Source organism: Phyllostomus discolor, chromosome X (assembly GCF_004126475.2).
Source record: "Phyllostomus discolor isolate MPI-MPIP mPhyDis1 chromosome X, mPhyDis1.pri.v3, whole genome shotgun sequence".
In the NCBI taxonomy this organism is placed as follows: Eukaryota; Metazoa; Chordata; class Mammalia; order Chiroptera; family Phyllostomidae; genus Phyllostomus; species Phyllostomus discolor.
In genome coordinates this window covers 19967584-20039672 of record NC_050198.1, presented here as the reverse complement: position 1 = coordinate 20039672, position 72089 = coordinate 19967584, and positions in this window count along the sequence as shown.

Below are 72089 nucleotides of genomic sequence, written 5' to 3'. Positions count from 1 at the left end.
ATTTTTTAAGTTTTACTGTTTTTATTCTCTTTTGATTTCTTTTTCCTCTCTTACCTGATTTCTTGTTTTATTCCTTCCTCCTTCCTGTCCTCCAATTTTATCTCTTCTTCCTTTCTTCGTCTGCCTTTTCTTATTTTTTACTTTTAAAATTTTTTCCTAAATATCTACAAGTGAGTCAAAATCCTGGATCTGTGAAAAGACCAAAGTTGAACCCAAAGAAGGGGCATCACAACAGCTGGCACAGTGAGATAAATGTCACTCTGCTATTAAAGAGAACCTGCAAGTTATTGCATATTTGTATCATGATTATTTTTCCAGTGTTCCTACATCTTTTTTTTAACAGTATTTTTATATCCCTCTTCTTTTTGTATAGCCTGCTTTGCTAGGCTGGATATATTATATGACCTGACAGCTTTCCCCTGATATCTCTTTCCATACTGTATTACTAATCTACTGTCCTTTAACTCACCTGTGTCCCATCAACACACTGCTCGATGTTCTGTACTCCCTATTCTTGTTACCTAGATCTCATAGACTCTGTCATATGAATGCTGCCATAATATTATTGTAAATAACCGCTGTTCCATGCAATTGTAATTACTTCACAACACCCCCCCCCCCGCAGATCTTAGCCCATTTCAAAGTTTCCTGAACTCTATTACTGTAGTGGTTAACTATATTCTCTCACACACTACACCTATTTACTATCCTTTACTCTCACCTTACCCCAGAATCTGACCACCCACAACCTCCCTGCTTTATAGATCCAACTCACAATCCTTCCTCCCCCAACAAGAGTTTTATCTTCTTTCCATCCTTTCTAAAAATCAGCTAGCTGGGTGGGAGACCACGGTTAACACTATACATAGTGAAAGGATCATCTATATCTTCCCTACTTGCTACTACTGTAAACAGCATAGAATTCTCTGTTGCTGTCTTAAACCATTTTGCCTTCCCCCTCCAACTGATGACAAAAAAGAATAGGTGGAGGAGGTGAACACCAGGATACCCACTGGAAGAGGACACCCAACAACAAAGGAACCACTAACAGATAACAGCAGAAGAAGGTGAAGGAGGGAGTAGTAACCACACAAACCTCAATCCAGGACTTATCTGGAAATACAACTAAACAGTAGAGACAGTACCCAATACAAGCAACTGAACAAGATTTCTTTAAACCTTGTACACACAGAAGAACCAGCTTCAACACAACGTGCTCTCACCAGCACAACAAAATACAGAAGGTGGTGGACAGAGTGAACCACATTTAACCAGCTGGCGGGAAGGAACCACCAAAGAAAGACTCAACAACAATCAAAACCCAAAGGCAAACACAAAGCCAACTTAAACGACAGCCCAAGACCAGCGAGCTTGGGGGGTCAAGGAAACAGCACCACTGAAACTCACTGCTACTCTACTAAAGAAGTTCACAACATAAACCCAAGGAGCCAGAACAGATGAATATAAGAAGCTGAGGCGAACAAGAAGAGTCTCACAAACAATGGTAAGACAAAGAAATAATCCCCAAATGAAAGGAAAAGAGGAAGCCTCAAAAAGAATGCTAAATGAAACAGAGGCAATTCAACTATCAGATATGGAATTCAAAGCAGTGATTGTCAGGAAGCTCAATGAGCTCACAATGAGCTACGAGAAACTGCAGGGAAGCTACAATGAACTCAATGAAAACTACATCAGCATAAAAAAGGAAATAGAAACTCTCAACAAGGGCCAAGAGGAAATGAAGAATACAATGTCTGAACTAAGGAACACAGTAGAAGGAATGAAAAGCATGATCAATGAAGCAGAAGATCGGATCAGCGAGCTAGAGGACAAAGTAGAAGAAAACACCCAGAAAGAGCAAGAAAAGGAAAAGAAGCTCAGAAAAAATGAAGAGGGATTGAGAGAAATGCAAGACAATATGAAACGTAATAATATCCGTATAATAGAGATACCAGAAGGAGAAGAAGAAGAAGAAGGGATAGAAAACCTAGTTGAACAAGTAATGATGGAAAACTTCCCTAATTTGATGAGACAAAAGTCACACAAATCCAGGAAACACAGAGAGTCCCAATCAAGAGGAACCCAAAGAGGCCCACCTCAAGACACATCATAATTAAAATGGCAAAATTTCAAGACAAAGAGAGAATCTTAAAGGCAGCAAGGGAGAACAGGAAGTAACATACAAGTGGGCCCCAATAAGGCTAACAGCTAACTTCTCAATGGAAATACTCCAAGCCAGAAGAGAATGGCAAGAAATAATCCAAGTAATGAGAACCAGAGGCCTGCAACCACGACTACTTTACCCACCAAGGCTCTCAATTAAGATAGAAGGCCAAATAAGAAGCTTCTCAGAAAAAAGAAGTCTAAAAGTATATACCTCCACTAAACCAGCTCTGCAAGAGTTGCTAAAGGGACTGCTTTAAGGAAAGAAAGGAAAAGAGAGAGTGAGAGAGGATCACACGTACATAAAAGGCAATGAATAAGTACCTATCAATAATAACCTTAAATGTAAATGGATTAAATGCTCCAATCAAAAGACATAGAATAGCTGAATGGATAAGAAAAAATGACCCACACATATGCTGTCTACAAGGGACCCACCTCAGGATAAAAGATCTGCACAGGTTGAAAGTGAAGTGTTGGAAACAAATTTTCCAAGCAAATGGACAGGAAAAAAAGCCAGGGTAGCAATACTCATATCTGACAAAATAGACTTCCAAAGAAGGACGATAAAGAGAGACCCAGAAGGTCATTTCATAATACTCAAGGGAAGAATTCACCAAGAAGACATAAATATTGTAAATGTATACACACCCAACATAGGAGCACCCAAATACATAAAGAAAATCTTAGAGGACTTCAAGAAAGATATGGACAGCAACACAATTATTGTGGGGGATTTTAACACCCCTCTATCAAAAATGGACAGATCTTCCAAACAAAATATCAACAAAGATATTGTGGCATTGAACAATACCCTAGATGAAATGGGCTTTACTGATATTTACAGAACCCTCCATCTCAAAGAAGCTAAATACACATTTTTTTCAAATGTACATGGAACATTTTCAAAGATTGACCACATGATAGGACACAAAACAAGCCTCAACAAGTTCAAAAAAATTGAAATCATACCAAGCAATTTCTCAGATCACAAGGGACTGAAACTAGAAACCAACCCCAAGGAAAAAAACCCAAAACACTCAAATTCATGGACACTAAACAGCATGCTATTAAACAATGAATGGGTCAAGAATGATATTAGGGAAGAAATCAAACGGTTTTTGGAAACAAATGAAAACGAACTCACAACAACCCCAAACTTATGGGACACAGCCAAGGCAGTCCTGAGAGGGAAGTTCATAGCGATACAGGCCCACCTAAAAAAGTTAGAAACATTTCAAACAAACAACCTAACCCTACGTCTACAAGAACTCGAGGAACAACAACAAAGACAGCCCAGAGCAAGCAGAAGGGAGGAAATAACCAAGATCAGAGCAGAATTAAATGACATAGAGACTAAAAGCACAATTCTAAAGATCAATGAATCCAAGAGATGGTTCTTTGAAAAGAGAAACAAAATCGACAAGCCTTTAAGCAGACTCATCAAGAAAAAAAGAGAGAAAACCCAAATAAACACAATCAGAAATGAAAGAGGAGAGATTACAACAGATACCACAGAAATACAAAGGATTGTAACAAATTACTACAAAGAGCTGTATGCCAAGAAATTTGAAAACCTAGATGAAATGGACAAATTTCTAGAAAATATAACCTTCCAAAACTCAATAAAATGGAAGCAGAAAGCCTGAACAAACCAATAACAGGAAAAGAAATGAAGCAGTAATCAAAAAACTCCCAACACACAAAAGCCCTGGACCAGATGGTTTCACAGGAGAATTCTACAAAGCATTTAAGGAAGAACTAACACCTATCCTTCACAGACTATTTCAAAAAGTCCAAAAAGGTGGAAGACTCCCAAACTCTTTTTATGAGGCCAACATCATCTTAATTCCAAAACCAGATAAAGACACAACAAAGAAAGAAAACTACAGGCCAATATCACTGATGAACATTGACGCTAAAATCCTCAACAAGATGCTGGCAAACCACATCCAACAGTACATTAGGAAGATCATACACTATGACCAAGTGGGATTCATTCCAGGTATGCAAGGATGGTACAATATTCGCAAATCAGTAAATATAATACATCACATAAACAAAAGCAAAGACAAAAACCACATGATCATATCAATAGATGCAGAAAAAGCATTTGATAAGGTACAGCACCCATTTATGATAAAAACAGTAAAGTGGGAATAGAGGGTGCATTCCTCAACATAATAAAGGCCATATATGAGAAACCTACAGCCAACATTATACTCAATGGGCAAAAATAAAAATCTTTTCCACTAAGAACAGGAACAAGACAAGGATGTCCACTTTCACCACTTCTATTCAATATAGTACTGGAAGTTCTAGCCACAGCAATCAGACAAGAAAAAGAAATAAAAGGAATCCAAATCGGAAAGGAGGAAACAAAACTGTCACTGTTTGCAGATGACATGATAGTGTACATAGAAAATCCTATAGACTCCACCAAAAAACTGCTTGACCTAATAAATGAATTTGGTAAAACAGCGGGATACAAAGTCAATATCCAGAAATCAAAGGCATTTCTGTACACCAACAATGAAACAGCAGAAGCAGAAGTCAAGAAAAAAATCCCATTTGAAATAGCAAAAAGAAAAATAAAATACCTAGGAATAAACCTAACCAAAGAGGTAAAAGACCTGTATTCAGAAAACTACATAACACTGAGGAGAGAAATCAAGGAAGACACAAACAAATGGAAACATATACCGTGTTCATGGATTGGAAGAATTAATATCATCAAAATATCCATAATACCAAAAGCAATTTACACATTCAATGCAATACCTATTAAAGTACCAATGGCATATTTCACAGACATAGAACAAACACTTCAACAATTTATATGGAACCATAAACGACCCAGAATAGCTGCTGCAATTTTGAGAAAGAGTAAAGTAGGAGGGATCACAATACCTGACACTAAACTATACTACAAGGCCACTGTAATCAAAACTGCCTGGTACTGGCATAAAAACAGGTACATGGACCAATGGAACAGAACAGAGAGCCCAGAAATAAACCCAAGCCTCTACGGTCAATTAATATTTGACAAAGGAAGCAGCAACATAAAATGGAATAAAAATAGCCTCTTCAACAAATGGTGTTGGGAGAACTGGACAGCTACATGCAAAAAAATGAAACTTGAGCACCAACTTACACCATGTACAAAAATAGATTCAAGGTGGATAAAAGACTTAAATATAAAGTGTGACACCATTAAAGTCCTAGAAGAGAATGTAGGTAGGAAAATCTCAGATATTTCACGCGGAAACTTTTTTACTGACTTGTCTCCTAGAGCAAGGGACATAAAGGGAAGAATAAACAAATGGGACCTCATCAAAATTAAAAGCTTTTGCACAGCTAAAGAAAACAGTATCAAAATAAAAGGAGAACCAACTGTATGGGAAAACATATTTGCCAATGATACCTCAGACAAGGGTTTAATCTCCAAAATATATAAAGAACTTACACGACTCCACTCTAAGAAGACAAGTAACCCAATTAAAAAATGGGCAAAGGACTTGAACAGACACTTCTCCAAGGAGGACATACAGAAAATCCAAAGACACATGAAGCGATGCTCAATATCGCTAGCCATCAGAGAGATGCAGATTAAAACCACAATGAGATACCACTTCACACCAGTCAGAATGGCCATCATAAACAAAGCAACAAACGACAAGTGTTCGAGAGGATGTGGAGAAAGGGGGTCCCTAGTGCACTGTTGGTGGGACTGCAGACTGGTACAACCACTATGGAAAGCAGTTTGGAACTTCCTCAGAAAACTAAAATGGATCTGCCTTTTGACCTGGCAATTCCACTGCTGGGGCTCTATCCTAAGAATACTAAAACACCAATTCAAAAGAACCTATGCATCCCAATGTTCATAGCAGCACAATGTACAATAGCCAGGTGCTGGAAGCAACCTAGATGCCCATCAGTAAATGAATGGATCAAAAAACTATGGTACATTTACACAATGGAATTCTATGCAGCAGAAAGAAAGTAGGAGCTCCTACCCTTTGCAACAGCATGGATGGAGCTGAAAGCATTATGCTAAGCGAAACAAGCCAGGCAGTGAAAGACAAATACCACATGATATCACCTTTAACAGGAATCTAAACAACAAAACAAAACAAAACAAAAAAAAACTAGCAAAATAGAACCAAAGACACTGAAATAGGGGATAGTCTGACAGTGACCAGAGGGGAGAGAAGAGGGAATTTCAGGGGGGAATGGGTAGGGTTTACAGGAACAAATTCGGAGGACACATGGACAAAAACTAGGGGTGGGGGGCAATGGGGGGGAGGGGCGGAGGGTTGGGTGGGTGGGCTGGAATGGGAGTAGGGGGGAGAAAACTGTACTTGAACAATGATTAAAATTAAAAAAATTTTTAAAAATGCAAAAAAAAAAGAAGTCAATAAAATACCATGATAATAAATAACTTCTCCCCTACATACATAATACATGACTATAAAATGTATGAACAACTAGTTTCTATGGGCACATATGGTATTTCATGAGGAAGTAAGTGTTTTCCATTCACAAAATCATCATGTGATAGTAGACATTTTCCAGCAGTTAAAACATTTAAGAAATCTTTCTTTGAACTTGTGTTTGTGTTCCCTCATTACAATTTCCTGAATGGTGAAACACTTTTCGTATTTTGGGAGAGGGAGAGTTTTATATTTAGAAATATAAACACAATATTTTGAGTTACAGCCAGTGAAAAAGTGGCTGAGTTCTTAAAATTATACTGTTTGTTGTTGTTTTTTTTATTATTGTTAGTTTTGTCCAAAAGATCATGGCCACAAACTTGTAGTTGTGATTCTGAAGGCAATTCTTAAAGAAGAGATACAAAAGAGCAAAATTAAATGAAAAGTTAGTAAACCTTTATTGGAGTAGTTCTATAAGGTCTTAATATGAATATACAAATTGAAAACACATAAGTATTCATTAAATTTGCTATATGTAGTTCCATTATATAATCAAATCATATGTTAAGCACTAAACTTTCAAATTTAATGCTTAAAATTTCAAATTATTTTCATTATCAATAAATGAATACACACACACACACATATTTTTTCAAAATGACACCACTCTGTGTGTTATCTGGTTGTCCTGACTTTAAAGAGTCACTAGTCAGTACTTAAAAGGAAAACTAGAAATTGCTTTAGGATAAAGATGTATATGATGAGTGCATTTAAATGAAACATAACACAAGGAAACCCTTTTCCTGTGGCCTTCTCTACATTTTTCATTTATATTTTACTATCTGTAAATATTCACAGTGAACCACTTTGCATCTTTTTTGTAGCTTGTACCCACTCATGCTGGCACTTTCATTTCTCCTTCTCAAACACCTCTATTGGTAGGAAATTCACTGTTTCCAGAAGTAAGCAACTCAACATTTTAATTACTGTAAAGTATTAGAAAGCTTTTCTTGAGATCAAATCAGTCTTCTTATAGCTTCTCATCATTTGATTTTATTTGCCAGTATGGATCAGTTCCTTCTTCCATTTGTAAGTCTCATGAGTTCTTAACTGAGTGTGCATCAAAATCACTAAGAATGTTCTCCTCATGGGGCTCAGTTGGTTGGAGCAACGTCCCATACACCAAAAGGTTGCAGGTTTGATCCCTGATTGGGGTGTGTACAGGAGACAGCTGATTGATGTTTCCCCCCCATATTAATATATCTCTCTCTCCCCTGTCCTATCTCTCTCAAATTAATAAACATATCGTGGAGTGAGGACTTTTTAAAAATCAGGGGATTTCAAGAAAGAGGAAGGGAAGGAGGTAGGGAAGAATAAAAGAAAGGAGAGAGGAAGAGAAGGAGAGAAGGAGGAAGGAGAGAAAGAGAGAGACAGAGAGATATCCAGATCTTTTTTTAGACCAAAATAAATCAGATCTAGGGTCAGAATCCACTGTGTATATTTATACACATCATTAACTCATTTATTTATTCATATATATACATAGTGAATGATTAACATATGCCAGTTACTGTTCAAAATACTGGGGACACGTCAGTGAACAAAGCTGACAGCATAGAATGTACATATTCAGCATTTTGGACAAAGAATAAAATGGTAAGTGAGAGTGTTTTACTTGTTTATTCAAGTAGTGTATATTACTGCAATAAGATAATCAGGCTTTTGGGGGTTGCAGGGGAAGCCACAATACACTACACATTATAGTCAGGTTACAGTCTTATTACTCTCAGATAAAGTGCAATCTTTAAGCAATACATTTAATTTTAAAAAACTATGAACAGACACTAATGCAGAATAGGTCAAAACTGAGCTGGCCACAGAAAAAAAAAGGTGAAACACTTCCGTTCAACTACCCAACTTTCAAGAGCTTACATCCAGGCCCTCCAGCTCACCTGTGTTTTGTGTCTTTGCTGAAATTAAGCACCCCCAACCAAAAAAAAACCCTATAAATCAAAAGCTATCATATATTCCAGTAACAATGACAATGGAACTTGTTTTTTTCTCTATTTGAAATGTGTGCACTTTTAGATATGTGGCCTATGGTATTTTAAACTAGAGCAGTTTAAAACACCCTTGTCTCATACAGTCCATTAGAGTTGAATTACACAGGCCTTCAATCATTTGACAACTGAGTTCTGTGTGAGGAAATGGCCCATGTCAAAGAAGAGTGACAGGGACAGGTTTTATAACATGTTTTAGGAGAAGAAATGTGGTTAATGTGAATTTGCAGGAAGACTCCCTCTGACAGAGAGCAAATGGCAGCAAATTGGGGTAAATACCCTATATATACAATGACAAAGGAATGTAAATAGAAAATTATAGCTTTGGTGCTTAACTGTATCCAAAAGAAACCACTAGTTTTTTTCCAAAAGAGCTATTTAGCTGGCAGTTCCCAAAGCAGCAATTTTCCTCATTTTGTTTGCTTCCATAAAATCCTCTGGAAAATAAACCAAAGAGAATTTTTGAGAGGCCACCCTTCCCTATGTTCTCTGGAAACATAATGGGATAAAGCATGCATCTCTTCATCTTCTCTGAATGATATTTGATATGGATGTTTTGTATCTTTATTACACTCTATGTGACATTTGCTGTCATTTTGTAGGTCTGGGTCTGTGAGTTTGCATTTCAAAAATGGTTTATTTGCTTCCAGAAACTATGTCTGTACTTCAAGCAGCTGAGTAAAAAATCATTTCTCAGGTTATACAGATGAATAGATAAATAAACTAAGATTTTCCCTAGATGTGTATGACAAAGAGCAGCAATAGAAGAGTGATTCAATCCACTATGTTTTTTTCTCTGAAATTAAAATTTTTATTAATATATTGCATGCATATGATTAATCTCCCCTTGGTACTTTTCTTCCACACTGCCCCTCTTCCAGTAATTTATCTAGGGTGAAAATTTTGCATTTCATATTGAGACATGTTATTTCAATACCTAAATCCATTCAGTAGGTTTTGATTTATAGTACAATGTAGGCCCAAATCTTACAGTTGAATTTATAGGCAAGGAATAGTTTGACACCCCCACTTCTTCAGCTTCACCTTACACCATGTTTTCCTTCACTGTTTTTTTTCTAGCACTCTCTCTTTCTTCCAGTTTTTCCTAAGTTCACTAACCTCGCATAGTTATAATTTTAAAACTATCTTTTGAAAGGTTGAAAAGAATTTAAAACAATAGAATAATACAAATAAATTTATATGAAAATAACACTTCAGTAGTTTTTAAAAAATTAAATTATATTATTTGCTGAAGGAAAATGATTGGCTTCAAGTGTATAAATGTAGTTTTAGACAGGAACCATATATAAACATATGTACATGAAGAGATTTATTATAAGGAATTGGCTTACATGATTATGTAGGCTGAAAAGTCTCATGATCTTCAGTGAGTAAGGTGAAAGCCTAGGAGAGCAAATGATATAATTCCAGTTCAGTTTCAAAGGCCTGAGAACCAGAAAAGTTGGCAGTATACTTTCATTCAGAAAGCCAGGAAGCTCAATACCCAGGAAGAGCTAATGTTTCATTTCAAATTTAAAAGGCAGGAAAAAAAAACAATGTCCCAGCTCAGATGCAGCCACACAAGAGGAATTCCTTTTTATTCAGGAGAGGGTGAACATTTGTTCTATTCAAGCCTTCAACTGATTGTATGAGGCCCACCCACATTAAGGAAGATAACCTGTTTTATTCCATCTAATGATTTAAGTGTAAAAATCAAGGGAGTTACATAAGCAAGGCATTCACAAACTTACTGTGATAATTGTTTCACAATACAATGGTACCCCAGTACTCATGGTTAATTTGTTCTGGAACTTGTGACAAGTGCTAAAACTTATGAGTCCCAAATGATGAAGCATTAGCTCTTGTGGGGTGGCATTGTGAACTCACACAAGCTCTAACAAGTGTGACAAGTCCCGGGTGAGCACCGAGTGCTGAAACATTTTTTTTTTCATCAAAATGCAACGACTACAGGGTTTGCCGAGTTCTGAAGCCAATGAGTACTGAGGTATGACTATATATACATTTTATTGTACACTTTAAACCAATACCATGTTATATCTCAAACTCAGTATACCTGTACACCTCAACTAACTGACAGAGTATCAACACATAAAAATAATAATTGCACTTCAATTGAATGTTAAGTCTCACTTTTTTATGAAAGTGAATATTTGGCTATTCACCTATTATTTTGAGACATTGTTCTACCTTCACTCTGAAAACATCTTAGATAAGATAGTTCTGGACAAGTTTCTCTGCCATCACAGACCAATGGAGATTACCTCGCAACAGTAATATTCATATATACCATTTCTTTTTTGTTTTAAATATTTTAATATATTTTATTGATTATGCTATTACAGTTGTCCCATTTTTCCTCCCCTTTATTCCCTTTTACCCCACACCCTCTCCCACCAGCATTCCCCCACCCTTAGTTCATATCCATGGGTCATACATATAACTTCTTTGGCTTCTCCATTTCCCATACTATTCATAAACTCCCTCTGTCTATTTTGTACATACCATTTATACTTCTTATTCTCCGTACCTTCCCCCCATTCTTCCTCCTCCCCCTCCCAGCTGATAACATTCCATGTGATCTCCATTTCTGTGATTCTGTTCCTATTCTAGCTGTTCACTAAGTTTGTTTTTGTTTTTGTTTTTAGGGTTAGTTGTTGATAGTTGTGAGTTGTCTTTTTACTGTTCATATTTTTGGTCATCTTCTTTTTCTTGGGTAAGTCCTTTTAATATTTCATATAATAAGGGCATTTTAAAGTTTTCATTTATTTTTAGAGAGGGGGAAGGGAAGGAGAAAGAAAAGGAGGGAAACATCATGTGGTTACCTCTCTCTCACCCCGCACTGTGGACCCAGCCTGCAACCCAGGCATGTGTCCTAACTGGGAATCAAACCAGCAACTCTTTGCTTCATAGTCTGGTGCTCAATCCACTGAGCCACAACAGTCAGGGCCATATATTCAATTTCTTATTGATAGTAATAATAATCATTACCTATACTCATATATGCAGTGCTTACTGTGTACTTGAACTAATTTTAAGTATTTTTACCTATATTAACTTATTGGATCTTCCCACAACTGTATGAATTAGACCTTAGTGTTTCATAGTTTAGCATACCCAGGCAGAATGGTTAAGTACCTTTCCCAAGATCTCACAGCTAGTAAGTGGCAGAGCTGAGGACATGTACCCAGGTCATATATCATAATTCTATTTTGTTATCCAGTATGCCATTGTGCCTCTATAAGTTATTATTTACATATTATGTTATACAATATTATATAGTATATTGTATCTCAAAGTACAATTTTATATTGTATATGAAATGACAGGACTTTGTCCTTTGAAGAACTCTCTGCCTCAAAGTGCCTCCCCCATCAAGCTAAAAAAAGTTAAGAACAATTCATCTACTTTATTAGCAGTAGGGAGCCCTTGAGAATCATACATGCAAAGGAAATAATTAGAAAGATAGTCAGCAGCCACACCACACTGGATAAGAAGTTTTGGTCTGGGTCTCATATTATTTATACTATCATGTTCAAACTTTGGCATGCCATGCTCTTTTCCTCTTTTCAGTTTCTCAAATGTTGCTGAACATTTGGCACTGCATATATATTCAGTATTGATCTTTCAAACAATTTTTTTACTTGGCTTTGCCTTTTGAATTTAAATAATTTGACTAACATGCAAACCCTGATTCTCTATCACTACCATATTGTGAAAGGTTTTCTTAATGAGGTACATATACTGCCTTTCTGTGCTCTTCCCCTCATCTGCTATTGTAGTGAAGAATGAACCTTGTTGAAATAATGAAATGAGGTAAGTTAGACTTGACTTGTCATTAATTAATCCATAATGGTGCTTGGTAAGTACCACTCCACACCTAAGTTCTCATTAAAGCTCTTGACAAGAATTAGTTTATCTTAAGAAATGCATTATAAACTTCCTCTTTTGCTGAAAAGAATGGCTGCAGGAGAAAATTGCATGGCAAAGGCGTTGAGCAGTAAAGATGTAGGTATTGGTATATTTGTGTTCCTGAGAGGAGAAATCAAAAGGCTCAGGTTATCAGAAACGAACACTAAATTTCTAGTCAGACACCCCTATGTTTGAAATGCAGTAATAGGCCAGAGAAAATGAGGGATTCAATGTCCAATTCACAGTGCATTTGTAAGGATTAGAAGCCACTTCAGAAGGATTCATTTTCTACAGGATTTGGTACTTAGGAATGACTCACCTATTTTATTACTGAGTGAGAGGGAAAATGGAGAGGTGGGGGAGATGAAGGGGAAACATATAGATTAAATGAGCATGAAATTCATGCCAATCATAATAATATACAGGTATTATTTAGATCTTTATGAAACAAAATATTTTAAAATTATAGTGTAGAACTCAGTTGTAATTTTTAACACTAGATAACTAGATATTTGATGACATAAACTGTTTTTATTTTAAGTGAAAAATGGTACTATAGTTATGTTTTTAAGTTTATCTTTTAGTTATACAAACTGAAGACTTGACAGATGGGAAAGGAAAATAAATAGGATGCAGAGAGCACAAGATTGGCCATGAGGTGATGGTATTTAGGAATCAGGAATGGGTACCTAGGTATACCCATGTAAGCTTGTCTGCATTTGTATATGCTCAAAATTCTTCATTAAAAACAATTAGAAATAATGAAGTAGTTCCCCCAAAATAAGGGAGGGGAGGAAGACTGCTTTGAATCATAGCCTAACACATTAAGCTACCCTGAGAAGTCAAGCCCTCCCAGAAGGGTGCAGGGGATTTGAAAAGTGGCATGAACACACGTAGAGTTTCTGAAGGAGAATCAGTGGAAGACAAAGGAGGCCTTTATTTGTGCCTCAGGTCTCCCCGAATCCAGGCTCTTCCACACACAACAATCATCATGAATGTCACACAACATAAAAGTTGAGTTGTATTTAATGTCAGCTTCACAGATCTCATTTGGAATTCTGGCTCTTCATTAGACCCTTCAAAACCTTGTCCTGGAGCATCTCCATAATCGACTCATAGGTTTGCTTGTGGCTTTGCTGCATCTTCATTGCTGACTGTTCAACAGTATATTTCCCCTGCCTTTGAACGACCTCTGCTTCATTTCATGATTTATTTATGTTTCTACAACATGCATGCTGATATAAAATGTCTCATTTATTCCCTTAGGACACACTGTAGAGTATTAGCTTTTCCTTACCTTTTGCCTTGCTATTTCAATCATGTATACTTTAACTCTATTCAGAAGAAAAAAATCATTAAAATTCTGTTGGAGATTATGCAGGATTGACCAAAAACTTGGCTGAGGTAATTATTTTAGTTACCGAAAGTCTCAGTTGTCAACCAATCAAATAGATGACTACATAATTGATTCTAATTGCTTGTTAAGATGAGAGCAACAACTACCAAGATGACACCTTGATTCAGATCAGTCATTTTAATGACTGAATCACAGCTCTGCAATACTTCAGATTTGAAGAATCAACTGCTACTGAGCTAAAAAGAAGTAAATCAACTAGTAAGGGCTATACCCTTTTTATAGGACTATGTCAGAAATCACAGTGAGAGAATTTAAAAATAACATTAATATTACTGTATAACAAGGGTGCTGCTACCTTCTAACCTATCATTTTACAGAGTCTGATCATCTATAATTTAAACCTGCCCTTCCAGGTGATTAGGAAGTTACCACAGGAGCATAAAACACATTTTACTTAACAGTTTTTAGTGTTATTTATAACATTTAAATGCATAGGTTTATGTTATATGGGCCTTTACTAGTTCTTGTTACAAGCCCTATAAATGTTACAGGTTTCAGCAAGGTTGGCATAAGGAATTTGACTTGCTTTGCTAGCATATGCTATCATTTAATATGTTAAGTATGATTTGATAACATCAGAAAACATGTCATGATGATTATCAGAGACTTCCTGTTGTACATACCCTAAATGTAAGAGACCACTTTGGGAAGTCTCTATTGAGAGTTATGAGCCAAATATTAAGAGTTCAAACTCTCCTGAGAATTCAGGGCAATTCAATCAAAATTACTCATCCATTCAACACATTACACATACAATCATGTACTGTGTAGATGGAAGACATTCTGAAAGGCTCTTAAGGGATAAAAAAAAAAGATGAATCAGGCTTAGTTATTATTTTCTTGTCTAATAATGAAGATTGGACTAGTAGGTTAATGACTATAATATAGGGCAACAAGCAGTATGTCCATAAGAGATGTGATTCGGTGGGAGTTCTAGGTGGGCAAATTGGTGTGGAAATTATGTGCACAGATTTAGTTGTGCTGCCCAAGCTAGAATCCCCAAAGCTCATGGCTGCCTGCTCTGTCTGCTTACAACCTACTTACTTCATTCCTTTTTTTAGCTAACTCCTAGCTAATTTTGGAATCTCGACCCATATATCACAGCCTCTGCAAGGGGTATTTCCCGATAGTCTCCCCTCCTTGGGGTAGGTGTGTATCCCCTGAGTACCTAGAGTACCACGTGCACACTTTTCACTGTGGTCTAGAGCTTGCACATCTGTTTATCCACTAGAATTAGGTTCCTCTAGGGCACAATGCCATCTTCTATTATGTGTGACCTCTGCTACCCACAATTCCTGGGTCATGTTAGGAACAACCTATAGGCCTGTCGAATGACTGTGGATTGCAGGGGCACAATAACTACATTGTAGAAGACATCAAGATAGGACTTGGAGAAAAAGAAAAGAGGGAACTATTTCAGGTCAAGGAAATATTATGAGCAATGCACAAGTGAGACCCTGTTATAGGAGAAAAGCAAGTAAAGTTTTGTTGTGGGTTTTCTTAGAGCAGTGATTTGGGAAAAATTTAGGTAGTCATGGAGACTAAGGCAGTTTTCCACATTAGGCTAAGGAGTCCACCCCTAATTTTTTAAGCAGCAGAATAATGTCAAGAATGCTTTTAAGCAGTAAGGTTTTATGACTTGAGCTCTGGTTGAAGAATTTTAATGTAATGGTATGAATGAAGATGTATCAGAGGAGAGACTAGCAGCAGCAGATGAACTAAGAAGCTCTTTATTCAATAAGCCAATTATTGAGAACATATTAGTTCACAGACATTGGTCTAGGATCTGGAGACACTGAGGCACATAAGTAACAATCTGTCTTTGAAACCTCACAGTCCAGCAGGGGAGACTTACTTTTAAATAAGGAGGAATAATTCTGAAAGATATTGTTGAGGTTTTATGAAAGGAACTTTGTAAGCAAGGGAGCAGAAAGATTCAAAGTTGGCAGTGGTTAGAAACTGACATTTACTGGAGGGAAGAAACCTCCACTACCCAAGTGAGACAATGCAAAAGGAGGGGTTGTTTCAGGGGAAGTACAATTAATTAATCTTACTGGGTCACAAGCAGAAATAAGAGCACAGGTTTGTTGAGCACATTATGCCTCATGAAACTCATGTTTTAATTTCTGCAGTTACCACCATAATGCAACATAAGGCATCACCAATGTTAAACTGGAAGGCAGGCAGCCTCTCCTTTATTCGGGGCACCAGTAGTGTCAAGTGCGGTAGAGAAAAGGAGATGGTGCGACTGTTGGGAAGATAGTGTGAAAATCTAACATAAGCCACATGGGACCAGGAATCAATTTAGACCAGACATTGGCAAACAAACATCGGTGTGATTGCTAAGAGTGGATCTCCTTAGGACTGCGGACTAAGATGGTCTACCTACAAATCCATGTACCTCACTGTGCTCAATTTCTAGAAAGCTACTGGAACAAGAGCTCTGGTATTTCCTAAAAGAAAACCACTTTCTACTCCTGATGAGAATATTTTGAGTTTGAGGAAGAATTCCATATGGGAAAAGCAGTAAGGCAGGAATCTGTTCCTATTAAAGTGAGTGAGTGCATCTGTCATGCCTTCCTCCACACACAGGACAATAGCAAGCAGAATCATCCAAGCCCAGTGCTGCTGGCTCTGGCCCCTATTTCCAGCTGCAAACGAGTCTGCCAATCAGTGTCACCTTCACCAGGAAATACTGTGACACAAATGCTGGAATCAGTCTGATGGTTCTGTTCGCACAGACTATTGAGAATCTGTCAGAAGTAACACTGCAGGTGTCACCATGGAGATCTGCAGGCAGTGTGACATCAAAGGCAGTGACCTAGAGAGGGGACATTACAGTACTTCCAAATCCTATTATAGATTTGCCAATTCAATGTGGATGGTAATTAAACCTATTATACTTTGAGACAAGAAGGCTTGACTTGGGGTGGTGAACACACAATACAGTGTACAGATGATATGTGGTAGAACTGTGCACCTGGAACCTGCATGATTTTGTTAACCAGTGTCACCCCAATAAATACAATAAAAAGGGAAAAATAAATGAAAAACAAAAATTTCTCAGAACATCAAAGAAAAAAAATAAAAGCATAAGCATAAGCAACACCAAATGTGTTGCTTATGCTTATCACTTATCTTTTCAAACTTATAGTTGACATACAACACAGAATATTATGTTAGTTTCAGGCGTACACCACGGTGATTCAGCATGTCTCTGCCTGCTCAGTGATCACCACAGTAAGTCTAGTGCCCACCTGGCACCACACACAGTATTCCCATGCCACTGACTCCATTCCCTGTGCTGTGCATTACACCTCTGTTACTAACTTTATACCTGGTAGCTTGTACTTCATAATCCTTCTCTTTTTTGGTCCAACTCCCTACACCCTTCCCCCTTGAACACCATCATTTTTTTCTATGTATCTATGGGTTTATTCCTGTTCTGTTGATTTGTTTGTTTCAGATTCCATGTATAAATGAAATGGATGGTCTTTGTCTTGCTCTCTCCAACTTATTTCACTTAGCATAATACTCTCTATGTTCATCCATGTTGTTGCATCATTTTTATGGCTGAATAATATTCCACTGTATCTATGCACCAAACCTTCCTTATCCACTCATCTATCAATGAACACCAAGGTTGCTTCCATATCTCAGCCATTGTAAATAATGCTTCAATGAACACAGGAGTGAATATATCTTTTTGAATTATTGTTTTCATATTCTTTGTACAAATAGAATGATCCACAAGTAAAATTGCTGGGTCATGTGGTAGTTCTGTTTTTAATGTTTTGGGGAATCTCCGTATCTTCCACAGTGGCTGCTCTAATGTATAATCCCACCTACAGTACACAAGGGTTGCCTTTTGTCCAAATCCTTACTGATATTTATTATTTGTTGCCTTTTTTGATAATAACTGTTCTGACAGGTGTGGGGTGATATCTCAGTGTGGTTTTGATTTGTATTTCTCTGATTATTAGTCTCTGTCCCAAGTAATTAGCTGCTCCCTCATTATCACTCACATCTTTACATCCTGTGATATTTGCTCTGATACTTCCTCTCTCCAGAGTAAAGAGGACATCTAACCTGGACAATGTGCTCCTTTAGGGGAAGGCCTGTGACTGATCACCTGCATACACCCAGGACAGCTCATTGTAAAAAGTGAGGAATAATTAATTAACTGGAAGAGAAACCCACAAACTTCAGAGTATCTGGATGCTTGTCCTGCCTTCACTCCAATTGCCACATTTGTAAGAAAGCCAGGAAAAGAGTTCTGTTTCATACCCATCTCCAGGCTACTTCTGGCTCTAAAAGTCTATTTCCCTAACAACTGAGATTATGTCCACTTTCCTGCCCACCTGCTGACACCTGCTCTGAGGAGAATGTGAGCAAGCCTACCTTTCTCTGGGCACACGTCTTCCTACCAACCTCCTCGTCAGCTGCGTTCTGACATCATGTGCCCTCAGCAGCATTGGCTGTCATGCTATTTGTCAAGTGCTTGTGTCAGTGTTTTATTTTTAATTTGCTGAGAACAGGTAACCATACAACATTGCCTTTCAAAACATCTAAAATTTAAAATGGAAATAAAGGATGGAAAAATGATTTTCCTCTTTTGGAAGAGAGTGCTTCCAAAAGAGGAAAATAAATAGTGCTCAGCAAAGAGGAAAGTGATAACTACCAATGAATGAGGGTTCCAGAGAAATGCAGAATGAGATTCTAGGCAATAAAGCCTCTACTTACAAATGTCACAGCCCAAAACACAGCAGGGCATGAATACTTGCTGTTAGTTGTTTCACTAAAAAATTAAGAGTACTTTAGTTAATAAACGTATTTGGACACCTCTGGCAGTATAGCATTTGTTTGTACATTACACTGCCTTGACATTCTCCATTCTGATCAGGGCAGGCTGTAAAACAACTTAAAAACACGTAGTCTGTTATTAAGAATCAGACTGAGTTTATATGACTCACAAGAACAAATGGCCATCTGTTCTGAAAAAATGAAAAAAGTACCATACATAATTGTTAACTCCATAATAATTTGTCATTCAACAATTTTTGAGGAGCCACCAGAGCTAGATTTCAAGGCCCTGTGCTCCCTGGGGATGGGGGAGTCCACATAAATAAGACATGGTTCTTGTCCCACGGACAATAAAAATTAATGATTAAAGCACCGATTCTTGCAGCCTAAATTTGAAGTATTCCAATCACTCATTGATTCTGCAAACAATTCACTCATGTGCCAACAACATCACAGGTAAATGGGAGACTTATCATCATTTTTCCATCCACCCACAAGAATGTAACCTCCAAGGCTGAAGAGTCTTTCTTGGTCTGGTTTGTTCCTGGAGAGATGCCTGGCACAGAACATCCATGATAATGTCTGTTCAAAGAAAGAATCAATTCACTCCCTAAATACTTCAGTTCAGACTGTGTTGGAACTCTGTGACAGGTTCCATGACAGTTTGTAAGATGAGCACACGTGGTCACTGTGCCCTGAGTCCATACACAGGAGGTTAGGAGCACAGTCTCTGGAGTCATATCCTTGCATCCAAATTCTGGTCCAAACTCTCCAGCTGTGTGACCTTGGGTAAGTTTCATAACATCTGTGACCTTCGGTTTGTACATTTGTCATTTGGGAGTGGTAGTCATGAATCTCCTGACAGTGTCGTGTGAAGGTAAGGTTATCTCACATGCATTCTGTGCACAGCATAATGCCTGGGCAGGTCCACAACTGTCCTGGTTTGTGATGCTCTTCTTATCATTTAATAACAATGAGCTCATCTGAATTAACTCACGTCTCCAAAGTCATGTGAAATTACCTTGGAAGATGAAAATTTCAAATGATGGGACGTCTAGGACAGAGCAAAATGCCAAAGGCACAGTAAATTACAATCTAATTCACTGGAACAACAGAGAAGCCGGGGAAATGTGATTTCCAGTGTGTGTAGCCCTGCAGCAGTCCCTGTTTATCTTCTGCACCCGGCTTTCTGAACACATCGCTTATGATCAGACAGGCAGCATCAAGTTGTTCTTTCCGAAGAAGCAGGGATGAAAACGACAGTTCAGGAATGTGTGAGGGACTGAAAAGAAAGGAGGTTAAGGTGTTCAGGGGCCTCTGCCTATAGAGTAACAGAACATAAGCAAGGGCTCTGCAGGGGGACCACCAGGACAGGGCACAGGTGTTCACATCTCATCAGCACTCCTGGGGACCTTTTATCTCTCCCAGAGGGAAGCTGTCCAGGAGAACATGTGCCCATGAGCCAGAAAAAGACAGTTTCTTCACTGTTGCCTGTAAAAAGACATTAAATTAAATCTTCCTAATGGAGCTGTGTCTCTCACGTTTCTGGAAACAAAAAATGATAAAACAAGTTTTGAAATCAGTGTACATTTTAAATAACTCAGTTTGTATAAACAGATTTTACAATGTCAGTAAGTGGTTATGAAGGGTAAACACAGCAGGGATGAAAGGATGGAAATAACAGCATATCACATGCTGCCATGTTATAGATGCACAGGCCACACTGCCTTCTGAGGCAACGTTGCCATAAGGAACATGAGGAACGGCTGCCCAGGCTCAGGGTTCCTGTTTCCCAGTCACTGATTCTGCTTCGGGAAAACCCAGCAGGCTTCACTGAGTGCCCAGCGTTAGGGGGATAAAGTTCAGTCTCTTGTAGAAAGACAGTAACTGCTCCATTTCCTCATGCTCACCTCATTCAGAAATAAATTTCGTGCCAACATTAGGGATCGATCCCGATGATATGTGAGATTAAAATCCCCAGGATGTGTTTTCAAGAGTAGAAGTGTTACAGCCAGTGTCACATTTAAAGTCATGCTGTGGATCTGGTGTTTAACCTACTTAAGTGCCCTATTTTTCATTTTAAATACTTCTCAAGTTTTGATACTAAGTAAGTGGTATGTAACCTCTTAACACGTGCAGAAATGTATGTTTCTGTGATTCTGGATGAGGAGAGTGTACTGGGAACATGTCTTCCACTGTCTTCCCTCCAAAGCATGCAACTGACTTCTGCCACATCTCTCACCTCATTGTGCTTGTCAAAGCCACGAATGCATAGACATCACCTGGGTGCCCAGGGCTTTATCTACTGCAGTAGACTAAAGATGCCCTTAACACACAAATATGAAAAGGGGATAAGCTTGCTTTGCAGATATTCAAATTTCCTTTCCAAGTCACTCTCTGCATTCAACCCTCACCAGGACAGTGAACCCCGTGTCATGGTGTTCCTCCAAACTGTGTGTCCCCTCCTCCCCCATCCCACATCTACTCCATCCAAGATAGTCTTTTCTAAGTAAATACATCATCTCTCCTCCTCTTCCCCAGTAAGACTTCTCCCATTTTGTCTCTTCATTTGTCTGATATTCTGGGAATTTTGTATACAATGTTTTTGAAAAAGTATCAAACATCCATCACCCTAGAGGTATATTTGCCTTATACCAAGGAGGTTATGGAGCTATAGTGTTTTGCTCCAAAAGTAAGAATTTTGAAATCTCAGGTCTAGATCTCTCTGTTTACATGGTGGGGTTATAGGGTATGATGTGGAAAGACATGAGTTGTAGGCATTTTCAAGTTGCCTGTGTGACATTAGACTTCACTGAGGCCAACTGTATTTGGAGTGGGCAAAGTGGAGCACAATCAGAACATAGTTGTCTGTGATTCAACCTTATACATCAAACAATGGCACAATATTTTTAATAGAATATGTTATCCTATGGCAAAAAAGCACAACTATATGGTTGAAGGGCAGTAGGTTCTATATTTTAAGAGTGTGGTTTCAAGACAAATATTTGTCTCTCAATTCCATCTTTCCCTAAATTCCAGAGGAAAAACAAAGGTATATCGAATTGAAGTATTTAGCAAGATAAGAAAGTAAATAAGACAAGGACACACTATTTTCAAGTGTCAATACTACTTCAAACTAATCTTTAAATTCAATACAATTTTAATTAAAATCCCAATGGGTTATTTTTGTGGAACAATGATATCAATTCACAAATTAATATGGAAAGTAGAGAGGATTCTAAAAGTGACAAAACAACTCTAAAGAAGAAGGAAGCAGACTTTACCTTACTAATTATCAAATGATAGCCAAAACAGGTGTTATTCACAAAGAGAAACAACTAAATCAATGAAACACAATAGGATGCTCAGAAAGATTCTCAAGCTTATCTGAGTACTTGATGAGTATTGGAAAATACATCAAGGAAGAAGAATGGACTATCCAATCAATCACACTAGGACAACTGGTTTTCCTTAAATTTCACAACGATTAATAAACTAAATGTGAAAAAATCAAAGCTATTATAAAAAAAAAACTGAAACACCAATACAAAAGAACATTTGCACCCCGATGTTCATAGCAGCACAATTTACAATAGCTAGGTGCTGGAAGCAACCTACATGCCCATCAGTAAATGAATGGATCAGAAAACTATGGTACATTTACACAATGGAATTCTATGCAGCAGAAAGAAAGAAGGAGCTCCTACCCTTTGCAACAGCATGGATGGAGCTGGAAAGCATTATGCTAAGCGAAACAAGCCAGGCAGTGAAAGACAAATACCACATGATATCACCTTTAACAGGAATCTAAACAACAAAACAAAAAAACTAGCAAAATATAACCAAAGACACTGAAATAGGGGATAGTCTGACAGTGACCAGAGGGGAGAGAAGAGGGAATTTCAGGGGGGAATGGGTAGGGTTTACAGGAACAAATTTGGAGGACACATGAACAAAAACTAGGGGTGGGGGGTAATGGGGGGAAGGGGGGAGGGTTGGGTAGGTGAGCTGGAATGGGAGTAGGGGGGAGAAAACTGTACTTAAACAATGATTAAAATAAAATTTAAAAAAAAAGTAAAATAATTCCATACCTTTAGGTTTGGGAAAATATTTGTTAAATGCCAACTAATTGCAACTCTTAAAGACTGAGAAATGTAACTATATTAACATCAAAACCTTTCTGAAGAATGAAAAAGCAAAAGCCATAAAGGCATTTTCTATAATTTCAAGTGCATCAAAATATACAAAGTTTATATAAGCATAAATCTGCAACATTAAAGACATGACAGATAGGAAGAAATATGTGCAAAACGTATAAAGCAAAGAATATAATCATATATATATATATATATATTTCCATATATATATGGAACAAAAAAGAAAAGCAATTGAAGGGTATAACAGAAGAGGAAAATTAAATCATGCCCCTACCAATGACCTAATTTCCCAAGTAATCATGGAAAAAAAAACAAAGAAATATTACTTTACACTAATTAGTAGGAGTCTCCTCCAAAATGTTTTGATGATTTGAAGTGGAAAAAATAGCATACACTCTTGATGGTCATTATTTAAAAGAATTAATTAGACGTAGAAATTTTGAGTAGAGATGTTATTTATTTTTTTATTAAATAAAGAAAAAACTCAATAGACTACCAAGTAGGCTATAATATAATTTGAATAAAGAAACAACAAAACATTTTAAGATTTATATGTTTAAGAACATAGAAAAATTATACTAGGAAATAGAACAAATTATGAATGCTATCTTTTTAAAAAGATAATTTATTATTTTTTTAGAGAGGAGAAGGAAAGGAGAAAGAGAGGGAATGAAACATCAATGTGTGGTTGCCTCTCACACACTCCCTACTGGGGACCTGGCCCACAACCCAAGCATGTGCCCTGAGTGGGACTCAAACCAGCGACCCTTTGGTTCACAGACCCAAGCTCAGTCCACTGAGCCACACCAGCCAGGGCAATATTGACTATCTTTGATACATGAGTGACACAGAATCAAGGAGACAATTTGTAATATATACAGCATTGTTGTTTGAATTATTGTAAACATATTTATTATAATTATACAATAATACAAAGGAAATAAGCTAAAATTAATATCAGAAAATATTTAAGTAACTATAACAAGTGGAATTATTTTTCTTGCTAAAAAGACTTAATGACCAGAATTATAAAATAGCAATATAATAATAAGCAAAGTATGTTGTTAATAAAAGGACAATTTAAAGCAATACAGTAGATTAAAGTTGTTTTCACAGTGTTATTGATTTCAGTGAAAAAATATAAATAGTTTTGTGGCAGAGAAGGTTAATTGTTGGTCACAGATTTGATGTCCTTCTTCCATTGTAAAAAGATTTTAGCTATAAAAAGAAATGACAAATGTTATTTATAGGTCTGATCAGTAAAAAGCTCCCAAGGGAGATCTGTCATGCTCTGTTCCCATGGAGTAGAGGGAAAGACCCTAAAGGGGAGCAAAGTTGGAGTAGCACCACTTAGGACCCCAAGTGGAAAAAAAAGCCTTCCATTAACCAGAAACATAAAGCACAAATAAAGTCTTATTGAGTTAAGTGACTAAAATTTGGAGTTTTGGTTTTTATAGCAGTTAGAGTTATGGGCAAATTGAGTTATGGTTAAATAAATCATGCTCTATTCACACAAGGGAACACTAGGCAGCCATTTCAAAAAATGAAGATGTAGAAAGAATACCATATATTTATTTCAATAAAATATTGGTATTAAACAGAACAAATAAGATATTGTCATTTTAAATAGAATCTATATCAGTGTACACCATCTCTATGTATATACACCTATATTATGTATTTATATCCATACATACATGCCTATCTATTTGCATATAAATACATAGACAAAAGTCTGGAAGAATAAACTCTAAAATGTTAACTATGGTTATTTCTAGATGGTGACATTATGAGTGATCTCACCACTTTTTTCCAACCTTTTCTTTATTATCTAATTTTTAAGATTATACATATGCATAGCTTTTAAAATAAAAAGTAAAGGTGTTTTTAAAAACTTCCATAGCTATGCTAATTTTCCTGCCCAACATCTGCCCAAATGGCAACCTCAGCTTAGCTAACCAAAATAGTACAAAGTAGTATATACATGGGAGTTCTGTGGAGATGAAGCAAGAAATCCGATTTTGCTCCAGTACCAAGGTAGAAAGTGTTCTGTGCCAGATGACAGAACATTATTAGAACACTTTCCTTGCCCTCCAGGTTCAGCCAAAGCACATGCTCTGCTTTTGTCAAGCATGTACAGAGTCCTGAACACTCGCCTCAATGAGTTAACTTGAGGGAAATTAAAAAAAAAAAAAGAAAAAGAAGAGTATGAATTTCTTTTCAATTGAATTCATTAGGGTGACATTGGTTAATAAAATAATATAAGTTTCAGGTGTACAATTCTATAACACACCATCTGTACAATGTATTGTGTATTCACTACCCCAAGTCAGGTCTCCTTCCATTATTATTCATCCCTCTCTACCATCTTCTACCTCCCTCCATCCCCTTCCCTCTGGCAATCACCATACTGTTGTCTGTGTCTGAGCCTTTCTTTAATTTCCCTTTGCTTACTTAATCCCTTCACCCTTCTCACTCAGCTCCCAACATCCTGCTTTCTGACAGCTAGCGGTCTGTTCCCTGTATCCATGAGTCTGTCTCCATTTTGTTAGTTTATTTTGTTCAATGGATTCTTGTATAAATGATATCATATAGTATTTGTCTTTCTCTGACTGGCTTATTTCACTTAGCACAAAACTGTCTAGGTCCACCCATGCTGTTGCAAAAGGGTAATATTTCCTTCTTATTTGATGAGATAGAGGTTCACCATCTTAGGCACTAATTAATCAACTGAGTGAGAAATACATACATACATGGCCCTAATAAAATGAAGATTAACATTTAAAAATATGCCCAAAAGAAGTGTATTGGGAAGACAAGATTTATTAAGGTCAACAGAAAGAGCACCATGAATCTTAGAGGGAAAGTTATGTTCTGTTTATAATGAGTAGGAAAAAACATTTTAGAACTAAGAGTCATTTAGCAGCAGCTCACACTCAGCAACCTTTTGTTTAGAATCTACTATCCACAAATGTATATTATAATTTCTATTGAAATATAATGTTTTTCTCCAAAATTACTCCTACTTTTACCAAAGATAGCCAAATTAAGGTTATTTATTTGTAAAATAAGTGCAGTTTCAATTAACTTGGCTAGATTATTTATATAAGTCCAGCAAGAATATTAATTAACCATATAGGAATTTTACATCTGCTTTGCTTGAATTTTCCATACAAAACATTCATACTGAACTGAAAAGGCCTTTCAAGTCCAGAAAAGCCAAGCTAAGAACTCACCATCAGATGCTGATGGCAATAGCTTTTGGGTGAGCTCTTCTCTTGTCAAAGTCCCCAAAATATCTTGAGGTTCTTGCACCTGCTAATAAATTTTTTATTCACATGGTAAGGCTTCTGGGAACCATGTAAGCAGGGCACCAGGCCAATATTTCCAAGGGTTTTTATTGGCTTCCACAAGTCAATCTTAATTCCTTAAAGCTGTCTGGTTATATCCAAGTCTATGCATTTTCAGCAGCCTTTATTCTGGAATTTTGACAGACATTCCCACTAACAAGGAACATGTTTGCATAGCTATTTGGAAAACCAGCATTACAACGGACCCAATGCACTGAAAAAAACTGTTTTCTTGATGATTCCCACATTGTCAAAAATAGAATCCATTGTAAAGTACCTTGAAAACTGTAAAGATAGCCCATAAATTGGTAGTCACAAAATAGTCACATAATAAAATCAATAACATTATAATAACTATGTATGGTGCTGGGGGGTACTGGACATATTGGGAAGAACACTTTGTAAAGTATGTAATTGTCTAGGAGCTATGCTATACACCTGGAAGTAATACAAAATAATATTAAAGGTAAACTGTAACTGAAAAATAATATTTTTTTAAAAAGAGGTCCCAGAGAACTCTTTCCCTTCCACTATGGAAAGACACAGCAAAAAGATGGCCATCTATGAACTAGGAAGAAAGCTCTCACCAGACAGAAAAGCTGCCCGCACCTTGATCTTGGACTTCCCAGCATCTAGAACTGAGAAGTAAATATGCATTGTTAAAAAAAAAAGGGGGATAGCCTAAGCCCTGGCTGGTGTAGCTCAGTGGATTGAGCACGGGCTGGGAACCAAAGTGTCCCAGGTTCGATTCCCAGCCAGGGTACATTCCTGGGTTGCAGGCCAGAACCCCCAGCAACCACACATTGATGTTTCTCTCTCTCTCTATCTCCCTCCCTTCCCTCTCTAAAAATAAGTAAATAAAATCTTAAAAAATAAATAAATAAATAAATAAAATCTTTAAAAAAAAGGATAGCCTAAAGAATAGAAAAAAGAATCTCTCTATATGTGTGTATAGTTACTATAGCATATATAAATGAATATATATATTCATTAAACTAAAAGACATTCAGATTTCAAAAACATTGAAGCAGTTTTTGATTATTTTTAAAATTTTAATATTATTATAATTATTACTGTCATTACCATCACAGCATTTTCTCACTTTATCCTTTAGGACAAAGAACTCAATAATTTTCTAAGAATATTTTCAAATTTTGAGGTAGAATACAAATATTGAAAGCCTATTTAGCTCCCACTTACAAATATTCAAAATTCACCCTTGAACATGTATTTACTATCAATATGATAGCTGTAACTCACATGAAATAGTTCCTTGGTAGTGGAAGGAGATATAAATTTTAGTTTCTAAATATTTAATTTAGTACTTGATAACTTTAAATAGGAGAATAATACAAACTCACAGGTTATTATTATAATTAGAATTAATACATGTAAATTTCCTAATTATATACCTAATAATGATGATGCCCAATAGTCAGAGCACTTGATATGTGTTAGACCTGTTCTAAGTTCTTTTCATGTATTAATTCAATTGATTCTCACAAATACTCCATGAGGTTGGAACTATATTTAGACCCCTTTTACTGATAAAGAAATTGAGATACATAAATGCTTAGTAACTTACCCATGTAAGTGGAAGCCTTGGGATTAAAACACTGATAGTTTAGCTCTAGGAACTACATTCTTATAATGTTATTTTAGTACTATATACAATTGAAGCAGTAATCATTGAATATATATATATATATATGTATGTCAGATAATCTTTGAAGCTATATTAATTAAATCAAACATCTGACATAGCTATTCATTCACTAAGGAAAGTCAAAATGAACAAACTGATCACCTACTGAAATAATTGAGCAGTGTGTGGAAAATGCAGTGGTGAATAAAACATAGGCTGTATCCACTATTATCAGTAGCTTGAAGGAGAACTTCAGTAATTTCTATACTCTATTAGTAATGGAATTCTCTCTTTCACTTAGGGTGACTTACTTCACCCATTGGAATACTAGCAGACATGCACATCCCATTTAACATGAGAAGAATGTACCCTGGTAGGCATTGGTCCAACAAAGATATTTGGAAACCATTTTTCATGACTGCCCTGCATTTCTGCCTATCTTCTGAGCAAAAGGCATCAACGGCTTTGTTCTGGAACATCTTTGCCTGGATGTTTGTAGAGCAAACAGCTTTGGAAGTTAGAGTTGTATCTCCATCTGAAGCAGAGGGACGACTCCTGACCAAAACAATAAGTGTAATGTCTCCTTCTGGGCAACGGTTGGAAAGGTTTGCTAGGAGCCTCCTTTTAAAATATTGGTTTCCTAAACTCAGAGTTACCCACATGTGCAGAGCCCCATGAAGTGCATAGCACCCAGATGGACCTGCTTCCACATTTCCCCTGTGGAGTTTAGGGGTTAAGAGAAACCAATGAAAATGTGAATCTCATGCTGTCTGCTGTGGTATGAACAATAAAAATAAATACAATGAAATAATAATAGCTGTAATAATAAATAATAAAGTTCTGTCACTACCCAAGGAGTCTCGACCCTTCTGCCAGCATCTGTGGAACTGTGGCAAGTAACTTGTTAGCTTTCAAGTAACATAAACTCTCAGGCACTTCATATTATTAACATAAGTTAAAACTCAAATGGGGTAAACTACAATCTGACTCATTACTTGCCGTTAAGTTTACCACATCTATAGATTCAAGCAGAGTCTAGCGAGTCCAGATCAGTTGAACCACAGCTGATTCAAAGTCAAGTGAGTGAGATATTTACACTTACTGTTTTAAGCCACTGAATTTGGAATAATTTGTTATGCAGTTATTGCAGCTTTAGCTGACATATCAAAACACCATACCATGTGCTATGGTAAGATCAAGCATAGGGTATCGTAGTGGGAGAAAATGACAGAAGTGCTTAAGATGGAATTGTATATTCTCTGACAAGTACCATGGAAATTAAAACAACTCTAAGATTTTATATCATCTACCTAACATCCAGAAAAACAAATTCTTCTCACTACTTGCTCACCAGAATTTATACATTTTTCCTTTTTTGCATTCTTTATTATTTTAAAATGTAATAAAAGCCTTCCATGCTAAGTTGAGATAAACATACTAAGATATATTGAATTGAAAATTCCCAATCTATAATATTTCTCAAGCTGAATCTATAAAGCGTAAAATTTGGAGTTAATTATGGAAAAATATCTGACACTAAATTTAATATAGTAAGTCTTAGAAGGAAAGTATTGTTAAACTTTATAAAATTACAAATGATGTAGAGAAGTCTCCAGAGCCAAGAGTTTGCTTCATCAAGCAAAATGTTTTCTCCATGACATTCTGTCAAAATAGGAATGGGTACAATTGAAAAGAGTTGTTGGCCCCTTTTTGTTAAAGTACCCACAGTCATGAGACAGAAACCTTTCAATATTTTAAGCATAATGTTCAAAGAATTAGACAGGAAAAATGACCTTCTTAGGGTAACTTATTTGGAATATCTATTGTTTAGTGCAAATACTTTTGGTTAATTGGGCAATTTTGTTACTTCTAGTGAGTTTGTCAGTGGATGACAAGAAAGTTATGGGAGCATTATCCTGGCAAAAAATAAGAAATGGGAACAATTATTCTTCTTAACTAGATTTTTTATGTGAAGTTCCCTTTTAATACTAGTGCATCATATGCAATTCGATGTAAGCTTTTTTTTCTTAGGATTTATGAACTCGATTTTACATCTGTCATGGTTGCACGCTATGAAAGCAAGATTTGCTTACTCTCTTTGTCTCTACTAACTAAAGAATTTAAACAGCAGTTGTCACTTCAAGATGTCAGAGAATACATCCTATTCTGCTCAAGAATAACAGTCTGCTCATGTGTGATGTTGTAAATATGGGTGTCAATCAAGGATAATTTCTAGACAATGGCTTTCCCTACAGAGGAGAAATTTGATGACCAAAGTAACAATGTATTGATAGATAAATTTTCATTGAATACCTGTTAATAAAATTGTATAGGTTTCACGTGTCCAATTCTATAATACATCATTTATATATTGTATTGTGTGTTCACCACCCCAAGCCAAGCCTCCTTCCATCAGCATTTATCCCCACTATACCTCCTTCTATCTTCCTACACTCCTCTTCCCTCTGAAAACAGAGCTTTCTTAGGGTCTGTATTTTAAGTCTCCATGTGATAACAAATGTGGATATACAGCAAGAACTGCATACCTCCAATTTTTAACAGTGTGTGCATTAAAATTCAAAATTTGAGTCTAGACAAGAAGTTGAGAATTTTTGCTGATTTTATTTTATTCTTGACACAAGTTAATCTATTTGAATTACATAACCATATTTTTTTAAGTATGGGTCCCAGAAGAAGACCAAGAGGATGAAAATACTGGGACAATGATGGTATATTAAGACAAGGATAAAAACCAAATACTCCTGACCAGTATTTTGTGAATAACAGTTTAGATGAAGTATATAGATCATGATCAGAAACAGTGTGGACATGTTATGTGAATGTGCATGCTTTATTTTATTATGTAGTAAATTATCTATATAGATATAGGTAGTTTCATAGGATTAAATTATTCCAATTCAAGTAATCGAGATAGACAAATACATAGAAACATAAATATGGATATAGACATTTATAGATATTGTAAAGATAGATCCATATATATAATGTATATGGTTATAGAGAGATATAGCAGTTTACCACAAGTTGATGAGGTTTTCAAGTACTCCAAATAAACTACGAATACCCTTATAAGAAAGAAATGTCAATATTTAGAAGAAATAAATATGAGCTTTTTAAATTATAAGTAGTTTTGAAATAAATTAATTTTAGTATTATTAACTAAATAATAAACATTCATGATGTAAAAATGAAAAATTTTACCCACTGACAGAATTCATTGATATAACAAAATTTCTTTTAGTCTTTAACAGACTTGCAGTGTACATAAACAGTACCCTTGTGCTAATTCTGTAGAAGAAAGAGTATATTTCGGGGACATAACAAACACAGAAAAGAGAACTTTGTACATCTTCCAAAGTTAAACAAGGATAGTATTGCTTACTTTACTGAAACATGGTGAGGATTAAGTGAGACTATGTAAATGCTTTGGCATAGCATGGTTGTTTTAGGTTAGCTCATTTTCTTAGCACAACAGAAAACTTTACTTTTAATGATACAACTATGCCAATGATTAAGTTGACTGTAGGAGGAGTAAGAGCAATTACAAGGTGGTATTGATTTGTTGAAGAAGGAGGAATTAACCAGAGACATAGCTCAATATAAAAATAATTTTGGGGATGGCTGGGGTGGGGAGAGTGGTGGGGTCAAATACAGACAACTGTATTTGAACAATAATAAATAATTTTAAAAATAATAAAATAGTAAAAAATTTAGTCTTTAAAAAGAAGTTTGTGAAAATAACACACCTATACATTCATAATAGTTCATTTCTAAATTGGCTTATATTACTTTAGATTTGAAATATTCCAGTCAATTTTTAAATGCATGTGTATTATTTGTAAAAGTATCCATCTATACATTTTGACCTAAACTATTTATACTTTTGCTGATATTGTAAATAGTACCTGTTGTTTCATTAAATTAAATAATATTATTGTTGCTATATTTGAATACAACTAATTACTAGAGGTTAATTTTCTATCCTATGGCTACAATAATCATATTTTTATTATTGTTCATTCTAGTGATGTTCCAGCCAGTTCCTTAAACATGTTGCATAATCTGGTCTCCTACTTTTCAAAAGTTAAAACTATTATTACACTTTTTTGGCCTTAAGGTGTTGGCTAGAATTTCCAGAACAAGGTTGAAAATAGCAGTAAGAAGATGTAGACATTCTTAAATAGTTTCTTAATATTAAATCTGTAAAAATTCACCACTGAAGTAATTTTTATCACATTAATGATGTACATTTCAATCCAGGTTTATTGAGCATTTTTAAAAAATATTTTTAATTGTTGTTGCAGTACAATTTTCTATCTTTTTATTGAGCATTTTTATTTTGAAAGGTTTTTCAATTTAATCAAATGGATTTTCATTGTTAATTTACATGGTTATAGTTTATATTGTATCTATTGCTATATTGTATCAATAATTTTCATACTGTTAAACTGTTAAATTCTGGAACAAAATCTACATAGATATTTTTATTGAGGTTCTGTAAAATCATGGATTTATTAAATAAATATTTTGCATTTAATTCAAATTAATTCAACTTATTGAATGAAACAAATGTTTTATTAAAGTTATTGTTATTTTTAGAGGATATTTGCATGTATCCTTTTAGTAGGCAGCTTTTGCTAGGTAAAGCTGAGGTAAAAAGCCATTCCAATATGTCCATGGCATACATAACAAAAAATGTTTTTTTCTCTCTCCCCAACAAATTGCATATTGACTACAGTTCTGTGGCTTCACTCCATTATCTTAATCATCCTGGGATCCAAGATGAAAGAACAGCCCTTATATTTTATATTATTAGAGGGAAAAGGGCACAAGAGCTGGTAAAAATTAGCAAAAACTCTAAACCTTTTGCTGTGAACTGTTAAACATGATCATATTCACATTTCATTGATCAAAGCATTTATGTGGCCAAGCTTGATATTAATGAGGAATCATATTTCTACCACAGGGAGATAATGCATATCACATGACAACAGACAGGTATATATGATCTTCTTACAGGAAAGGAAGACATAAATAACTGGGAATAATTATCAATATAATCTACCAAAATAATCATAAATAAGATTGGTAACACTCATTTTAATTTTATCATTGTCAGATTTCATGTTGTCTTTTTCCAGATATGATAACCTTATAAAATAAATCTGAAAATTTTTCAGAATTTTCTCTGGAATTATACACACATACACACAAATATACATACAGTTGATTTTTATTATTCTTGGTAGTTATTTTCTATAAAGTCCCCACAAACACTGAATTAGCAAATACTGAATCATTGCCCTAGGGAAAACAGAGTAAGGTTTCTGTGAAGCTCTGGTCATATTTTCATTAGCTAATCAATACATAAACTTGTTTTATGTGTGTTACTGCTTGAGATACCTTAGTTAATTTATAAATGATTTGGTAACGTTGAATTCATAGCAATGTTACCGAACACTATAACTCATTCCTGAACAAAGCTTATCTAACATGTTTTCTCCATAAGGCACGTCACGACATTTTGACACATAGGAATGCCTGACTGCACTTTAGTGCTACATTTGGGGCCATTTTAAACAACAAAATCATCAAAAAGCAGCAAAATATGAAAAACATAACACTAAATATACTGCATTATGGGAGCTGAACTTCTTATTCCTACCTCCCACCTCAGCTTCTGACAACCACCATATTACTTTCTGTTTCTATGAATTTGGCTGTCTTTACATTCCATATATAAGCAAGAACATATAATATAGCAGTCCCCTCTTATCTATACGTTCACTTACCCACAGTCAAGTGTGGTCCAATAATGATGAAGTCTTATGCCAAACCCACTCTGTCCTGCCCAGAATGTGAATCATCCCCTTGTCCAGCATCACCATGCTGTAGACACTCCCTGCCCATTAGTCACTTAGTAGCTGTCTCAGTTATCAGACTAATTGTCATGTTACCACAGTACTTGTATTTAACTCACCCTTATTTTACTTAATACTGACCCCAAAGCACAAGAGCAGTGATGCTGAAAATTCAGATAGGCTGAAAAGAATCTGCAAAGTGTTACCTTTAATTGGAAAGGTGAGTGTTGTACCATAATTTATTTTGAGAGAGACCATAGTCACATAACTTTTATTACAGTATATTATTATAATTGTTCTATTTTATTATTAGTTTTTGTGGTTAATCTCTTATGGTGCTTAATTTATAAATTAAACTTATCATAGGTACTTTTGTATAAAAAAAAAATACATGGTATACACAGTGTTCCATACTGTTTTTGGTTTCAGGCATCCATAGAGTGCCTTGGAATGTGTAGACAGTAGACAAAGAAGGACTGCTGTATTTCTCCTTCTTTGCCTGACTTTTTTCATTTAGTATAATGCCCTCAAAATTATCCAAGTTTTTGAAAATGGCAGGATTTCCTTCTTTTTTAAGGCTAAACTATATATAATATTTTATATGTTCCATTCATCTCTCAATGGATACTTAGGTTGTAAGATTTCACTTTTAATTTTGCAAATGTTTATGCTTTTAATATTTTTCCACACATTTATATGTTTAAACTACTATAAAGGTTTTAAAGACAGGCATACTAGGGGCAAAAATACTGGTTAATCAAGAGTCTAATCTGATACCTTTATGAATGCAACTCAATTCTTAAGCATATGTGGGAAGTTTTTGCTTATTTTAAAGCAGCAAAATAACAAATATTTTTTATGAGTAGCTGTAAGGTTGAAGGTGCCCAAGGAATGATTATTCCCTTCAACTAATCCAAAAAATGATATATTCCTTAAACTCTCCCTGACTTAGGAAGAACAATTAGATATAATTTACATTAATTTTATCTGTACTAAAGACATCATACAGATGTATTATTAATGTTGCTGTTAGTATTTTCAATAATATACATTCCTTGAACATTTCCAATGTTCAAAGAATTACCCTTATATGCTTAATTATGATTTGTTGGAAAAAATAAAGTCATATGATACAACTAACCAGAGGAGATGTTAATACTATTTTTAGAATTTTCATCTTTTTCCATAAACTGAAAATCACAACACTGAGAGACTTAATGTGATTTGACTTTAGGAAATATGTCATTTAAAATTACATAATATAATCTAATTTCAAACTAATATTATACAAAGATCCACAAATACCTTTACTTTTTCCCTTTCATTTAGTTTTCCTGGTTAAGGGTCAACACCAACCTAGTGAAATGACTTTCCAGCCATTATCATCCAAAGCACTATCAGTCAGCGAGCCAGTTAAATTTATCTTTGTACACTGTATAAAAAGATATAAGAGACTAGTATCTTGTATAGTTATAATAATAGTTATAATGATGCTATAACTATTACCAATAACTATAGTTATAATAATGCTAGCTTTGACAATATGGGCTTTCTATGTTTAAGAGCTAGATCAACACTGTCAATTTCACATGGATTCCTAAGCAACATTATAGTGATAAGTACATGTTCAATCAACAAATACACTGAGTTGCATTAAAATAATCAGCCCAAAAGAGGATAGGTTCCCTATAATAGCATCATTCTGTAGAAAAATTTATTTCCTAAGTGAGATCTCATAAACTCAGTAAGATGACTACAATATTTAAAGGATAATTTTGTAGACTTTCCTCTTTTTTTCAATGCACTAAAATTGGCAACAGACCGGAAATATGGCATTTAGGAAATTAAGCTTGATTCATTTAATAAACCATTAAAAGGAGTCACATCCAAGTGGGAAGTCTAGATTTTTGTTTTCTTGTTACATACACTCTATGGTTTATTTACTTTTAAAGGAAGAAGGAAAATAGTATGAAGAAGTTACCTCCCAAATTTTGTACTCCAAAGTACTTCTTTTATTCTATGGCCCAGATCAAGGCTTTCTGCAAGTTCTGCCAAGGTGTCTTAGAGTCCACCACACAGAGGAATTGAGATTAAGCGTTGGAGGAAAGGAAGACGAGAAAGGAGGGCAACAAAGAAGAGCTATAAGGTGCACCTTTTCAAAGACCAGAAGCTCAATAAGTTTTATATGTTATGGTGCTAGATGATTTTGTGTAGAAAAATGATTAATTTGATTTTTTAAATCTTGAAAACTATAAGTCTAAATATTTTTATTTCCTATTTGAGGAAAAATTGACACAGTATATGAAATAAAAGTATTTTAGTGTAGGTAGAAATAAGGATAAAGAATGCAGCAAACCTTTAAATGAGTAAAGGCTGACTTTGTGTGTTGAACATATTCCTACTTCATAATAGTAGTTTTGAATGAATAGTAATTCATATTTTGTTCTGACCTCCAAAAAGGTGGAATCTTACAATCAATAAAATGAATATTCAGGAATTTAGAATTTTCTGAATGTAAGTAAATTAATTCACTGGTAACCATAGGAGCACTTCATTAAGCATTTATTCATGACTATTGATGATCTTTGATTGCATTGAAGGTCCAGATTCCAATCTAATTCTATGTGTCTCTAAAATAAGGATGCATACATGATTGTCAATTCAATATGTATTTTCCTACTTCCTCTTTGCTGAGAGCATTTTACTTTTCTTTACCCAATTTTAAATGCCCATCATGTTTGGGCAAGACTAAATCCCTCCTCAGACCTGACAGGTGTTTCCTGATTGGTCTCAAAGTCTGTCATGACAGTTTTGTTTTACTTTTTAATTGCTTAGCAATGTGATGCAATTCTGGTCAGTGAGATATGAAGGATATATGCATAGGAATGTACAGGAAATTTCTAATCTAACTTAAAAAGCAATCAAACAGGGAAGTTCCCTCTTATAAACATGTTAACCTGAATGTGATATGTGGAACTTATGTTGTTATAATACAGCAATATGCTGATAAATGGTAGAGAAGACAGATCCTTGATAATGCCATTGACTTTACCTTGAAATCACCTATTATTCGGTTTCATTATATGATACAAAATAGATCCATTTACTATTGCTCATAATGCAAATTATCTCATGTGGTACAAAATACTTGCCACATCATTGATGTGAGTTCCAAATAATGATTTTTTAATCTAAGAAAAGTGGTTATGGAAATATCATAGTGTTTATAATATTGATGTGGCAGAGTAGATGAGTGAGAATGTCCAGGAAAATGTGAAAAATGAATAATGAAGGTGCATTTGCCTAACAACATGTTAAAATTAAGAGTTTACAGAATAGTTATGTCCGATAATAGAGTTATGTGTATATACAAGCTTACTATATCATAAAAGTATATCAAATTAGTGGAGAAAAAAAACGCATTAATAAATAAATGGGTTGGAACAGCAGGCTAAATTCTTTCCCTATACCATCAAACCCCAGAAGAATCAAACATTTATACAAATATAGAGGAAAGAATTCAAGTACTGAAAAGTAAGAATAGTTTTCTAAACTGTTATCTTGGAGTTGGTATGTTCTTTGTAAACATCATTAAAGAAACTCTAAGAGTGGTTTAATAGAAAACCTAGCAATACAATTTCTATATTAACAGGAAAAAATGAGCAAAAGTATATTATCATAATACATACATACAGAAAAGTATATATTTCAATATTCAATTATTTTTTAAAAAGCTTTTATCAGCTAAAAATAGAAAAACTTTATCAGAAAGATAATAACTACCAAAAATCTATACAAACGTCATACTTAATAGTGAAATGTTGAAAGCTTTTCACTGAGATCAGGAATGGACAAAGATATTCACTCTCATTACTTTCACTCAACATTGTACATGAGGATGGAACAGAAAGAAGAAAAAGAAATAAATGTAAGGATTTCAAAGGAAGAAATAAAATACACTATTTGTAGACAATATGATTATATAAGAATTCCAAAATAACCTAAAAGTTATTATACTTAGTGAATCATATTATTACTTATATAATATTAATACCATGTTAGAACTAATTATATTTTCATAAATAAACAACACAACTTGAAAATAAAATTAAAATAAAAATATCATTTGCAATAGCATGACAAAATAAAATGCTTAGGAATAACAATTTTTAATATATTTTATTAATTATGCTATTACAGTTGTTCCATTTCTCCCCTTCACTCTCCTCCACCCTGCACACCCTCTCCCACCCATATTCTCCCCCTTTAGTTCATGTCCATGTGTCATAAGTTCTTTAGTTTCTACATTTCCCATACTATTCTTATCCTCCCCCTGCCTATTTTCTACCTACCATCTATGCTATTTATTCTCTATACCTTTTCCCCCTCTCTCCTCCTCCCACTCCCCTGTTACTAACCCTCCATGTGATCTCCGTTTCTGTGGTTCTGTTCCTGTTCTAGTTGATTGCTTAGCTTGTTTTTGTTTTAGGTGTGGTTGTTAGTAATTGTGAGTTTGCTGTCATTTTACTATCTTCTTTTTCTTAAATAAGTCCTGTTAGCATTTCATATAATAAGGGCTTGGTGAGGATGAACTCCTTTAACTTGACCTTATCTGAGAAGCACTTTATCTGCCCTTCCATTCTAAATGAAAGCTTTGCTGGATAGAGCAATCTGGGATGTAGGTCCTTGCCTTTCATGACTTGGAATACTTCTTTCCAGCCCCTTCTTGCCTGTAAGGTCTCTTTGGAGAAATCAGCTGACAGTCTGATGGGAACTCTTTTGTAGGTTACTGTCCCCTTATCTCTTGCTGCTTCTAGGAGTCTCTCCTTCATTTTTACGTTGGCTAATGTAATTATGATGTGCCTTTGTGTGCTCCTCCTTGGGTCCAACATCTTTGGGACTCTCAGAGCTTCCTGGACTTTGTAGAATTCTATTCCCTTTGCCAGAATGGGGAAGTTCTCCTTTATTATTTGTTCAACTAACTTTTCCACTTGCTGCTCTTCCTCTTCCCCTTCTGGTACCCCTGTAATTTGGATATTGGACCATTTAAGGATGTCCTGGAGGTTCCTAAGCTTTTCCTCATTTTTTTGAATTCTTATTTCTCCATTTTTTTGTTTGGTTGTTTCTTTCTTCCTTCTGGTCCACTCTATTGATTTGAGTCAATTTCCTTTCCATCACTATTGGTCCCCTGTGCATTTTTCTTCATTTCTCTTGTCATAGCCTTCATTTGTTCATCTAATTTGTGACCAAACTGAACCAATTCTATGAGCATCCTGATCACCAGTGCTTTGAACTGTGCATCTGATAGGTTGGCTATCTCTTGGTCACTTAAAAGTATTGGCTTTGGACTTTGATTTGTACTTCCATTTGAGCCATTTTTTTAATCTGGTCACGCCTGGTATGTATGAGGGGCAGAGCCTTAGGTGTTCTCCAGGGTGAGGCAACCCAGTTGTAAGTGAGGGTGGGGTCAAGAGGAAACAATGGCGCTTGCTCCTCTCTATGTCAGATTTCAGTCCCTTCCTCCACTTTCCTGAAGCTAACTGGGCCTTTCTGGTGCTAATTGCCATGTGGGTGGGCTTGTGTATGTTCTAGGATCCTGTGGGTCTCTCCAGTGCACTCTCCTGTGAGGCTGGGAGTCTCTCCCTGTGCCTCAACCTCCACAGGTGTTTTCAATCAGTGTCCTGAGGTTCTATTTCCCAGCTCTGGGACCCTGGGTTGCATGGTCTGTCTCACTGCACAATTTCACCTGGTTTATCTGCATGCGAATGTGGCCCAGACAGCCAGGTGCCTTGCTCGCAGTGCCTTGCTTCACAGTTGCCACCTCATTGGGTCTGCCAGTCACTTGTGCTCTTGTGCTCAGGATGCCTTACACACCCGGGATGCGTTACATGTTCGGTGCCACCGCTTTTTGTGCTGCGACCCCTCTCCACCCAGCTGCCTGACTCCACCACTCCTACCAGTCTGGATGAATGTGTATATTTTAACTCCTTGGTTGTCCGATGTCCATACAGTTCAATTTTCTGTCAGATCTGTTGTTATCTTCTTTCTAAATTGTTGTTGACCTTATTTTGGTAGTGCGGGGAGGCACAGTGTGTCTACCATCTTGGCCAGAAGTGCTTAGGAATAAATTTAACAAAATATTTTTGAGAGTTGTATGTAGAAAACTATAAAATATTATAGAGATAATTTAAGATCTAAATAAGCGGAAGGATATACCTGCTCATGAACTGGAAGCCTTAATACTCTAAAGATGTTAATTCTCCCCAAATTTGTCTACTGGTATGATGTGATCCCAAACAAAGCATATACATTTTGTAATGGAACCTGACAGGATGTTCCACAATATATGTGAAAATGCAAAGAAGCAAGAATATCAAGATATGGCACATGTACAATGGACAAATACATGAATGTGTATGGCACTGACAATTCAGTAACAAATCAATGGAAACAACCCAATGTATAAATCAAAGGTGGTATTGTCACACAGGTGAGCAGTATATAACAATGGACATGAATGAACTCCATTAATCAAAATGAATGACTCATTGTTAAGCAAAATGTGTCTGTCAGACACAAAATGTTATCTGATTTAATCAAATAAAAATGTTTTGAAAACAGGCATAGTTAATGCTGGCAATGCCCATTTAAGCAGAAAAGTCCTGGATAAAATTAGGGACTATTACTACCAACATATGCATGGGGTTTTCCATTGCAGGGGAGGAAGGGAGAGAGTACTGGTTGGGATGAGGCATGAGAGAACTTTTTGGTGTCATCAATATAAATTGGTGATTAATTTGTCAGATTATTGAATTGTTCCTTTCTATTACCTGCATTTTATATACATGACATAGTTCATGATAAAAATAGGTGAATTTTGCTATACATAAATTTAAAACTTCTTAACAGTAACAAATAAATAAATAAATAAATAAATAAATAAATAGGAAAGAAGGATAAATATCAAAGTGAAAACAGTATTTCCCACATGTGATGGGCAAAGGGCTTATAAATCACCTAGATAAAGGTCTGTTCTTTTTTATTTGGGTTACTGTTTCCCTGGCCCTCTAAAAACCTTATCATTTCAAGCTCCTTTCTGCCAGTGTTGGAACCAGCACACTACAGTTTTGAAGCACTGTTAAATGTGCAGGATATTTAGAGTCAATGTCCTCCTATCTTTCATAAAGAAGATGTATCCTCCTATATTTTCCCAAAACACTTTTTTCAAAGAGACTACTCAAGTAAGGAACACATGTGAATTAAGTGGGTGTTTGGGTATAGAAAACACTGAGTTCAGATTTATCCACAATTTAGAGAAATAGGATAGGCAAAGAAGGCTGTGTTTAGCATACAGGAAATGGGGCTTAGCAAAATGAAAATGGTGGAATGAGTAAAGAAGATACGGTATATATAAACAATGGAATATTATTCAGCCATAAGAACAAAGAACATCCTGCCATTTGCAACATGGATGGAACTTGAGCACATGATGTTAAGTAAGGTAAATCAGACAGAAAAAGACAAGTACTGCATGTTACTTATAAGGGGAATCTTAAAAAACCAAACTTATAAAAACAGAGAGTAAAATGGTCGTTACCAAGGAATGGAAGGAATACAATATTGTTTAATGGTATAAACTTGCAATGAGTAGTGAGTAAGCTCTGGAGAGCTAATGCACAGTATAATGAATACTGACAACAATATTGTATTATAATGATTAAACTTGCTAAGGGACTAAAAGTTGATTGTTTCAACCACTAAAATGAAATAACAATTATGCAACATGATAGAGGTGCTAATTATTGTTACAATGAGTCATATTACAATATATAAAAAGTATAAAATTAACATATATGCCTTAAATTTATACAATGTTATATATCAATATATTTCAAGTAGAAAATAAAATTAAAAATTAACTTTTTAAAGTGGTGGAGATCAGAGGAAAGACTTTATTTTCAAGATCACTGTCATTATTTCCCACCTTATCACCTTGTTTTTAATGGTCCAGCCAGTGAAGATCATTCCCCAAACCAGTATCATTCTACGGAGAAGAGCAAAGAATAGGGAAAGAGTTGGAATATTTTCAGGAGAGAGTTAGGAAAGGAAGGATATCTCTAAGGTGGGAGGCTGTACATCATGGGTAAGAAATATTTAAGCAGAAAAACATGAACATGAGCATGAGTGAGGGTCTGTGTTCAAATGACCCAAATGGCAATGTGTTTTGAGAGTAGAAAGTCACTGTGAGGTAGATTGGGACGTCATGGATACAAATATAAGGTCAATACTATACAATATTTGTCTGCTCAGTTATGCACACATGCACAAAATATACTGATTGAAGAATCTCAGTCACAATAAACACACAGAGAATATCAACCTCTTCCATTAAATTGAGGGTAGAGACAGTGACAAAAAGCCACAACATTTTGGTATTATAATGAAATATTTTATTTAATTAAATTTAATATTTAAGATAATTATAATTCTCATTGAGCATAAAATTCCCACATTAGGTAATTTAAATTTATTTCTTTTATATTTTATTATCTCTTCCTTCTGTTTGAGACTCCTGGAATTGTAATTTAGGTCATAATGAAAATAATGTGCTTATGAAAAAAAAAGAGTGCTCTAAGAAAGTTCTCTCAAACATAAATTAGGGGTTAATGATTTAACATTCAACATCCTAACCAATAATTTGGAAAAGAAAGATGCATATTTTAGGCCAAATCCAGCAAAATGGATGCCCATTTTTAGGGAACTGATCTGCCTGGCAATGGCTATTGTAGCTCAGCCTTATGGGAAAGCCCATAAGCGTGTGGTGGCATGCAGGATGCCAAACCCGTGGATTGGTTCTCCCATGGGAAATAAGGCCTGCATTATACCTAGGCTGCTTTGTGACTTGCTCTTGCTGAAACTCCCTTACCATGAGTTGAAGCAGCAAATGCTCACTGCATATCTTTAAAGTAACTTCCTGAAGTCTGTGCTGATTCTCCCAAGGACTGAAGTGTAGCCAGACCAATTATTCTTATTGTTCCCTGGCATTTGCAACATTTTTCCTTGTTAATCTGTAAGAAGTAATCAGTAACATCCCTTCCATTGCTATCTATAAAAAGTAATTACCTATAGCAAACCTAAGCATAATGAATGAGAACCTTCTTTGATGTACGTTATTAGAAAGCCAATAAAACCTTGCCAAGGCAAGGGTCGAGGTGCTCTCCTCTTGAGAGAGTGGCTAAGGTGCTCTGAGGTACTCTCCCCTTGAGAGAGTGGCCATGCATCCCTTTTCCTCCACAGGAGTTCAGTAGTTTCTGTGAATTTGTCTGGTCTCATCCATAATGCTGCGGATACTGTGAGCCAGTGTCCACATCACCCATGTGTATTTAGCATATAGCATAAAGTATAAACACTGGGGAAGAACGTTTTCCTGGCTTTGAAAATAATTTTGTGACTGATGTTTGAAATATTTTCATCAGTAACTCTGTGAAGATACATCTTGAGATCTGGCAAAATTGTGAACTTAACTTATGTGAAGGTTATAATTAAGGATATAATTAGGAAATGTTAGCAAGATGTTAAAATGTCTTGTAGACAGTTTGACAAAGGCATGGTCAGAAAGAATGTTAAAGATTGGAGGAAGAGGTCATAAAACCTACAGAAGTGATACTAAAATAATAGTTTTAAAGGATTAATTCTAATTTAGCCGGTATTTCTAGTTCAAGTAACTTATTCTGAAGATAAAGTTATACAAAAACATATATGAGAATACTCATTATAGCCTTGTTTTTAATAGTGGAAAATTGTGGGCAACTAAACTGTCCATCAACAGAAGAACTGATAAATAATTTAAAACAAGGAAGGACTCCTATTTCTATGAAATACTGTAATAGAATTATTGTTTCAACAAAATTACACCTGAATAATATTATTCTCCTATTCATTTTAAAGAGAATATATTTTACTTCTCTCTATTGTAGAAAGGTCAGGTTTAGGGCCCCAAGATTATTACAGTTGTACCCACCCCCAGCCCATCCTTGCCATGAAAGTCAATGAACTGTGAGAAACACATAAGCCTATTTGTGCTTTGGACACAGTCTTATATAGATCTTGCCCAGTGTAACAGCTTTACTACTAACCTTTTTCAAATGCAACCTGAATGTCATATCTAATGACTTTTTTCATCTTTTTTGTAAATATAATATAAAGCAAACATGTACAATATCTAAACAGTATTAAATGTATAATATAGTTAGTGAAATCCCTCTATCTATATGGATATATAGGGTGGGGTAAAAGTTGGTTTATAGTTGTGATTATACAAAACACAGAGTTCACTCTTATGTTATTATTTATTAATTATTGTATTATTTTCCATATGAACAACTGTAAAACTACTTTTACCCCACCCTGTATAGAGGTATTATACATATGGGGGGGTCACACTGTAATGTTCTGCAATTTTTTCGTAAAATATACCTCACTCCTGACTTTTTACTCTCTTACTCATATCTTTTGATGGATAGAAGTTTCAATTTTAATTAGTTCTATCTATTTCAACTGTCTTTTCCTTATGATTAGTACACTGTTAAATATATTGTTAAGAAATATTTGTCTACCCTCATATTTATGAAGTTATTACACAATGTTATCTTCAAGATGTATTATTATTATACCTTTCATATTTAAGTTTTCATATAATCCATCTACAATATATTGTTCATATTGTATGTGGTAGAGGCCAAGATTTCCTTTTATTCATTTTATCCCTGTTAATATCCAACTATCCAAGCACAATTTATTATCAAGATGATCCAGTGAGATGCTATCTCTTATCAGAAATCAAGTGACTGTGTACATATAATGTTATTCCTGAACTCTATTCTGTTTCATTTGTCTATTTACCTATCCCATTGTGCTACTTATAAAAAGTAGTTTGGGCTTCTTTGAATTGTGTTTCAGGATTATATGATCTCACCTATTAGTGGAAACTAACCAACAAAACAAACAAGTAAGCAAAATATAACCAGAGACATCGAAATACACAATAAACTGACAATAACCAGAGGTGGGGGTAATAACAGGGGAAAAGTAGGGAAAGAGTCATCAAGGAACATGTATAAAGGATCCATTGGCAAGGCCAAAGGTGAGTAGGATTGAAGGTGGGAGGTGGGGATGGGTGCAGCAAGGGAGAGTGGTGGGGGGAAAATGGAGACAACTGTGCTTGAACAATAAAAAAGTAGTTTAAATCTCCTAACTTTAGTTTTTTTGTCAATATTATATCACATAATCTTGAGCTTTTGCAATTCCATATAAATTTTAGAATTAATTTGTCACACTGTCCCCTTGCTGTGGAATGAATGTATTCCCCCAAAATTCTCATGTTGAACCCTAATCCCCAGGGTTATGGTATTTGGAGTTGGGACCTTTAGGAAGTGATTAAGAAACGAAGGACTAGTAAAAGAGACCCCTAGAGAACTCTCTTATCTTTCCTCCTATGTAAAAACAAGGGAAGAAGATGACTGTCTATGAACCAGGAAGTGGGCTCTCACTACACACTGAATCTGCTAGCACCTTGATATTGGACTTCCAAGCCTCCAGAACTGTGAGAAATTAATGTCTGTCATTTATAAGCCACCAGTCTATGGTATTCTGTTACAGCAGCCCAAACAGTCTAAGAAATTCCACCTCATTGCCACCCCACAGCACAACCACCACCACCAGTGCTCGCTGGGAGTTTGATTCAACTTATTTACCTTGTGTCTTACAAAATATGAGTGTATTTTAAGGCATTTCATTTGGGTCCATTTAAATTTCTTTTGAAGTAGACAATTTACATACATTTTGTTAGAATATTATTAGGTAGTTGATCTACTTTAAAACTGTTATGAAATAAAACAATCAGAAATGAAAGAGGAGAGATTACAACTAACATCAAAGAAATACAAAGGACTGTAAAAAATTACTATGAAGAATTATATGCCAAGAAATTTGAAAACCTAGGTGAAATGGACAAATTTCTAGAAAAATATTATCTTCCAAAACCCAATGAAGAAGAAGCAGAAAGCCTGAACAGACCAATAATAGCAGATGAAATTGAAGCAGTAATCAAAAAACTCCCAACACACAAAAGCCTTGGACCAGATGGTTTCACAGGAAAATTCTACAAAGCATTTAAGGAAGAGCTAACCCCTATCCTTCACAGACTATTCCAAAAAATCCAAAATGATGGAAGACTCCCAGACTCTTTTTATGAAGCCAACATCACCCTAATCCCAAAACCGGATAAAGACACAACAAAGAAAGAAAAGTTCAGGCCAATATCACTGATGAACATAGATGCTAAAATCCTCAATAAAATATTGGCAAACCGTATCCAATAATACATTAAAAAGATCATACACCATGACCAAGTGGGATTCATGCCAGGGATGCAAGGATGGTACAGTATTCACAAATCAGTAAATGCAATACATCACATAAACAAAAGCATACACAAAAACCACATGATCATATCAATAGATGCAGAAAAAAAGCATTTGATAAGGTATAGCATCCATTTATGATAAAAACACTCAGCAAAGTGGGAATAGAGGGAGCATTCCTTAACATAATAAAGACCATATATGAGAGACCAACAGCCAACATCATACGCAATGGGCAAAAACTAAAATCTTTTCCCCTAAGATCAGGAACAAGACAAGGTTGTCCATTTTCACCACTTTTATTCCATATAGTATTGGAAGTCTTAGCCACAGCTATCAGACAAGAAAAGGAAATAAAAGGCATCCAAATCAGAAAAGAGGAAACAAAACTGTCACTGTTTGCAGATGACATGATAGTATACATAGAAAATCCTATAGACTCCACAAAAAAAACTGTTCAACTTAATAAATGAATTTGGCAAAGCAGCAGGATACAAAGTCAATATCCAGAAATCAAAGGCATTTTTGTACACCAACAATGAAACAGCAGAAGCAGAAGTCAAGAAAAAAAATCCCATTCAATATAGCAAAAAGAAAAATAAAATACCTAGGAATAAATCTAACCAAGGAGGTAAAAGACCTGTATGCAGAAAACTACACAACACTGACGAAAGAAATCAAGGAAGACACAAACAAATGGAAACATATACCGTGTTCATGGATTGGAAGAATTAACATCATCAAAATGTCCATACTATCCAAAGCACTTTACAGATTCAATGCAATACCTATTAAAGTACCAATGGCATATTTCACAGATATAGAACAAACACTTTGAATATTTATATGGAAGCATAAATGACCCCGAATAGCTGCTGCAACTTTGAGAAAGAAGAACAAAGTTGGAGGGATCACAATACCTGATACTAAACTCTATTACAAGGCCACTGTAATCAAAACAGCCTGGTACTGGCATAAAAACAGACACATAGACCAATGGAACAGAACAGAGAGCCCAGAAATAAACCCAAGTGTCTCTGGTCAATTAATATTCGACAAAGGTTGCAGCAACATAAAATGGAGTAACAATAGCCTCTTCAACAAATGGTGTTGGGAGAACTGGACAGCTACATGCAAAAAAAATGAAATTTGAGCACCAACTTACAGCTTACACAAAAATAAATTCAAGGTGGATAAAAGATTTAAATATAAGCCATGACACCATTAAAGTCCTAGAGGAGAACATAGGCAAGAAAATCTCAGATATTTCATGCAGCAACATTTTTACCGATATGTCCCCTAGAGCAAGGGACATAAAGGAAAGAATAAACAAATGGGATCTCATCAAAATAGAAAGCTTCAGCATGGCTAAAGAAAACAGTATTAAAATAAAGAGAACCAACTGTATGGGAAAACATATTTGCCAATGATACCTCAGACAAGAGTATAATCTCCAAAATATATGAAGAACTCGCATGACTCCACTCTAAGAAGACAAGCAACCCAATTAAAAATTGGGCAAAGGACTTAAACAGACACTTCTCCAAGGAGGACACACAGAGGATCCAGGGATACATGAAAAGATGTCCAATATCACTAGCTACCAGAGAGATGCAAATTAAAACCACAATGAGATACCACTTCACATCAGTCAGAATAGGCATCATAAACAAAGCAACAAACAACAAGTGTTGGAGAGGTTGTGGAGAAAAGGGGACCTTAGTGCAATGTTGGTGGGATCGCAGACAGGTACAACCACTATGGAAAACAGTATGGAATTTCCTCAGAAAACTAAAAATGGATCTACCTTTCGACCCAGCAATTCCACTGCTAGGATTATATCCTAAGAACCCTGAAACACAAATCCAAAAGAACCTATGCACTCCAATGTTCATAGCAGCACAATTTACAATAGCCAAGTGTTGGAAGCAACCTAGGTGCCCATCAGTAAGTGAATGATTCAAAAAACTATGGTACATTTACAGAATGGAATTCTATGCAGCAGAAAGAATGAAGGAGCTCCTAACCTTTGTAACAGCATGGATGGAACTGGAAAGCATTATGCTAAGTGAAATAAGCCAGGTGATGAAAGACAAATACCCTGTGATTTCACCTTTAACAGGAACCTAAACAACAAAACAAGCAAAATATAACCAAAGACACTGAAATAGAGAACAAGCTGACAGTAACTAGAGGGGAGAAGGGAGGGAATTTCAGGGGGAAAGGGGAAGGGTTTATAACAACAAGTATAAAAAACACATGGACAAAAACTAGGGGGGAGTGGAAATAGGAGGGAGGTGGGGAGGGTTAGGGGGTGAGCTGGGTTGGGAATAAAAGACAGATAATTATACTTGAACAACAATTAAAATAAACGATAAAAATTTTAAAAACTGTTATGAATACTTTAAAAGTTTAATTTACTTATTGCTACTAAGTAGAAATTGATTATTGTATATTGAATTGCATGCAGTTAGTTTTAATTAATTGTAATAGTTTTATTAATAGATTTCTTGGATTTTCTATGTATGCAACATTCCCTATCTGTAATTATAATTTCATGTTTTTTCCTAATCATTCTATTTTTAACATATTTTCTTACCGTATTGCAATGTCTATAACCTACAGGATAAGGTTAAACAAAAATGGGAATTACAAGTAGACTTTTTCTCTGATGACAGAAGAAATCTTTAAAGATATAAGCACTAAATATGATGTTTCTGTGTTTATAGATGATCTTTATTAGATTAAGTGTATTCTCATCTATCTCCTATACTTTGTTTTCTAAGAGTTTTCCTTTTATTTTATTTTTTAACCACATTTAATTGGCATTTAAATATATGAAATGATACTTCTTCATCTCTTCATTTGATCATATGCTTGTTCTATAATCTGCAAACTTAGTGATTTATATTAATTCCTGGTACAATTGATTTTGACTTTTCATATATCTTTGAATTTGATTTGCTGGTATATTGTTTATTTTCTATGCATCTATATTCATGAATTAGTTTTGGAGATAATCATCATTTTATTGTGCCCTTGTCAGATTTTGACATTAGGTTATGCTAGCCTTCAGTTTTTATACCATAAAAAAGTGTTTTTATACCATATTTTGCCATGTGTAATATGTACTTTGGCCCAAACTTTTGAGGAAAAATAAGCGTGCCCATTATACATGGGTAGTACCTGAAATACCTTGTATCTGTTCTTGTGTTTTGTAATTATTTGTTTTTAATACGATCTTTATAGTATTTTTTCACTACCACTTAGGCACCTTGTACCCCTCAGCTCCCAACAATCACCAAATTGTTCTTCATGTCCATGAGCCCACAAGAACCTGGTAGCACATTATACATGGCAAAATACAGTGATATTAGTGTCATTTCATTTGTTCCTCAAGTATTTGGGAGAGTTTGCTGTAAGTAAGTTTTGAATTACAGGCTCAAATTCTTTATTAGCTATTGCTTTTCCATTTACTCTTATACAGTGTTATTAAAATATGTTTTCAAGGTGTTTGTTTCATTTAAAATTTAAAAGTACTGACATAATATGGTTTATAATAAATTCTCATAACTTTTCAACATGTACAGAATCTATGGTAACTTTCTTAGGGATTTACAGAAATCCCATTTTTTATTTCTGTTATTGTTGCCTTCTATTTTCACTCCTTGATCCTGGTTTTATCAATTTTTTTACATTTTTAAAAGAATTAACTTTTGGTTTTGTTCATTTGTTGTATTTTTATTTTCTATTAGACTTCCTCTACTTTCTTTGGATTTGATTTGTTCTTATAAGTGCTTGAGATAGGGATGTAGAGTATTGATTTTCAAACTTTTGAAATATATGCATATGAGTGCGAGTTTTTTATCTATTCATGGCTTCAGTTTCATCCTGCATGTTTTAATATGGCTAATCAGTTATTAATTTCTGAGCATTTTCTAATTTTCATTGTGATTACTTATTTCATCATAGTTTACTTATTATAACTGTATAGATTAATAACAAATATTAAGGAACTTACTTTTTTGTTTATCTTTTTTTTAAGATTTTATTTATTTATTTTCAGAGAGGGAAGGGAAGGAGATAGAGAGAGAGAAACATCAATGTGCGGTTGCTGGGGGTCATGGCCCGCAACCCAGGCATGTGCCCTGAGAATCGAACCTGCGACACTTTGGTTCACAGCCCGTGCTCAATCCACTGAGCTACGCCAGCCAGGGCTTTCTGTTTATCTTTTAGTTCCTGATTTCTACTCTAATTCCACTTTCTGCAGAAAATAAAATAGCCTTTGAAATTTATTGAAACACATTTCAGGCTCCATTATATGGTTAATACTGGTAAATTTCCAAGTACACTTGAGTATGTCTTGCAGTTTTGGGGTCCAGTATACTACACATTTCAATTAGGTCAAGTTTATTAATGGCGTCATTCAATTCCAGTCAGAATCCCAGCAATGTTTTGTTTTGTTTTGTTTTGTTTTAATATACTGATAAAAATCTGATCTAAGTGGGGAGAAGTAGAAAAGGTCAAATCCACCCCAGTATATTGTGTTATTCTTATAACCTTGGTCTCCAAGTCCTGACCTTTTTCATTGTCCTCTGATATCTTTAAACAGCTATTCTTTGTATTTTATCCCACTTTTATTACTGTTCTCAGTAAAAGGGCTGCTCTGATGTAAGTTACTCTGCCAAAACTAAAACGTAGCTCCCCAAACACCATATTTTCACTGACAGCATTACTATTTCCAATGGAATGAGCTCTTTTCCTAAAAATATCACAAAATAAATCTATTTCTCTCCTGAAAATGTGTTTTCCAGGTTGCTTGAATTTATTTTGTAGTAATTTAACTAGTGTATTTCTAGAAAACCAAATGGATAATAAAAGAACGAAATCAATTTTTCAAGCATATAAGGATTATTTCTATGTAAAGAATGTCAGCATTTGCCTCAAATCATCATGTTTCAGGAGGGTTGACCAAAAAAGAGATAGAGCCCATTGTTTTTCTCTAGGAGACATTGCTCATGGCTGAGCCAAAGGTAAACAAGCCTGCCAGAACATAGGAACCCCTCACACACCAGCACCAATAGTTTTTCTAGCAAAGTCAAAGTGATCAGTGTATGTTGTATATGGATGTGGTGACTATAAATGTTTATGTGTCTGCATGAATATGCCTATGTGACATGACTGTAGGTATACATATGTATGTGCATGCAGTTTGTGTAATGGCTTATATATGCCAGCCAGATTATCTATAGGCACCTAGGGAGAGCTACGTATACTTGCAGATAGTTATGTGGGGGCTAGTCCCATCAATATATACATATACACATGGCATGGGTCAACATATATCTGCAAGGTACTGTGTCCAAAGGGTTGAGCTCATTGATCTGGGGCAGAGGTATCCAAAGATGGGATGTGAGAAGAGGAAGAGCATCACTTGCTAGTGTAAACAGTGGATATTAGTGTGTTTTGGCACTTTTTTGCCCATCACACTGTGACATATCACCTAATCTCTTAAGTTTATGCACATTCTCCTGAAAGGTCTTCTGTAAAAAGACCCTAACTCCTAGCAGCTTCCACCCCCCAGAATCTGGATCTCCATCTTTGTGTTCTCAGCTGCTTTTCCTAATTCAAACAAAAAGCTTCCTTGGGCCACATGCACCTATCTGACTAAATTTGACTCTTTCCAGAGACTCTTGTTAGATCCATGAACTGTATCAGGCTAAATGCTGCTGGGGCATGCTATGATCCTTCAAATATTATTTTCTACAAGCACAGCACACATTTCCAGGTCATTCACCTCTACCTACTATTACAGCCCCAGACTACCTTCCTACTATTACAGATTCTAAGGAATTTGTGGCTGAGTCTACATGATGAACAATAGTAACAATCATTCACAAAGCTCATTATGAAATATAGCAATGTTATATTATTCATAATTTCTAGAGGCAACAAAACTGCCTAAATTTAATAATAGGATATTTTAACTGTATTTTATGAGAGTAGGAAAGATAGGGAATATTTTAATGTATTCTTTGTGGTAACTCCATATATACCTCTTGCCCTATTCAATTAATATTACAGAAAAATTCAAAAGAAACTTCAAATATACTCTTAGTAAAAATGATAATCTCTAGAATTTTAATTTTGAAAGTCCATTATCATAATTTTTAAAATTGAAAAATCCCTGGAAAAAATGTAAAATAAGAGATTTTGGAATTGACCAAATCTTATATGAAATGAATGTAGTGAACACAGGGAGACATTATGGGTTCACTGAAAACAAGTAAGTCTAAAATAATTTCATGTTCTTCTTAGAAAGTCTGGGAAAGTGATGGTGGGAAAAATGGAGACAACTGTATATGAACATGAATGAAAAAGCAAAAAAGAAAGTATTAGTATGTTGGTATTCTAAGTGAATGCTATTGTCATTATTTCTCGATTCAATACGATTCATGAAATATAACTTTCAGAATCATTATGGAGAAAATGGAGAAATATGGAATAAAAGTAGTTAGACAGATTTACATCTAGTTCAATCTCCAGATCCAAAGGTTATCATTTAATGAATCAGTGAACCTGGGTCAGATATCCTGGAAAGTAGCTGTAGATCTTATGGATTTGGCAGTCTTTAGGCCAGTGTTGTTGCTCCTAACTTTCCCTCTGGTTCCATCTAGTGGCTGACTGTACACTAATGCATGGTCAAGGCATTCATTTTGCTTTGTGTTTACATCGAACATCAGTTATTTAACAGAGCTGTGATTATATAAGTTCGTGGAATGGGGGCTGCTTAGTCACTTCCTGGAGCATCTTCATTACCAACGATTAGAACGATTCTGTCTTCAAGACCTCGCTTATGCTCCAAGTCTGTGGGTACAAACTAACTGAGTCCACTCAAGAGAATCAGAGAGTAGAGAATCACTTTACATTAAATACTGTGCAAATCCCATGAAATAGATTCTTTTGCTTTCTTTTCTGTAGCCTTTTCTGCATTACCCTTATATTCTGATTCTCCTCATATCTGTGGACTCTTTTTTTCTTTTATGTATTGTCTCCTGGTTTATGTTGCTCATTATAGTAATGCGAGCATAAATGTTGGCCCCAAGTGGATTAGAGTTTTGTAGATTATAAATACATTGTTAAGTGGCATTTTATTTAAATAGACAGGGAGGTTGCAATTTTCTCCTGGCAGATGAAGACATTAAAACTCACAGACATTAAGATTACTGATCAAGCTGTCACAGTTTATTGGGAAGCCTGGGATCCAGACAAGTCCCCCCCTTTTTGCAACATTTCTCTCTCTCTCTCTCTCTCTCTCTCTCTCTCTCTCTCTCTCTCTCTCTATATATATATATATATATATATATATATGTGTGTGTGTGTGTGTGTGTGTGTGTACATGTATATATATGCACATAATAGATATAGATTTCCATTTTATTGAAGTATCATCGACAAATAAAATTGTGAAATATTTAAAGCACGCATCTTGATGATTTGATTCCAACCTAGTCTTTTGAAGAATAATCTAGGTCTCTTTTTAATCATTATACTGCTTAGCAGAAAAGCCCCAATGTCCTCAGTGGTCTAATGGCAGGGGACTTCTTGAGTACTTTCACCTTCTCCTCTAGCTGTGATGTCAACACACCAATTTTTATCAATAGAGTCATGGAGACAAATATGCTCCTTGCCCCATGGGTTACTAGGACATATTCCTCAGAGCACAGACCCACTGGGCCTCAATTTGAACTAGAATACAGTGTCTTACCCTTGCCCTGGAACTTCTCTAGTATCTACAGCAAAAAAGAACTTAACCCCAACCATTTGTACTGGACAGAGGTCGCTTGTATTTAGCATTACCCTTCACTTATCTGCTAACAACAAGCTGCCATAGTATGTCAGGAATAAAGAATGTTTCCAGGGCTCCTTCAATACACAAACACTACTCTCCAGCACCACCATCATCATACTCATAATCACAAATGATATTTATTGAACAATATCCATGGCAAATAACTGTGCCAGGTGCTGGATTTTACCTAATCCTTCTCAACCCTGAGATGTAGCACTTCTTATATTTTACACTGTAAGTCAGCTGAAACTTTAAAAAGCTAAAAATTTTTAAAAATAACAGAGGTAGTAAGTTGTTGAGCTGGGAAGTGAAACTAGGTATGTCTCATGCACCTGGCACCCAGTATAATACCTCTTAAAGGTACCCACTTCATGCAGCACAACAGTGATATACATCTTCCCCCATATCTCTTCCTGCTCTTATTGTATAATATATTTCTGCTTGAAATTAAATATAAAACCAAATGGTCTCTTGGTCTTCTCAGCTCTTAGACTCTAAGAACCAAATTATGAATCTTTTCCTACACAAGCCTTAAAAGTAGCAGAGCTTTAATAAATATATGACAAATAAGCCAGACCCCACACTTCCATGATGAGAAACATTAATTCTGGAGCTGCTGCCAAGATGGTCTTGCTTTCATTTTTAAAGAAATTTTATTTTACACGATAAACCTGATGGAAACATCAATGATAATAGTTGCCAACATGGCTCACCAATCCCTAGTCATGATGAAAGGAAATTGGAAGGTCAAGTGTCACCATCCCCTTGTACATGGTTCCAATGTTGCAGGTTTTGGATGATGTACTGTAAATTCATTTTCCACATCATTGTTTCTGGAGGTTTGGGTTGTTAGCTAGCTGTGTGGCTTATAACTTAAGAGACCTAAGAGAAGGTTCTTTAAAAAAGTAACTTATTAAGAAAACAAAATCAAATCTAGTTAGGTTCTTAAACATTTAGGGTTGAATAATCTTTAAAACGATCACATTACGGTAGATATTGTCCAACAGAAGCATGTAGGATAGTGATTTTCTCTAATAGTGCATGAACATTTGTGTGTACTAACTACAATTAAAAATTCCTGAAAAGATGAGCAAAAATGGTACTCAGAATCTTGTTCTTCATACAAACAGGCTTTGCTAATAAAATAGAATGTAATACAATTGTTGATACAATACAACCTTTAATGAGGTTGCAGTGAAGGTATCATTTGATGAATGCTTAAATTTTTAGATGTCCTCAGTGTTACAGAAACAAAATCCATTTTTACTGGATTAAGTGACAGTGCAAAATACCTTACACCTGTCTAGTTCTGCTGCTCTAATGCTACTTTCACAAAAGTTACTGCTAACACTGAATTAACAACTTTTCTTTTTACTGTCAGATATTTTATGTGCCTGTCCAGATGCAATTATAAACAGAAAAAAACAAGTTATAACCCACATATTCTGTCTAAAATAACCATTACTTTTCCTAAAATGTTACTAAAATAATTATCAAATAATTATTTATTTATTCTTTCAAATTTGAATATGTGGAGTAAATCTCCCTAAGATCAATGTCATAGTAACTAATTAGTAAACATTTACATTGGTTACTGGAAGGTGAGTGAAATTAATATTTCCAAACTGGATGCATAATTCATTAGTCACAATAATCATTTTCTAATATGATTATGGAAGAAATCTATTTTATTTAAGATTTTGTGGACATAAAATGTTATGCAAATATTCCACTAATTTTCTCAATGGCTTATTTTTAAAAATATGTATCAAGGAAATTGGAAATATCATGCCTTTCATTTCACTCCCAATATACAGAATAATGTGTTAGTCTCCATCTCTGATAGCTATTCAATGAACTATAACAGTCATTTCTACCTACGGTCATGTCACTTCAGGCAGGAGTGTTATTCCATTTATCAGTAAAAGCACAGCACCAAACAGTGATTTAATTTTGTATGAACATGCACCAATGAGTGACAGACCTTTGAATTAGAACTCTGAGTTGCAGGCTACTGTTTCTTTTGTTGAAAGCCAGAGCTGCTTCAATTTTTAACTCCAGGTGATAAGATACCTATCTGTACCCCTATCTCAAGTCAAAAATCCAACATAATGTGACTACAAGGTGCTTACAGTGACTGGATGCCTCTTCACAAAGCATATGGAGATAAGAACATTGTTTCTCTCTGTGCACAGGCTCTACCATAGTCTTCAGAGATATTGGCACCCTTGTCTTTATCAGAGGCTTAGAGAGAATTGCAGGGAGGTCACAGATGCAGAGCCTTGAACTCACAATTATGTAACTCCTAGATTATATATAAGCACCATACAGAGGACGTGTTAGTCACAAATTTATTTTTCATATCTTCTGACACAGGTTGAGCTCCCAGCAGGCATTCAGTACATTCTTGCTGACTTGTTTAATTGTTTTGACTCCTGGGCAGCATAATGGTATACGAATAGAAAGTATATGAGGTTACGACTGATATATATGCTAAGACTGGCTTCTGATTGCAGGAGATAATCAGGTATGAGATGGAGAATGAAGATAGAGGTGTGTGTGTGTATGTAGGGGGAGGCGTTAGACCTTCCCCTCCACTTCAGGAACTCATATTACTGTCAGTTTCAATACTGCAGGAAAAACAAATCTAGAAGCATTTAATCCACTCCATTTATTTATTAGATTCCCTTCATTTTGTGGTAGGCTAAAATTCTGTAATAGGGAAATCATTATTTCAAAATAAACATGTAATATCTGAATGCAAAGCGTAGATTAAAAACAAATTTATTTATGTAGTCATGAGAGTATTTTGGAGTTAAAAGAGACCTCAAACATCATTTATTTGAACTTCTTCATTTTATGAATAAGAAAACTAAGGCTCAAAAAGGGGAAATAACATCTTCCAAGCCAAATATCAATAAGGATTAAGGATCTTGACTTTTAGTTCAGTGAGCCTTGTATTTCACAAGGTGCCTTGCATGCTCTTGAGTCACTTTTCCATTTCCAATCTCATGTGGCACATCAGTGAACTCATGGAAGTGACATGAATGGGATATGCCTTTTTTATGCTCTTCATTGGGCATATATAGAGATAATTTCTCTTAATCCCTGTGATTTAGGAAAATACTTCTAACCCATTTGTAGATTTTATAATCAGTTTTTATAACCATTTATTTAATGATTTGCAATTTTAACTTTTAGACATCTCACTGGGTAGTTAATAATTCTCTTTTAATTCTGTCCACATTAGAGTGATCTGCCTGTAATACAGACAGGCCTCTGACTGCTTTTTGTCTGAAAAAGCATCCAGGATAATTTGTACTCTTGTAGACAAAGAATATTTGCTTTTGGGCAACATTTAAAACCATAGTTATCAAAATTCAGAATGGAAGCCACACTTGGCTTTGTGTCTGGAAATCATAGTTGCCAAAAACAAATAAAGCTATTATTTTTACTAATAATATTATCACTAGTTTAGGATTCTCACCCTCGAATTTTCCTATCCTGCATCCTTTTTTCTATCTGATTTTTGTTGTTTCCATTTCTGTATATATCATTCACTAGTCATTGGTAATCATCACCCTGTGCTTAGGATATTAGAAAACCAGCTCAACAAAATAATAAAAAAAATTATCTACCATCAAAAATAGATGTGAAGCAACTCATAAATTTACATAAAGATTGGCAGTTATACCTGTGTGTTCATTCCCATAATAGGATGTTCAGTTTCTCATGGTTATCACCTGCCAAACCATTTCCTCCAACTTCCTATTGCTTCTAAAATACAATCTATTTCCTTAATTTAATGTTTTCTTTTCTTCTGTGAATAAAGATTTAATAGTAGTCTTTAATGATACTTTTCTTTGAATCATCAGAAAATACAGAGGTAAATGTATTTGAATTATAATTTTTAGCACAAATAGGTATTGAGTTCAAGACAGGTAATATATAATTTTGGTCACAACTTAGGATCTGCATTGTGCATTTTCTAAAAAATATCTACACAATATTTTAATAATATTTTTGGAGAGCTCAGGTTATATGTAACAATGCCTTTTGACTCAACAATGGCAAAAACACAAGACTATAACTCCTGTGCATTGAGAAAACAAAAGAATCACCCTCTTGACAACAGAAATGAAGAAACTTCTCTCAAAGGTTTTCTAGTGAATCCCCATCCTAATTCTAATGCCACAGTAGATTCAATGAAGTTTATCTAATTTATACTCTATATTACTGTTACAGCAGTCTAAGGGCTTCCCAATTGCCAAATTGTACTTGATTTATATTGTGCTCTTAGGCCAATAGAATGAATTTTGTGAATTTGAATCTTTACATCCAGAGAATTTGTTTTGTGGGTTGATTGGTTGGGTTTGGGTTTCTGCATGTGAATTTTAATTCTTTCTTACTCACAATGGGTGTTTTCAATGTAAATGTAAATATCGTACAAACTATTAGTTATGCCCAAAGGTCCAGTCATCTGCATATAAGAAATTCATGCCCTGGCTGGCATAGCTCAGTGGATTGAGCGTGGGCTGTGAACCAAAGTGTCGCAGGTTCGATTCCCAGTCAGGGTACATGCCTGGGTTGCAGGCCATGACCCCCAGCAACTGCACATTGATGTTTCTCTCTCTCTCTCTCCCTCTCTCTCTCCCTCTCTCTGTCTCCCCCTCCCTTCCCTCTCTAAAGTAAATGAATAAATAAAATCTTTAAAAAAAAGAAATTCATGCATGTCCTTTATCTTTAACCCCCCTCACTTCTCTCCCCCCCCCCACTCTCTCTCTCTCTCTCTCTCTCACACACACACACACACACACACACACACACACACACACACAATGGTTGCCTACTTACCTGTTTAGTGCTCCTTGGAAATAGTTACTCCATAGGCAATGCTAAATATTCTACCATGCTAAATTTTCTTGATTAGCTTTAGAAAAGACTCAGCTGCACTTAAAATCCTAGAAGTCTGTGGCAGCATTTTCCTAACCTACTTTTTCTGAACTCCTGTGAAAAGGAGTGAGGTCACTTTGGGGGTGAGACTTCTTCTTAATAAAGCCTGAAGTTTCCTGGTGACCATTGATTCTTTCACTTGCTCTTGTGTTCACAAAGCATGAGCCTGATAATCAATTTGGGATGATTTGTGTTTAGAAACCAAAGTCACTTATATTTACAAGTCAAATTCTACCATTTCCTTTTAGGTTCTGGCGTTCTGACATCTCTCTCATTTCCATGACATCTTAAACATGACTAAAATAGTTCTACCATTGCTTCTGCAAGAACTTTATAAGGTGAAAGTCTTGTGGGTTTTTATACTTTAGGTTATGTAAGAATCACTTGGGATCTTACTAAAATGCAGATTTTGGTTCTGTGGGTGTGAACTGAATTTGATATTTTCCACTTCTGATAAATAGTTGATGCCTCTGCTGCTGGTCCGTGGATCATAATTTGTGTAGTAAGGAACTAAGCAATGATTCTTAAATGTGAATGCTCATTAAAATCATCTGAAGACCTTTAAAAAAACCTATGTCTGAGTCCCATCCTCTGAGATTCCTATGTAATTGGTCTGGGAAACTGTTTGGACTTTAGGAATTTTAGAAGTCCCCACATGATTCTAATGTGCAGCCAAGGGTGGCAATCACTGGCCCTTTCAGCCCCCTCTGTACCAGTGCATTTTCTTTGATGTACAAAATGGAAGCAAATTAGCAATTGCTCTTTCAAAAGTAACAGAGATGGTACATCTTCTTTATCCATTCATCTATTGATGGACACCTAGGTTCCTTCCACATTTTGGTTATTTGTTTATTGTGGTGAACATAGGGGTGCATATACCTTTTAGAATTCTATTTTTTGTTTTCTTCATCCAAATACAATGGAGTACTACTCAGCAACAAAAAAGGAAATCTTGTCATTTTTGATGACTTAGATGGCCCTAGAGGGTATAATGTTAAGTGAAATAAGTCAGACAGAAAAAAATATATACCATATAATCTCATGTATATGCAGAATGTAAAAACAAAACAAAATGAATGAATAAACAAAACAAAAACAGACTCATAGATACTGAGAACAAGCTGATGGCTGTTGAAGAAGACGGTGGGGAGAATAGGTGGGAATAAAAACATCTAGCTCCAAGGTTATCCTTAGGTGCCTGATACAACAGCAACTGGCAAAAAAAGACAAAAACAAACAAAAACAAAACAAACAAACAGAAGAGGGATGCCAGTGGCAAAAAAAGCTCATTTGCTCATTCATTCACTTACTCACTCACTAATTTATTTGTTTATTTATAAGCACCTATTATATGTTGAGCACTGGGGAAATTTCTCCCTCATGGAACATCTGTTCCAGAAGGGAGAGGCCAAAAAAAAAAAAAAAAAAAAAAGAAAAAACAAGAACAAAAAACAAAAACCAACAGAGAAAATGGTTTTCATCGTGCGTGTTGATGATTATAATAAGGCAGGAACAATATGTGATTACATGTATGCCCTGTTCTACTGCTAGTACGCTGGGCCCTTGCAACTGTGAGTGTGATATCTGAAAGATCTTGTGAGAATTGTTAGAAATGAAGAACCTCGAACCTCCCCCCAAACATTCAGAATATAACCTGCCTTTTAACAAGATGTTCCAGATAATGTTTATGCACCTTAAAGTTTGAGGCTCACTACTATAGAAAGCTCTGCTCCCTTGGTAACTTCTCTGTGCCAAATACACAATGCACCAACTAGTCCCATTATAAAGGCCTTGGAAGCAAAGACAGGAGAAAAGCAGCCAATCAAAAGTGAATGACTGAAAAAAAATACTTAATAGAAACTTGCAAGTATATTCCAAAATAAACCCACAACTAGGATAAATTTCAAATCTGTCAAGAAAGTATTTATGTAGCAAATAACAAGTAATAATTATTATTGCTGATTTATACAGCATTCGTTTTTTCTTTCTTTTGGTGATTAGTTGTGTAGGTGAGCTCTATAACACTACAGTTCTACATCAGTAGTTCTCAACTGGGGGCAATTTTGCTCACCAGGGGACATTTGGAATTTGAGTTGTCACAACTAGGGAGAGTGTGGGATAGTGGTGCCTAAAAGGTAGAGGCCAGGTATACTGCTACCAGGGACACATCTTAAAATGCACAGGACAGACTTCCACAACAATGATGTGGCCCCAGATATCAATAATAACACTGAGGTTGAGAAACCCTGCTCTAGAGTACATAAAGTTAGGAGGAGATATATGATTTCTGGAAGAGGCAAAATCTCACTTGCAAAAGTGCAGTAAAGCAGTTAAAAATTTCCTCTGGAAAATCATTCAATTATGAGAATTGGAAAGATCAGGATGATAGATCCACTTTTTATTTCTCATTAGTGTCCAAGGTATCAAAACCCAGTAAACATTTAGTAAACACCCTCATACTGGTGAAACCTTTAATCACTTGCAGGATTAATTCCCAATTTGTAAAATGCACAATTGTGAAGCCTTCTGAGAAGTTCTCCTGGCTTTGTTCTTTATGTCACTTTATGTGACCATGTTTACATGTTCACATGGTCTGTTGTTGTTGAAGTTCTGCTGAGGAAAACCACTGTGGCATCAGTCAGCCTTGAACATGGGTAGGATTCCTTATGTGGAAATAGTCTGTTAACTGTCAGATACAGGACTCTACAGTGAGGTTCACAATCTGCAGTGATGGATGCATTTCTTGGGAATATCAAACCTAAGAAAAAAGGCAGAGGACTTGCAGCAGGGATCTGGCAGGCTGACGGTGTCAGCCTCCTTAATTTCTCTGCCTCCTACATAGGCTTGCTCTACATCCTCTGTTTCCAATGTTCAGAACACATCTTTTAGGGGTGTTTCATGTGACCCTCTGGTGTGTTAGGGGAAAGTATTAGACCTTCCAGTGAAAATATTCTGTGTAAAAATGAAAAGTAAAGAGGTTTGCTAATGACTGAGATATGACTTTCATACTTGGTTTGTGGCAGATACCAGCCAGCAGTATCCATCCCTGCTGCGGATGCTTGTCGAAACACGAGAAAAATATACACAGAAACGACCATGGTTCTGTGGGGGAATTGAAGCAGCATGGCCACCCTCTCTAGCAGAGAGCGCACGATCTCCATTGCCAAGCAGATTTTTATTGAGAATGCCGACATAGTTTGTGGATTCGCAGTCTGGCAGAAAAGATCAAAATAAGTAGGTGACTTACAAAGGTGCAGACAGAACCCCTGCTGTGATTCTGGGCAGAGATTGGGGTTTTATCTAACAGGGCTCAAAGGGCAGTTTTGGTTTCCTGTCTGTGCCTTCAAATTCTAATCTAATAACATCCTCCAGCAAACAGGTCTCACAGTATCTTGCATATCCTATGTCCCAGGCCTGATTACCCTGGGGGGTCTGCCGTTTCTGGTCTGGGCTGCACCGCCCCTGCTATTTCCCACAGGCCTGAGTTAACAGAGAAGACAAAGGCAACCAGGAGACTTGGATTTCTCACAAGGACTCAGGCTTTGACAAAGCCGAGGGGGCAGGGGTTGATGCCATCACCCCTTCTTATCCACAGCCCTGAGTCTCTTTCCTTAGGGCAGTCTCACGTGATCACGTCTCTCTTACATTCATTCTTTTTCTTAGAGAATTGTTACCCGTCATTGACTGCCAATCACTCAAAAGGGAAGCCAGGCATTAGAACAGGCAGCATTCATGCCAGGGAAATAAGTTTTGTCTCCTTAGTGGCTCCTGGTCCAGAGGTCTTTCACTCAGCCTAAATCACGGGGGGTTACAGCTTCCTGAGACCAGGCAGAGTGGTCCCCAACATTGGTTCATCTACCAGATGTTCATGTATCACACTGTGTCCTGAGGGAAACCTAGAGTCTGTCCACAGCTGTGACTTTACTAGTTCATTTTTTTTCAATGCAGGGAGACATACTGTGGTTTCAATTTACTCAGGTATGTGATTTTACCATCTAAAATGGCACAGTGAATTTTCACAACATTGTTTGTTGGACTATGAGCATAATATCTCCGTTTCCCATCAAGATTCACTGGTTAGCTTCTGCAAAGCACAAAAAGAAAGTAGTTGAAAATGGGTATCAACTTTTCCTTTAATAAAATGATTGGAATTAATTTGCAGACCTTTTCAGGGATGACCAGTGACTGTCAGTAGTGCTACCTCACAGGCATTTAAAGATGCCCATAAATACCCACGTGCAACCTGTCACTCAATACTAAGTGGGTTTTTATAAAGAACAAGGCGGTAGTGTTGCTGAAAATAACTTGTGCTATGCAGAGAATGTTATACAAAAAATTGGGAGGTGGGATTTTTTTCCCCATTTCTAGGTTGTCTTTTGCTGGACAAAAATATGCATCAATGTAAAATCATCGAGATTTGGTGCTTTAATAACTAGACTTCAATTTCCTACATTTGAAAATATTCCTGAGGAAAATTTTTAGTGGAATTTCAATGTGTCTCATCAAAATCTTTTGTTCTGCCTCAGAGGTTCACTGGTTAAATCCTGATCAACAACAAAAAGCCATAGTTGACATTAAAGTTGTTATTTTTTTTAAACAAAAGATAGGTGTTAATGTGCTGGCATATGCAGAGATGACTAGTGACAATCAGTAGTTCCTACCTCACAGATATTTAGAGACACAGACACACTCGTATTTGGTCCATCTCATAACAAGAAATTATCCCTGTTAAAGTGTATAATTCCATAGTTTTTCACTATATTCACATGATTTCCCAACCATAATCACAATCTGAGAACATTTATGTCACCCCAAGATGAAACCTGTACCTATTATCAGTAACTCCCTTTTCCCACCTACCTCTAGTCCCAGGAATTGATCATGAAGGGCCACATATTGAAAATAAGCAAAGATAACTTATCTATTTACTCCAGAAAATGGTTTCTTCTGGAGTATAAGACTGAGAATCAGCTAGGATAACTCTAAGCTTTTATATCATAAATTATGTCCAATCTTAAACAGTTCTCCACTTCACAAGGACACCCTTAAAATCACCAAACCCAGACTCTAAACTCTTATAAATATTGTCTCCTGACTTCTTTTCTGAGATACTACTAAGACTCTGTCAAGTTCTAGAACTAGCCTAATAAACTTAGCTTTGCTTGATCCACATGAGTGCTTCCCTACTACAATGAGTCTGGTAAACTTAGCTTTGAACAAGTAACAGAAGTTTCTGGTAGACTCTTGGACTCTACACTTAGCAGTCTCCTTACTCTCCCAGTTGGGCTTCTTGGGCAAGATTCAAAGAATGCCATCTCTCTCTTGCTCATGTATCATGAAAAACACACATTCTCATCCTTGTCAAACTCCTGGATGTGGGTTGAATCCAGTATAGTTCTTTTTCCTTCACTTTGCCACCAAATAGCTCACCTTCCTGTCTTACCTGCCTTTGTGGTTTCCTAGTAAGTAGTGAAATTCCAGTCTATTGTCACTTGACAACCTCAAGGAACATATATAAGTATCTTTGTTCCCCTAAAACCCTTCTGTTTAAGCTTGTGCTAGGATCCAGCTATATCTACATTGGGTTTGGAGGGGAGCAAGGGGTGAGATCACAGCATTGCAACAGCTTTCTCTGAAGAAATCTCACAAATATACTCTTCACAATTTACTCAGCTGTCTAATACCCTTAGAGAATTCAGAGTTGAAAAATGAGCAATTTCTAATTTTCTTTGAAAATTTGAGTTTGGTATGGCAACCACATTTTGGAATACCATATTTATTGTGTCCTTGTGTGTCAGTCAAAACTCCCATTGTGACATTCAGCTACAGTCATCTTTTGGGGGTGAATGTACCCAATGCTTCTTTCACTAAGAAGGGTATACTATTAAAATATGTTTTGGGAGCCATGATGTATCTCCATGCTTCTCATGCTTAATGTACAGACAGAACCTCCTTGGGAATCTTGTTAAAATGCAGACAAGCAGACTCTCGTTCAGCAGGTCTGGAGTGGGGACTGAGAGTCTGCATTCCTTCCAAGCTCCCAGGAGAAGCCTACGCTGCTGGGCCTCAGACCACACTTGGCACAATTGGACTTCAGCCAGTGTCCCTGTCTCAGGGTTACATCAGACTGGGAATTCTCTGAGCTGGAAAGTTGAAAACAGAATGGCAACCAGAATGCAGTCACTCATCCCTATGCTGTCCAGGTGAGATGAGGAGCAACAATCTGGATCATACGTTGGGCAGAATATGAGCGCTGGTTACATTAAAAAGTGGTCGTGAAGGGTCAGGAGGATTTCAAAAGGAGCTTGACTGGAATGTAAGACATAGTAGGCAGGAGAAAAGAACAAGTCAGAAAAATAAGAAAGAATAATGGGAGGAGGAACATGGCAAGACCAACATAACCTGGCATTTCTAGTTTCACTGGGTGAACACACTGCTGAATGCCAGCTTTACTGTACTCCTGAGCAATTTTTGTTTTGATAAATATTAAAAGAAATTGAAGAGGTGGAAGATAGTTTGATCATTGGGAAAACACAGGTCCAGCCTGACACAACATACTGATTCTGTTCTTTTCTGCTTATTTACAAAACCACCGTCACTATGACTCATTTGGGAAATTTTATTTTGACAAGTGTCCAAACTGATAGCAAAAGTGTTACAGAAGTTGAAAAAATAGAATTATGAGAAAGTCTAGCCTACTCAAAAATATATTTATTTTGTAAGTTTGCTGGAGCTAGAATAATTTCCAGTGTTTTCTCTATCAAAGACTACTCTCCATGTTTTTCTTTGTGTAGTCAATACATAAAATTTGAGGAAAATGTGGGGGTTGGTGATTTTCAGCACTGTCTTTTGAATGAGCAAAGATGATACTGGATAAAGAAGTATCCATGTGCAGGAGTTTCCACTTCTGGATTTCTGTGGTTAGGAGAAACTGACCATTTTCTATCAAGATCTCCCACAAGCAACAGTGACAGAGCATCTCACCTACATACATTCCCCAGTTGTCAATAAATACTCTGAGACCAGCTGTTTAAATGAGGCACTGTGCAGGCACCACAATCAAGAGCAAAGAAACTAGTGTTTTTGGTCCAGTGACATAACCAAAAATAGGAAAAGAAAACAAATGAAAAAAAAAAAACAGTATATTCTTAGTTTACTCACTAAACTAGAGAAAAAAGTAGGTACTTTGACTTCTCAACTTTTACACATTTTATAACAGTTCTAGTCATAAGAAAGCTATGGGTCATTTCAGAGGTAACTTACTATCTCGAGAGTGGACAAATAAATTTGACTCTATCTAGCAAATACGTGGTTGCCATAAATGAAAATATTTACATTATTATAAATATACAAGGTCTCTCCAGAAAGTACCTGGCCATGCAATATAAAAAATAGAGACATTTATTGAAGAAGATACAATAAACATTGTACATAAGACAACAACTCAACCTGCCGCATAATATGAAAAAATACATTTATTGGAGAAGATACAAGATACAAGAAACATTGACACAGGACAATGTCGCCTCAATCTCCTTCAAAGTAGGCACCTTGGGACCTCACATAGTTCTCCCAATCACCCATCAACTGCTTCATCGTATCTTTCTGAATCGCATCAACCACAGGGCACCAAATGCCAGAAGTCACAGGGCACCAAATCTGAGCTGTAAGGGAACTAAGTCACCTGGGTGATTTGATGTTTTGTCAAAAACTCTGCAAGAGATGTGATACATGAGCAGGCAAGTTGTCATGGTGAAGCTGCCAATCACTAGTTACCCACTGCAGCAGCCTTCTGAATCATCCCAATTGTTTCTGAAGAGGAACATTCAAGCTTAATGTAAAATTTGATGCAGATTTGTTGCTCTATTCACTCAGTCATTTTTAATGCAAAGACCAGACAGCACACATGCTCACTCAATGATGTCTGCTGCCCCCACTGACCAGTACAGTTAAGTTGTCATTGTTCACACATGCACATTCCAGCCCACTCTCCTTGACTGCCCGGTTACATCAATGTCACTCAAACCATTCTCATTATAACAATGGTCAGACTTTTTCCAGACAGAAATATATATATTTTTACCCAAGACTAACATACTGTCTGAAATCTATGCCTTGGTTGGCTTTTAGAAATAACTTTCCCAGTTATTATATTCATATGTTGGTATCCTCCTTGTTATCACTTCTATCTCTTCTTTTGGGAACAGTGTTATAAGTGACTTGTGATACAAAAAATAAATGCAGATGAATCATGAAGATTCTTTAAATGAATCTTAAATCTTATCAAAATAGTTGAGTCATTTATGTCTCCCTCCCACAGGGGCAATATAAAAATTCATTTAGGCTAATTTTTTTCACTTTCTGTACCAGTTTCTGGATTTTTAAAGCTGAATAAACCTTTAGAACATTTCCATCTAAGGGATTGAGAACCTGTGTATGTGACCCTAGAAGGGCAGGATGGGTGGGATTGGCATGCTCTTATATTACAATTTCAACTTTCTGTGCATAATGAAACACAAAAGAAGAGAAAATAAATTGACTTATTTATTGACTTAGTGCTGTTTCAATTTATTTATGACTGCATCAATTAAAGTAATTAAAACCTCAAACTTCCAGTCTTTCTTTATCTGCTGATTACAGGCCTTTTTGCCACTACACCTATCCAAACTTCCTCTGATGTCCAATTCTTGCCACAAAATGCCTACTTCAATTGACTAACTGAATAAATATTATAGATTTTGCAACTTATAGAATTTTCAAGAATTTCAATCATGTTGGTTTGAGGACAATCTTGGAAGAGATTCTATTGGGATAGATGTGTATGGCAAGTCATTGAAGCCAAGAATATAAACACATGAGCAATGTATGTCCACATAAAGATCCTGGGTTGTGATAACAGTGGCTTCTTAGTGCTGTTTCAATTGGAGATTTATTCCCCCAGGGAACTGTATTCCTGGGGGAGAGTGTGTTAGATTTCTGTTGCCCACAACTTCCAGTCAAGATGGAGGCACAGGTAAACATGGCTCACCTCCTTTCACAGCTACAGCAAAAATTACAACTGGACCAGAAAACAAATATCACCCAGAATTGTTAGAAAACCAAGCTGTATGGAAAGCGTACCACCATGAATTTAAAGAAGCCACACTCACCCAAACAGGTAGGAGGGGCAGAGAGGCAGAGCTGTGCAGAGAGGCACAGAGATGTGGGATGGGTGGTGCCACATTCACGTGTGGTAGATAAAATTTGGGAGGGACACCTCAGAGCAAGGGACCCCAGCCCAGGGTTCCAGCATCAGGAAGATGCATCCCCACAACTTCTGGCTGTAAAAACACTGGGAAATGGGGTGTCAGAAGAAACTGTAGTATTCTCAAGAGACTCCTCTTAAAGGGCTCACAATGGTCTTAGGACTTACGCACACTCAGTCTGTCTGGGATTTATCACCAGGACAAGGCTGAAAGGGCACCACTGGCATACAGGGAGAAATTAAAGTGACTGGCAACAGGGTGTGTGCTGGGAGACAGCTTCTTCCTGGGCAAAATCATAAGGCAGGTAGCAGAATTGTCCCCTCTCCAAGCCCAACTCACAAAGAGCCACAGAGTGGTGAGACACATTGTCCCATCCCTGGCAACTACCTACAGCTCCATCCCATACAACTTACAGGTACACTTTTCTACAGTAGGCCACATTACTAAGACAGGGAGACAAAGCAGCTCTACCTAATACACAGAAACAAACAAAGGGAGGTTGCCAAAATGAGGAGACAAAGAAATATGGTCCAAATGAAAGAACAGAATAAAACTCCAGAAAAAGAATTAAACAAAATGGAGATAAGCAACCTATCAGAGGCATATTTCAAAACACTGGTTACCAGGATGCTCAAGGAACTCACTGGGTACTGCAAGAGCATAAAAGAGACCCAGGCAGAAATGAAGGTTATACTACGTGAAATAAAGAAAAATGCAGAGAAACAACAGTGGAGGGGATGAAGCCAAAAATCAAATCAACAATTTCGAACATAAGGAAGAAAAAAAAACATTCAATCAGAACAGCAAGAAGAAAAAAGAATTTAGAAATACAAGGATACGCTAAGCAGCCTCTGTGATATCTTTAAATGTACCCACAGCTGAATCATAAGGGTTCCAAAAGAAGAAGTGGAAGAGCAAGGAATTGAAAACTTATTTGAAAAACATAATGAAAGAAAACTTCCCTAATTTGGTGAAGGAAATAGACATACAAATCCAGGAAGCAGAGAGTCCCAAACAAGAAAGACCCAAAGAGGACCATGCTAAGACACATCATAATTAAAATACCAAAGTTTAAAGATAAAGAGAGAATCTAAAAGCAGCAGGAGAAAAGCAGAGAATTGCCTACAAAGGAGTTCCCAGAAGACTGTCAGCTGATTTGTCAAAAAAAAAAAAAATACTCTGCAGACAAGAAGGGACTGGCAAGAAGTATTCAAAGTGATGAAAAACAAGGACCTACAACCTAAATTATTCTATCCAGCAAAGTTATCATTTAAAATTGAAGGGCAGATAAAGTGTTTCCTAGACAAGGTAAAACTAAAGTTCATCATCACGAATCCATTATTACATGAAATGTTAAAGGGAATTATCTAAGAAAAAGAAGATCAAAGCTATGGACATTAAAATGGTGGTAAATTCACAACTATCAAGAATTGAATCTAAAAAACAAACTAAGCAAGCAAGCAGAACAAAAACGGAATCATAGATATGGAGATCATTTGGAGGGTTATCAGATGGGAGGAGGAAGCAGGAGAATAGGAGAAAAGGTGCAGGGATTAAGAAGCACAAACTGGCAGGTACAAAATAGACAGGGAGTGTTAAGAATAGCATAGGAAATGGAGTAGCCAAAGAACTATATGAATGGCCCATGGGCATGAACTAAGGGGAGGGAATGGGGGTACCAGATGGAGGGGGCAAAGGGGAAAAATAGGACAACTGTAATAGCATAACCAATAAAATATATTTAAAGAAATAGAAAATAAAATCAAATGAAGATTTTTATTGCCTACAGAGGTTTTAATTCTTTAATTAATGTCTCTGGTGCAAAGATAATACAATGGTCTTAGAAATTTGAAGTGTGGTTATACTGTGTTAATATTCTGTAGGTAGCTTAAGGACCCAAAACATCTGTAAGATTATACTGGAAAATGATCAATAAAATCTTGATTTTGTAAAAACATATTGGAATAACACTGCCTTTTGATGTTTTTGGATAGAGAGTATAAATGAGCCTGTACAAAGGAAAGTGGTTTTCTGCCCATCTCAAAGACTAGTAATTGAATTGAATTGGCAATGTGTGGTATTTGAAAAAAAAAGGCACACACAAGAAACTATGGTGTGCATCTCCCCTAGGTTGACGAATACAGTGGAGGTGGATTCTATGGAGACAAAACCTCCAGCATGCACGCTGTGAAGATGAGCTCATTTGCCCAAACTCACACATCTCCATCTGTTTCCTGCCAAAAAAACTGAGTTAAATGAAAATCTGACTAACTTGGTTGATTTTGGTCCTAATTTTTCCTTGGGAGTCAAATTTACTCAATTTGCAAACGTTATAAATGTTTGACATCAGCGTCATCCTCTTATTGCTCAACTTAGTACAACATAGCTAAAATTATTTTCGGTAAGGCAACAAAAGATAAATAACTGGGCAAGGCAACATACTTAAATGACAAATGAGCAATACTAATTAAGAAATCTATATTTCTTTTAAAATTTGTTCTAATATTATCCTATGAACTGGAAGGCTTTCTGTTTCTACAGGGCTTCCTCCATGATGTTTTTCATAGTGTCTGGCCTACAGGTTCTCAATTAGTCCTACATGCTATTTAAAAAATAGTGTTAACTTCTTTCCTAACAGTACACTCTATTCTGTGAAAACCAAGTACTCCTAACGTTTCTCCTTCAATGCTGTCCTTGTTGAGTGGCTCAAATATTCGAACTACTGAAAATTATCTATTTACTAAATATAAACTTGTGACTCCAACTCTCTGACTCATGTTAAATAGCATCCCATTTTATATTCTGACTTGTTAAAGAGAGTGCACTGTTTTCTCTTTGAATACTAAAATAATAAAAATAACTTCAACAATAGAAGCCCACAATGTTTGAATCATTTTATCGCAAGTGATAAACAATATTTATAGTGATACTAAATTAATTTAAAAAAGGAAAATGATTTTCTGACTAGTTTTATGAGAAAGGCCAATTTTGGCATTGAAACATACTTGTGAGAAATTACAAAAATGTTAACATCCTACTACAGAATCCTAAAAACCCACCATAAGATATTTTAAAGTGTATGTAAATTTATATTTTTGGTATGGGACAGAAGATGGGTGGGTGGATATATGTAGGAGCAGAATTGCACAGAGAACACACTTTGTTACTCATAATGGCTCAGTGGAGAAAAATTACTGAAGGAGCTGTGCTATAGCCAGCAGAGTCAGCAACAATTCTTTCTGTGGAGAATCGAGTGATGCATGGGAACCCATATTCTTGGGACTGTTCTATGAAACACACGTTAAAATTTCAACAACATCAAAAAATATTAGGGACTTATGGTTAGGCAGCTTCTTTCTCAGAAGTATCTTACTAATCTTTTTTTTTATTGTTGTTCAAGTACAGTTTTCTGCCTTCCCCCCCACCCTTACTAATCTTTGTTGATGAACATATAACTTAATTATTTAAAACCCCACTGTTTTTCTTTTGTATATAACCACATAAACTCTAGGCTATGTAATAAAGATGGTTCTTCTAATTTTTGAAGAATGGCTGCTAACTTATGAAGACTGACCATCAACAAGATATTTTTAATGTCTTGATCCTTAGCACCACCCAAACATTGAGCAAAATGGAATCCAAACACCAAAAATGTTTTGAGATGTAATTCTAAATGGTTGAAACAACTGTTTCTTTTAGTCTTATAAGGGGGAAATAATGCACACCTCATTTTTTACAGAGCTAGATAACCAAATATACAAAATATTGAGTCATTTG